This window comes from Clupea harengus, chromosome 21 (assembly GCF_900700415.2).
Source record: "Clupea harengus chromosome 21, Ch_v2.0.2, whole genome shotgun sequence".
In the NCBI taxonomy this organism is placed as follows: Eukaryota; Metazoa; Chordata; class Actinopteri; order Clupeiformes; family Clupeidae; genus Clupea; species Clupea harengus.
The window spans coordinates 19,087,750-19,159,052 of record NC_045172.1 but is presented as its reverse complement, the minus strand read 5'-3'; the positions used below and the strand labels follow the sequence as shown (position 1 = coordinate 19,159,052).

The following is a 71,303-nucleotide window of genomic DNA, read 5'->3' as shown; positions in this document are numbered from 1 at the left end:
ACATTATGTGCTTATGCATGTGTGTGTGTTTGTATGTCTGGTTTCCTTTGCAGGTAATTAACGTGAGAAACTGCGTGATGCATTCTCCTAATCTCACAGTGAACCAGAAGGACTTTGAACAACACTTGCAAAAGATGAAAGATTTAGCCCGCCTCTTGGACCAACATGCCCATGACTTGAAGTCAGTGCCAGATGAGATTGACGAGGTAAGCAACCAATCTGCAAAATATGCAGACATCTGCCGTGTGTGGAAGTGCCTTATATGGATGCATATGGTGGTCAAGACTTGCTGCTGAGGTTTGATCTTTGGCTTAGGCTTTTTGAAACTACTGGATTTCTGTACTGTCAAGAAACGTTTGTGTACTTGAGACTATTGGATGCCATCGGAGACTTCCCAGCTAAAATAAATAACTAGATATTTTTTGTAAGAAAGCAATCATCCCCTGCACCCGATTTCACCACCGACTCCAGTTAGCCCACATCCCAAAACGTGGGGTGGCCGCCTCGGCCACTCACAGTGTACTAGAGACTATCTATTTACCACTTCACTTCTTACTGTACTAGTACCATGAACAGAAACTATGAAAAAGCTTGACCTCCAGCTCGTTTATTGAAAATGTTTTAACATCCCAATGTTTTCTGTTACAGTTATGTAGGACAATAGATGATGGATTTCTTCCACGGCTCGAAAGTAAGGGACAGAAGCAGGAAGAGCGAAAAGAGAATTCTTATCTGAAATGCATGGAGTTGGAGCTGAAAGCCCTGGAAGAGAAGATTCAGTATTTGAGCCAGCGATGTGAGGAGGACCAGGAAGGCGTCAAAGTAACGTATTCTTTCATTTGCAGGGGGAACACAATCTCACTGAATTCACTTCCACTAGCTTTTTGTTTTTGTTGATAATTGTCACTTTACCGATTATTTTTATATTCTTTACTGTGATATTATTGCAAGTGTTAAACATAAGCTTCAAGTACACATTAAGACGTTACAATGATTGGTGAGGAAGATACTGAAATTATGGAGAGTTAAGGAGTGAGCCTTTAAACTGATGAAGCTCATAAACTCTGACCGCTAGGCCATGATCAGGGCTTGAGGTGAGGGGGGATGCAGCGTGGTGCCATCCCCACCCCCCTTGTAAACCTACTGTTCCTTTTGAATGAATGATAATGTATTTTAGTTTTGTCTAATCGTGAACAGACTAGGCAGACCATCCCCCCTTGAATATTGCTGAACAAATCCACCACTGGCTATGCTGTCTGTTGATGCAGGAGGAGGTTCAGGGCATCTGGAACTTTCTTAACGAGAACACCGACCTCAAGGAGAAGCTGGCCCCGCAGATGGAGCAGCTGCAGAGGAGGGTGGACCAGCACGAGCAGCAGATCAACGTGCTGAATGAGCGCGTCGACCAGCTGGAGGTGAAGGTCACCCAAGGTGCGAGAGGTCCAGATTCTGATCCACGCAACTCAAAGGAGCACTCCTGCACCTGCACCTGTCACAAGAGACACACATAATGATCGCAAAACTTAGGAAATAATCATTGATGTAATCGTTGACACCACTCAGACTGTAGAGTTATACATACAGTACATACAAGTATGCTTATTGGCAAAAGAGCACAGGCATGTTAAACTTGTTTTAGATAAGTGGTAGTTCACTGTGAGCAGAAGTTCAACGCACTGAAACATGGCATTACTGTAAAACAGTTACTGTAAGAGGGGTAATAAGGATTTCATCAGGTTACATTCTGTCAATAGCCAGTGTGATCTGATAACGGTTGTCTTTATTATTTTATTGTTTTCATAGGACCTGAAAAAGACTGGATATTGAAAAGAAATGTACTTAAGATACAAATTATTATTTTGTCAAAATATATTGAAATAAAATGTCTGCACGTGAACATTTCAGCTACAGCATTCATGGAATATATTTACATTTCCTTATGATATATTGTATGATCTGTAAGTAGGTACAGAGGCATGCTTCTTAACACTCTTCTGGCTTGTTTACTCTTCATCACAGGCTATAGGGGCCGCCTGGAGGTGAATGGACTCACGTTTACTGGAGAGCGAGTGTGCCTGAATAAGAAGCTAGCACATCAAGAGGTTGCTAAAAAGGCCATGGACCACCTGCAGACATCAGCTGCCAGTGCAGGAGAAGGAGTGCAAATGAGGCCAGCAGCTGCGCCTTCAGAAAGCAGTACCTCTGAGGGTGATTATTATGACTGGCTGGCTGTACAAATGCAGATCATAGAAATCAGTGGCACATCAACAAATATAGCAGACATTCAGGTGGATGTACAGACATGAAACTTAATATTACTACTTACATTCAAGTAAGAGAAGCCCCTGGCATCCTCATGTGTTCAGTGTTCTCATCTTGAAGTGATGAGATAGAAGTCACCAATCAGGGAGGCAGTGTAATATGTGACGGTGAACGTTTTCACACTATTATATGCCTGCTTTCTCTTTCTCTCTCTCTCTGTTTATTTCTTAAAGGATGCATGTCAGGGCAAGACCTTGTGAAAACTGTCTCCCAGTACTATTATGGAAGCGTGACAGTTGTTCTGGACACTAAAGTTGCTTCTGAGGAGGGATGCTGTCACGAAAAGGAGGCCATTGAAGCTGCCTATGGGAAACTAGCCCTTCTTTTTGGACTGGATGATGCTGAAACAGGTGGGTCACAGTTTATCAGTAATCCAGATGTTAGCGGTGGCTAATCATCCAATGGAAGTTTGTAAAATGATTGTCTTTTATAATAGGGTCCTCAAAAAAGAGCTTGGTTCTTGAGTATTTCCAGGCGCGTGGATTCCCTCCACCATTGGAGGACTGCAACAAAGGTCCTGACGAGAAGTTTTACTGCAAGCTGAAAGTGTCTGGGCCTAATGATGTGTTGTCAATTTTATACAGTCATTTAATTGAGCTCTAATCGGCTGAAGCTCAGCTCAAGAGAAAAGTACTATGATAATGAATGAATGAATGAAAGTGCCGCTAACCGGTGCAGCTACGCTAGCTCTCATCAGATGATACATTTTCAAGTTCCTTTGCTAAGGGTCTCTTACCACAGAGGGGTCCCGCGAAAAGAGGCAGGCAGAGCAGCAGGCAGCTAAAACTGCCCTCCAGCAGCCCTCAAGGGTTCTAAAATGGACGCCCAACTACATAGTGTTAGGGAATTATTTCACCCTTTGTACCAGGACTGTATTAAACCTCAGTATTAAGACACACACAACCAAGAATAAAATCAAGTAACAGACATTTACTCTGGCCCAGAGGAGAGTAGTGGTTTCAGAACGCTGTCCCCACATACACTACCCCTTGAGTAACTTGCCTGACCATTTATTAAGAGAAAATCTCACAGAACAAAGACCTGACACACCCATGGCTGTGTCTTCCCGTGCCTGGTTCCAAGAGATAGGAATGTTTACCTAAGACCCCCAAACCCAGACTTTAACACAACAATAAATCAGTCTTATCCTAAACATTTCATGACAGTCTGAATTCCTCTCTGCTATTCTCACAGTTTCAAACTTCCCTTCACACAGACTAAGAACAAAGAAACTAAGAAATAAACTAATATCAACCTACAACACATATCATGATAATAATTAAAAAGAAACATTTCTTTCACACATAGGAGACCTAGAGGAGAGTCTGGAAGCCATGGGTCTGGGGCAGCCATCTTATAACGTTAAAAAGACAGTGGGTGTGTCTGTCGAAGAGTCTGGCCATTCAGGTAAACATGGCTTGCCTTAAGTTATGATTCCCTGATTGCTTCACTTGGTGAATGATTTTTCATACTATGCACGTGAACTTTTTTATACTCCCCGCCATTACAAGCTTGGCTCTGCATTCTTTAGAGTTTTCACAATGTCTTGAAGTCACTAATCACCTGTGCACTCTCAGCAGTGACCTCGTTTGGCTCCGAGCCTGCTGGGAATAGTAACACTGACCCACCACCAGAGGATGCCAGTCCTCCAGACTTCAAAGAGCAACTCAAATCACAGCCCATGAGGCCAGCTGCTGATGCTGCTGCAGCTCCGGAGATCCATACCACTGAATCGAGCCCAACTCCTGTACACCGTAAACAGGCTAAAGTCGAGTTTCCAGGTACATTTAATTGCTCTTATCTGACATTTTACGAGATTTGGTAGGTTTGGACAGTTTTTAATTTCACAAATTTTCTTCATATCAATGTTGATGCAGTTCATTTGCAATTCATCTCTCTAGCATCTTTCATTTTTTTTATGTTTTTCTCAACAAATAATGTGTTAATTCACGCATGCTTGTTTTGCACTGGCGTCAAGCCAGAGTCTGTCATGGAAGAGTCAACAAGTGCCTCTGTAGAAGGTGACTCATGCCTGCCAAACCAGAATACTTGTTGCTGTGTTTTTTGCGTTAATCAAGATGAATTAATTAATTACCAAATTCATTAGATTGAAATTTGAAAGGGACCAATGCAAGTGTGTTTGGAGCAGTTTTGGACCACACAGCAAAATCATTTGACCTTTTTTACCTTAAGAGCCAAATGTTTTTTTTTGTACTCTGTGCATTTCAGAAGAAAATGTGCTGCTCATTATTATACATTTTAAATGTAACAAAACTATTGAATTTGCCAAATGAAATACTTAGATTTAGTCTATATTCAGAAAAGCATACTCATAAGGCCGTATTCTAAATAAAGTAGTGTTTTCTCAGAGGAAATCCTATACTGACATTTGTCTATATTATTTGATTGTTTTCATAGGACCTGAAAAAGCCCTTCTCTTCCCTACATCTCCTCTGAAATATAAGAACTACATTTTTAAGTTGGCACGGAAGTACGGCTGGCCTCATCCTGTGTTCACTGAGAGTCCTGAGCAAGATGGTATGGCCTTTCTTCCTCTCTTATTTCACTGAACATCTTACACATGACGATCTTGCACAGTGGTGATTTTAGCCTGAAATTTCTGGTGGGGCAATTTTGTATGACTTCATGTCACCGTCAAAAAACTAGAAGTAGCTGATTATTATAAGCAGCAGACCAGTAAGATATGTTATGGGCTGCATTTTGAGTGCCATCAGGGAGCAGAAATCCTATTTCAAATACATTTAACATGCTTCAGCGCTCAGCGCAACACAAAGATGTTGCCTATAATACAGCATTACAGTAAAATGATTGCAACAAAGTAAAAAGATTAGACAGACACATAGCTCAAATAACCTGACTAATTTATTAAGCTTGTGGCACACGTGTGGCATACAATATGAAGCGAAAGGCACAACTTAAACAAATAACAGCAACAAAACATGCTGCTAAATGAACAAAACTTTGTAAAAAGACGATGTCCTTGCAGATTGCATTGAAAAAAAAGGTTTGACTCACCAATGCAGATCACTTAAATAGGAAGTTGGCGCGGTGGTTCTTTGCTTGAGCAAACCTCTGATGACTTTGCTGTTAAAATCCACCAGTCCATGAACTAACGGGTTTTCAATGGAAAGCATGGAGAGGGCGTTCAGTCTCTGCTGTTTACTCTACGTTTCATTTCTAATTTCTCTTCCAACGACAATGTACTAAATTGCACCCTCAACAAATAGTCTACATTATTCATTGTAGGCTGAATTAAAACACTTCCAAAATACTCGAAAACTAGCGATAGCTAACTAGCAGTAACGTTACTGGCATTGATCTGTCTGATTTTGATCTGACTGTATGTTTTTTTTTTCTTAGTCACGGGGTACAGGTCTCGCCGTTTTCGCATTATTCCAGTCTAGTTGCCAGGCAGATTTCGTGGGGCACATCTGAAAGTGCCCCACCGCTCAATGTTAACTTTGGCCTGTGTGGTTCACGCTCATTGGTGTTTCCATGGTAACGGTGGAGCAGCGTGGGCCGTTGCCCCACCGGAAAGGGAGGGACAGCGGAGAGCAGCATTTCACAGAACAAGCAAACAGACAGAAAAACACACAAATCAAATTACTCCAAAACAATAATGCTTGTGAGTCAAGTTTATTCACACACATATATTCACGCTACTTTGCATAAAAAAAAAATTATATATATATTTTGCCGCGAAGTACGAGCTTTCTGCACAACACCTGCCCCTAATGTAGAAACGCCACTGATCTTGCATAACCCCATGGTCACAGACACCAGCTTCACTGCATACCCATGATTTTAGACTGAAGTAAACAATATGGGGTGCCCTTCTGGGGCCTCTTGGTACTACAGTAGACTGATGATCTAACCTTAGTCAGGTGTTGTGTTGCTTATCCTGTCAGATTAGTTTTTTCACTGGATATTGAAAAGAAATGTACTTAAGATACAAATTATTATTTTGTCAAAATATATTGAAATAAAATGTCTGCACGTGAACATTTCAGCTACAGCATTCATGGAATATATTTACATTTCCTTATGATATATTGTATGATCTGTAAGTAGGTACAGAGGCATGCTTCTTAACACTCTTCTGGCTTGTTTACTCTTCATCACAGGCTATAGGGGCCGCCTGGAGGTGAATGGACTCACGTTTACTGGAGAGCGAGTGTGCCTGAATAAGAAGCTAGCACATCAAGAGGTTGCTAAAAAGGCCATGGACCACCTGCAGACATCAGCTGCCAGTGCAGGAGAAGGAGTGCAAATGAGGCCAGCAGCTGCGCCTTCAGAAAGCAGTACCTCTGAGGGTGATTATTATGACTGGCTGGCTGTACAAATGCAGATCATAGAAATCAGTGGCACATCAACAAATATAGCAGACATTCAGGTGGATGTACAGACATGAAACTTAATATTACTACTTACATTCAAGTAAGAGAAGCCCCTGGCATCCTCATGTGTTCAGTGTTCTCATCTTGAAGTGATGAGATAGAAGTCACCAATCAGGGAGGCAGTGTAATATGTGACGGTGAACGTTTTCACACTATTATATGCCTGCTTTCTCTTTCTCTCTCTCTCTGTTTATTTCTTAAAGGATGCATGTCAGGGCAAGACCTTGTGAAAACTGTCTCCCAGTACTATTATGGAAGTGTGACAGTTGTTCTGGACACTAAAGTTGCTTCTGAGGAGGGATGCTGTCACGAAAAGGAGGCCATTGAAGCTGCCTATGGGAAACTAGCCCTTCTTTTTGGACTGGATGATGCTGAAACAGGTGTGTCACAGTTTATCAGTAATCCAGATGTTAGCGGTGGCCAATCATCCAATGGAAGTTTGTAAAATGATTGTCTTTTATAATAGGGTCCTCAAAAAAGAGCTTGGTTCTTGAGTATTTCCAGGCGCGTGGATTCCCTCCACCATTGGAGGACTGCAACAAAGGTCCTGACGAGAAGTTTTACTGCAAGCTGAAAGTGTCTGGGCCTAATGATGTGTTGTCATAATTTTATGCAGTCATTTAATTGAGCTCTAATCGGCTGAAGCTCAGCTCAAGAGAAAAGTACTATGATAATGAATGAATGAATGAAAGTGCCGCTAACCGGTGCAGCTACGCTAGCTCTCATCAGATGATACATTTTCAAGTTCCTTTGGGAGGGAGTGGAGAAGAGGAAGATCTCCTGGCAGGAGCTGTGGGAGATGGAGGCATTTAAGGCTAGCTTCACCATCAGGGCCGCTTATGATGTACTGCCGTCTCCCAAGAATCTTAGCCAGTGGTACGGAGAAGACCCGACATGCTCCCTCTGCCCGACTCCAGCTACACTAAAGCACATCCTGGTGGGCTGCAAGACCGGCCTCACTCAAGGCCGGTACACCTGGCGGCACAACCAGGTGCTACAGTGTCTTGCGGCAGTGATGGAGAGTCGACGGATGAGCGTCAATGCCCTTCCTCCACCATCTCGTAGGCCGGCAACAACATTTGTCCGGGAGGGCGGGGGCCAAGTCACTCTCACCACCACAAGACCAGAAACTGGACAGCTAGGTGGGGCACGGGACTGGAAGATGCTGGCAGACCTAGGCCAGAAGCTCCGATTTCCAGCAGAAATAGCAACATCAAATCTGCGACCAGACCTTGTGCTTTGGTCGGCCTCACTCAAGCAGGTGTATATCGTCGAGCTCACGGTGCCCTGGGAGAGTGCGGTGGAAGAGGCTTACGAGCGCAAGAAGCTAAGGTATGCGGACCTTGCAGCAGACGCACAACAACGAGGCTGGAAAGCTAAGGTCTGCCCAGTTGAAGTAGGCTGCAGAGGATTTGTAGCCACCTCAACATCCAGGCTTCTTCGAGAGATGGGAGTGCGGGGGAAGGCCCACAGGCAGGCAGTCAAAGACCTTTCCAGGGCTGCTGAAAATGGAAGTCAGTGGCTGTGGATAAAGAGGAAGGACTCCGCCTGGGCTGTCGGATGAGTGATGGCATCTAGGGAGTGAGCCCGGGACGCCGGATCTCACTGCTGAACCCTCTGGAGGTGTCGTGGGTCAATCAGCGAAACATCGAAGAAGGAGGGCGCCCACTTGACAACCCATAGGATGCCATCAATCATTCGACCAACCCACAGAGTCTCGAGTATGCAGAAAGGGATATTAACACCTTGTCCTACATAACAGATCTTACCACAGAGGGGTCCCCCGAAAAGAGGCAGGCAGAGCAGCAGGCAGCTAAAACTGCCCTCCAGCAGCCCTCAAGGGTTCTAAAATGGACGCCCAACTACATAGTGTTAGGGAATTATTTCACCCTTTGTACCAGGACTGTATTAAACCTCAGTATTAAGACACACACAACCAAGAATAAAATCAAGTAACAGACATTTACTCTGGCCCAGAGGAGAGTAGTGGTTTCAGAACGCTGTCCCCACATACACTACCCCTTGAGTAACTTGCCTGACCATTTATTAAGAGAAAATCTCACAGAACAAAGACCTGACACACCCATGGCTGTGTCTTCCCGTGCCTGGTTCCAAGAGATAGGAATGTTTACCTAAGACCCCCAAACCCAGACTTTAACACAACAATAAATCAGTCTTATCCTAAACATTTCATGACAGTCTGAATTCCTCTCTGCTATTCTCACAGTTTCAAACTTCCCTTCACACAGACTAAGAACAAAGAAACTAAGAAATAAACTAATATCAACCTACAACACATATCATGATAATAATTAAAAAGAAACATTTCTTTCACACATAGGAGCCCTAAAGGAGAGACTGGAAGCCATGGGTCTGGGGCAGCCATCTTATAACGTTAAAAAGACAGTGGGTGTGTCTGTCGAAGAGTCTGGCCATTCAGGTAAACATGGCTTGCCTTAAGTTATGATTCCCTGATTGCTTCACTTGGTGAATGATTTTTCATACTATGCACCTGAACTTTTTTTATACTCCCCGCCATTACAAGCTTGGCTCTGCATTCTTTAAAGTTTTCAAAGTCACTAATCACCTGTGCACTCTCAGCAGTGACCTCGTTTGGCTCCGAGCCTGCTGGGAATAGTAACACTGACCCACCACCAGAGGATGCCAGTCCTCCAGACTTCAAAGAGCAACTCAAATCACAGCCCATGAGGCCAGCTGCTGATGCTGCTGCCCCAGAGATCCATACCACTGAATCGAGCCCAACTCCTGTACACCGTAAACAGGCTAAAGTCGAGTTTCCAGGTACATTTAATTGCTCTTATCTGACATTTTACGAGATTTGGTAGGTTTGGACAGTTTTTAATTTCACAAATTGTCTTCATATCAATGTTGATGCAGTTCATTTGCAATTCATCTCTCTAGCATCTTTCATTTTTTTTATGTTTTTCTCAACAAATAATGTGTTAATTCACGCATGCTTGTTTTGCACTGGCGTCAAGCCAGAGTCTGTCATGGAAGAGTCAACAAGTGCCTCTGTAGAAGGTGACTCACGCCTGCCAAACCAGAATACTTGTTGCTGTGTTTTTTGTGTTAATCAAGATGAATTCATTAATTACCAAATTCATTAGATTGAAATTTGAAAGGGACCAATGCAAGTGTGTTTGGAGCAGTTTTGGACCACACAGCTAAATAATTTGACCTTTTTTACCTTAAGAGCCAAATGTTTTTTTTTGTACTCTGTGCATTTCAGAAGAAAATGTGCTGCTCATTATTATACATTTTAAATGTAACAAAACTATTGAATTTGCCAAATGAAATACTTAGATTTAGTCTATATTCAGAAAAGCATACTCATAAGGCCGTATTCTAAATAAAGTAGTGTTTTCTCAGAGGAAATCCTATACTGACATTTGTCTATATTATTTGATTGTTTTCATAGGACCTGAAAAAGACCTTCTCTTCCCTACATCTCCTCTGAAATATAAGAACTACATTTTTAAGTTGGCACGGAAGTACGGCTGGCCTGATCCTGTGTTCACTGAGAGTCTTGAGCAAGATGGTATGGCCTTTCTTCCTCTCTTATTTCACTGAACATCTTACACATGACGATCTTGCACAGTGGCGATTTTAGCTTGAAATTTCTGGTGGGGCAATTTTGTATGACTTCATGTCACCGTCAAAAAACTAGAAGTAGCTGATTATTATAAGCAGCAGACCAGTAAGATATGTTATGGGCTGCATTTTGAGTGCCATCAGGGAGCAGAAATCCTATTTCAAATACATTTAACATGCTTCAGCGCTCAGCGCAACACAAAGATGTTGCCTATAATACAGCATTAAAGTAAAATGATTGCAACAAAGTAAAAAGATTAGACAGACACATAGCTCAAATAACCTGACTAATTTATTAAGCTTGTGGCACACGTGTGGCATACAATATGAAGCGAAAGGCACAACTTAAACAAATAACAGCAACAAAACATGCTGCTAAATGAACAAAACTTTGTAAAAAGACGATGTCCTTGCAGATTGCATTGAAAAAAAAGGTTTGACTCACCAATGCAGATCACTTAAATAGGAAGTTGGCGCGGTGGTTCTTTGCTTGAGCAAACCTCTGATGACTTTGCTGTTAAAATCCACCAGTCCATGAACTAACGGGTTTTCAATGGAAAGCATGGAGAGGGCGTTCAGTCTCTGCTGTTTACTCTACGTTTCATTTCTAATTTCTCTTCCAGCGACAATGTACTAAATTGCACCCTCAACAAATAGTCTACATTATTCATTGTAGGCTGAATTAAAACACTTCCAAAATACTCGAAAACTAGCGATAGCTAACTAGCAGTAACGTTACTGGCATTGATCTGTCTGATTTTGATCTGACTGTATGTTTTTTTTTTCTTAGTCACGGGGTACAGGTCTCGCCGTTTTCGCATTATTCCAGTCTAGTTGCCAGGCAGATTTCGTGGGGCACATCTGAAAGTGCCCCACCACTCAATGTTAACTTTGGCCTGTGTGGTTCACGCTCATTGGTGTTTCCATGGTAACGGTGGGGCAGCGTGGGCCGTTGCCCCACCGGAAAGGGAGGGACAGCGGAGAGCAGCATTTCACAGAACAAGCAAACAGACAGAAAAACACACAAATCAAATTACTCCAAAACAATAATGCTTGTGAGTCAAGTTTATTCACACACATATATTCACGCTACTTTGCATAAAAAAAAAAAAAAATATATATATTTTGCCGCGAAGTACGAGCTTTCTGCACAACACCTGCCCCTAATGTAGAAACGCCACTGATCTTGCATAACCCCATGGCCACAGACACCAGCTTCACTGCATACCCATGATTTTAGACTGAAGTAAACAATATGGGGTGCCCTTCTGGGGCCTCTTGGTACTACAGTAGACTGATGATCTAACCTTAGTCAGGTGTTGTGTTGCTTATCCTGTCAGATTAGTTTTTTCTCTGGATATTGAAAAGAAATGTACTTTAGATACAAATTATTATTTTGTCAAAATATATTGAAATAAAATGTCTGCACGTGAACATTTCAGCTACAGCATTCATGGAATATATTTACATTTCCTTATGATATATTGTATGATCTGTAAGTAGGTACAGAGGCATGCTTCTTAACACTCTTCTGGCTTGTTTACTATTCATCACAGGCTATAGGGGCCGCCTGGAGGTGAATGGACTCACGTTTACTGGAGAGCAAGTGTGCCTGAATAAGAAGCTAGCACATCAAGAGGTTGCTAAAAAGGCCATGGACCACCTGCAGACATCAGCTGCCAGTGCAGGAGAAGGAGTGCAAATGAGGCCAGCAGCTGCGCCTTCAGAAAGCAGTACCTCTGAGGGTGATTATTATGACTGGCTGGCTGTACAAATGCAGATCATAGAAATCAGTGGCACATCAACAAATATAGCAGACATTCAGGTGGATGTACAGACATGAAACTTAATATTACTACTGACATTCAAGTAAGAGAAGCCCCTGGCATCCTCATGTGTTCAGTGTTCTCATCTTGAAGTGATGAGATAGAAGTCACCAATCAGGGAGGCAGTGTAATATGTGACGGTGAACGTTTATCAGTACCCCAGATGTTAGCGGTGGCTAATCATCCAATGGAAGTTTGTAAAATGATTGTCTTTTATAATAGGGTCCTCAAAAAAGAGCTTGGTTCTTGAGTATTTCCAGGCGCGTGGATTCCCTCCACCATTGGAGGACTGCAACAAAGGTCCTGACGAGAAGTTTTACTGCAAGCTGAAAGTGTCTGGGCCTTTGACCTTTCATGACCAAGGTGACTGTCAGTGCTCTAATGATGTGTTGTCATAATTTTATACAGTCATTTAATTGAGCTCTAATCGGCTGAAGCTCAGCTCAAGAGAAAAGTACTATGATAATGAATGAATGAATGAAAGTGCCGCTAACCGATGCAGCTACGCTAGCTCTCATCAGATGATACATTTTCAAGTTCCTTTGCTATGGATCTCTTACCACAGAGGGGTCCCCCGAAAAGAGGCAGGCAAAGCAGCAGGCAGCTAAAACTGCCCTCCAGCAGCTCTCAAGGGTTCTAAAATGGACGCCCAGTGGAGACAACTACATAGGAGCCCTAAAGGAGAGACTGGAAGCCATGGGTCTGGGGCAGCCATCTTATAACGTTAAAAAGACAGTGGGTGTGTCTGTCGAAGAGTCTGGCCATTCAGGTAAACATGGCTTGCCTTAAGTTATGATTCCCTGATTGCTTCACTTGGTGAATGATTTTTCATACTATGCACGTGAACTTTTTTTATACTCCCCGCCATTACAAGCTTGGCTCTGCATTCTTTAGAGTTTTCACAATGTCTTGAAGTCACTAATCACCTGTGCACTCTCAGCAGTGACCTCGTTTGGCTCCGAGCCTGCTGGGAATAGTAACACTGACCCACCACCAGAGGATGCCAGTCCTCCAGACTTCAAAGAGCAACTCAAATCACAGCCCATGAGGCCAGCTGCTGATGCTGCTGCCCCAGAGATCCATACCACTGAATCGAGCCCAACTCCTGTACACCGTAAACAGGCTAAAGTCGAGTTTCCAGGTACATTTAATTGCTCTTATCTGACATTTTACGAGATTTGGTAGGTTTGGACAGTTTTTAATTTCACAAATTGTCTTCATATCAATGTTGATGCAGTTCATTTGCAATTCATCTCTCTAGCATCTTTCATTTTTTTTATGTTTTTCTCAACAAATAATGTGTTAATTCACGCATGCTTGTTTTGCACTGGCGTCAAGCCAGAGTCTGTCATGGAAGAGTCAACAAGTGCCTCTGTAGAAGGTGACTCATGCCTGCCAAACCAGAATACTTGTTGCTGTGTTTTTTGCGTTAATCAAGATGAATTAATTAATTACCAAATTCATTAGATTGAAATTTGAAAGGGACCAATGCAAGTGTGTTTGGAGCAGTTTTGGACCACACAGCAAAATAATTTGACCTTTTTTACCTTAAGAGCCAAATGTTTTTTTTTGTACTCTGTGCATTTCAGAAGAAAATGTGCTGCTCATTATTATACATTTTAAATGTAACAAAACTATTGAATTTGCCAAATGAAATACTTAGATTTAGTCTATATTCAGAAAAGCATACTCATAAGGCCGTATTCTAAATAAAGTAGTGTTTTCTCAGAGGAAATCCTATACTGACATTTGTCTATATTATTTGATTGTTTTCATAGGACCTGAAAAAGCCCTTCTCTTCCCTACATCTCCTCTGAAATATAAGAACTACATTTTTAAGTTGGCACGGAAGTACGGCTGGCCTGATCCTGTGTTCACTGAGAGTCTTGAGCAAGATGGTATGGCCTTTCTTCCTCTCTTATTTCACTGAACATCTTACACATGACGATCTTGCACAGTGGCGATTTTAGCCTGAAATTTGTGGTGGGGCAATTTTGTATGACTTCATGTCACCGTCAAAAAACTAGAAGTAGCTGATTATTATAAGCAGCAGACCAGTAAGATATGTTATGGGCTGCATTCTGAGTGCCATCAGGGAGCAGAAATCCTATTTCAAATACATTTAACATGCTTCAGCGCTCACCGCAACACAAAGATGTTGCCTATAATACAGCATTAAAGTAAAATGATTGCAACAAAGTAAAAAGATTAGACAGACACATAGCTCAAATAACCTGACTAATTTATTAAGCTTGTGGCACACGTGTGGCATACAATATGAAGCGAAAGGCACAACTTAAACAAATAACAGCAACAAAACATGCTGCTAAATGAACAAAACTTTGTAAAAAGATGATGTCCTTGCAGATTGCATTGAAAAAAAAGGTTTGACTCACCAATGCAGATCACTTAAATAGGAAGTTGGCGCGGTGGTTCTTTGCTTGAGCAAACCTCTGATGACTTTGCTGTTAAAATCCACCAGTCCATGAACTAACGGGTTTTCAATGGAAAGCATGGAGAGGGAGTTCAGTCTCTGCTGTTTACTCTACGTTTCATTTCTAATTTCTCTTCCAACGACAATGTACTAAATTGCACCCTCAACAAATAGTCTACATTATTCATTGTAGGCTGAATTAAAACACTTCCAAAATACTCGAAAACTAGCGATAGCTAACTAGCAGTAACGTTACTGGCATTGATCTGTCTGATTTTGATCTGACTGTATGTTTTTTTTTTCTTAGTCACGGGGTACAGGTCTCGCCGTTTTCGCATTATTCCAGTCTAGTTGCCAGGCAGATTTCGTGGGGCACATCTGAAAGTGCCCCACCGCTCAATGTTAACTTTGGCCTGTGTGGTTCACGCTCATTGGTGTTTCCATGGTAACGGTGGAGCAGCGTGGGCCGTTGCCCCACCGGAAAGGGAGGGACAGCGGAGAGCAGCATTTCACAGAACAAGCAAACAGACAGAAAAACACACAAATCAAATTACTCCAAAACAATAATGCTTGTGAGTCAAGTTTATTCACACACATATATTCACGCTACTTTGCATAAAAAAAAATTATATATATATTTTGCCGCGAAGTACGAGCTTTCTGCACAACACCTGCCCCTAATGTAGAAACGCCACTGATCTTGCATAACCCCATGGCCACAGACACCAGCTTCACTGCATACCCATGATTTTAGACTGAAGTAAACAATATGGGGTGCCCTTCTGGGGCCTCTTGGTACTACAGTAGACTGATGATCTAACCTTAGTCAGGTGTTGTGTTGCTTATCCTGTCAGATTAGTTTTTTCACTGGATATTGAAAAGAAATGTACTTAAGATACAAATTATTGTTTTGTCAAAATATATTGAAATAAAATGTCTGCACGTGAACATTTCAGCTACAGCATTCATGGAATATATTTACATTTCCTTATGATATATTGTATGATCTGTAAGTAGGTACAGAGGCATGCTTCTTAACACTCTTCTGGCTTGTTTACTATTCATCACAGGCTATAGGGGCCGCCTGGAGGTGAATGGACTCACGTTTACTGGAGAGCAAGTGTGCCTGAATAAGAAGCTAGCACATCAAGAGGTTGCTAAAAAGGCCATGGACCACCTGCAGACATCAGCTGCCAGTGCAGGAGAAGGAGGGCAAATGAGGCCAGCAGCTGCGCCTTCAGAAAGCAGTACCTCTGAGGGTGATTATTATGACTGGCTGGCTGTACAAATGCAGATCATAGAAATCAGTGGCACATCAACAAATATAGCAGACATTCAGGTGGATGTACAGACATGAAACTTAATATTACTACTTACATTCAAGTAAGAGAAGCCCCTGGCATCCTCATGTGTTTAGTGTTCTCATCTTGAAGTGATGAGATAGAAGTCACCAATCAGGGAGGCAGTGTAATATGTGACGGTGAACGTTTATCAGTAATCCAGATGTTAGCGGTGGCTAATCATCCAATGGAAGTTTGTAAAATGATTGTCTTTTATAATAGGGTCCTCAAAAAAGAGCTTGGTTCTTGAGTATTTCCAGGCGCGTGGATTCCCTCCACCATTGGAGGACTGCAACAAAGGTCCTGACGAGAAGTTTTACTGCAAGCTGAAAGTGTCTGGGCCTTTGACCTTTCATGACCAAGGTGACTGCCAGTGCTCTAATGATGTGTTGTCATAATTTTATACAGTCATTTAATTGAGCTCTGATCGGCTGAAGCTCAGCTCAAGAGAAAAGTACTATGATAATGAATGAATGAATGAAAGTGCCGCTAACCGATGCAGCTACGCTAGCTCTCATCAGATGATACATTTTCAAGTTGCTTTGCTATGGATCTCTTACCACAGAGGGGTCCCCCGAAAAGAGTCAGGCAAAGCAGCAGGCAGCTAAAACTGCCCTCCAGCAGCTCTCAGGGGTTCTAAAATGGACGCCCAGTGGAGACAACTGCATAGGAGCCCTAAAGGAGAGACTGGAAGCCATGGGTCTGGGGCAGCCATCTTATAACGTTAAAAAGACAGTGGGTTTGTCTGTCGAAGAGTCTGGCCATTCAGGTAAACATGGCTTGCCTTAAGTTATGATTCCCTGATTGCTTCACTTGGTGAATGATTTTTCATACTATGCACGTGAACTTTTTTTATACTCCCCGCCATTACAAGCTTGGCTCTGCATTCTTTAGAGTTTTCACAATGTCTTGAAGTCACTAATCACCTGTGCACTCTCAGCGGTGACCTCGTTTGGCTCCGAGCCTGCTGGGAATAGTAACACTAACCCACCACCAGAGGATGCCAGTCCTCTAGACTTCAAAGAGCAACTCAAATCACAGCCCATGAGGCCAGCTGCTGATGCTGCTGCCCCAGAGATCCATACCACTGAATCGAGCCCAACTCCTGTACACCGTAAACAGGCTAAAGTCGAGTTTCCAGGTACATTTAATTGCTCTTATCTGACATTTTACGAGATTTGGTCTGTTTGGACAGTTTTTATCAGTTTATATCAATGTTGATGCAGTTCATTTGCAATTCATCTCTCTAGCATCTTTCATTTTTTTTATGTTTTTCTCAACAAATAATGTGTTAATTCACGCATGCTTGTTTTGCACTGGTGTGTCTGCACGTCTATCAGAGGTGGAGAATTTGCTGGTGGAGTGGGGTCTGCTGCCCCCTGTGGTCACGTGTGAGAAGTGCAGCGTGGAGCAAAGGTTCATGTGCAGTGTGAGGGTTCAGCTGGATGGATACACCTTCCAGAGTCCAGGCTCTTTCAGATCCAAAAAGGAGGCCACTCGCAAAGCCTTCCATTCATTTGCTCTGGCAGCAGAGATTTGCCAACCAGGAGCAGGTGTGTGTTTTTTTTTTTTACTCTTCTCATCTTCCTTCCATCATTTTTTTGTCACTACTGAGGAGCGATATCAAACCTCTTTTTTTCATCTTACTTTTTTTTCCCAGATGAGATTGGTTCAACCCAAGCAGTCAAACAGTACTTTGCCCAGAGATCCCAGCCCTGTCCTAAGGAGAAGTGTGGAAAGGAAGGAAAGGAAAATGCATTCTCCTGCTCACTGACAGATGTGACATGTAGTTTGGACTACAAGGGACAAGGTCAATAATCAGCATTGTTCATTTACATACTTCTGTGCACAGTGCATTCTTGACATTGTATGTTATCATATGAAGATATGAAGTATCTTGATATTGACCTTAAATTAAAAAGATTTCTAGATAGATAGATAATTCTGTCTAAATCAGGTTCTGCTCCGAGGGGGCTTTGATCCAGTGAGTGTCTTGAGTAGCTTTATGACGGGTGAACAGCCAACATGCATCCATCACTGGAGTGTACTAGTGATCTAATGCAGGGGTTCCCAACCTTTTCATCTCCGAGGCCCACCTTTTCGTATTTGTAACAGGTCGGGGCCCAAAAGACACCCCGCTTATTTTAGCTAATCTATATTCCATTCTTATTAATAAGCAATTGTTATGTGTCACAAAGAGCAACATCAGCACCTGCTACAGGTGGGAGCCTAGAAATTAATACAAGAAAATCTTCCTCTAGATATCGCAATCAAAATTGTATTGTGCACCAGAAAACAACATAAAACCGCACAGAGCATTTTCAGTCAAAAGGGATTTATTATCCAAAAGAGTTTTGAAACAAAGGAACTTAATTGCAGTAGGCCTAGGCCTATTTGTGCACAGCAAACAAGCAAGGAAAAAAACCAGAATAGACCCAAAAGATAGCATGCACTAAAAACAAGTGATGAAACATGCAAACAAGACCACTCAGCTAGGCCTAATTAAAGTAGGCGATGCTTCAGACATGCAAACAAATAGGTTCAAATAATGTTCAAATAAATAGGTTCAAATAGGTCAAAATAATGATTCAAATAATTGAAATAATGATTTAAATCTGTGGCTGCAATCTATTATCAACATAAATAGAACCGAGCATTCCTGGGCAGTAGTTTGAGTTGGTAGCTCTCCACAGAAAAGCATGTCCTCTTGTAGAATACCACTCCAATGATAACGCTCAAAAAACGGCAGTAATGCAGCTTTACTGACGTCCGTCGACTCGTCTAACTTTGTTTTAAAAGGAACAGGCTACCTTTCATCCTTTCCAGGACCTAGTTCTGTATGTGAGTGCTGGATGTTACGTCTCCAAATGTCGATTCAGATTTGAAGGTTTGGGCGCCTCATTAGACAGCTTTAAAACGCACTTGACGCACTGCGCCCTGGGCTCAGCGTTGTCACCTCCATTCACAAAATCAAATCTAATGTAATCAGGGTTCGTATTTACGCTGAATTTGAGTAGTTTTCGGTTGTATGGCATTACCAGTGTTGTCATTCTTTCGCTTAAGGAACTTCTCAGTTTTCCCGCTAATATCGCCACAGACTTAACCTTAACCGAGCGCCTCAACTTGATGACACTGTGCACAACACTACAGTTAACAAAGCATAGGCTAATACAAAATGAAATCAGCACAGATTTAGAACATCCACAGTATTTTTAATGAATCAAGTGTCCTCTTTCTGAACTGTCAAAGAGAAGAAATTCTTAAAGTAAATACGGACAGTAGGCCTACGGGTTCCAAGTTAAAATATAAGGCGGACCTACAGAGTAGTATAGTTTAAATATGCTGTTTGAATGTTTTTTAAGTGATATTTGCGGTAATGGTGGGCATTTAACATACACGTAGCCAAACTTGCTTTGTTAATAAGCAGATGTTACTCAGTCACACATCATGCTGAAACTTCAATTAAACTGCCACGAACATATTTCGGTCAGGGGCTTGTGTTCCAGTTATCACAGTCCCCCCTTTTCATTACGTTAGTAGGGAAGCAATATTAACAGGTTCAGTGTTTCCCCTAGGTTTACAGCTTTGGGGGGGGGGGGGGCACGGTGCGCGGCACGGTGCGCGGCGCGACCACCGACACAAACGCTTAAAGGAATCATGGTGTTCATGTGTTTCTTTTAATGACAGCAGTCACTATAACAACTGAACAATTATTTTAACTGCACATTGAACTAAACATCGGAACATGTCTTTTTATGACAATTATCCCCAAAGTGTGCAGCTTTTGTCACTGCAGTTTACCTTTTTGGCCTTCTGGAAGAAAATGTTTTGAGATATTTGCGGCCTAAAATTCCTGATTTCGCAGGAGCTTTTCCAAAAAGTTTCGATGAAAGTTTTTATTTGTAGGTGTTTTTTGCAATGAAATTGCCGAAAACAAGTGAAAGTTGGGATATAAAGTTGCGAATTGTTCTCTTTGTAATTATAATTGAATTATTTGTTGAAAAATAACTGATTAATAAACAAACATTAATTCATCAAGAACAAAACGATTGAGAAATGGTCCTTTTAATAACCTCACCAATATGCCAAACAAAAGATTACCAGGACTACAAAAATGTAGCAGAATAGGCTTTACTTATCCACAACGAAGTGCACATGTTGGCATTACAAAAGGACCATCAGTAAGACTGAATAAAATGTTATGAATGTCTCAGCCTTCATATGACGAAAAAAAACTATGATCTGTCCTGTCATCTAACGTCCGGCCTGTGTTTGTGCCGTTCTCATTCTATGCTTATCAATCTGTTTTGCTATCCTTGTTTATTTATTTTATCCGTATAGGTGTTAATGTTCAATTTCATATATTAATTTAAAGTCGTCCAATTTAAAGTCATCCATTCTTCAACACTAGCTGCTACCTTATCTTCAAACAGAAAGTAACGTTAAATCTCCATGGCAACAGCTCTTGAGGGTTTGGGAAATAATCAGATGTATTGCTTCCTTCATTATTCACAGCAAAATAAATAATGTTCATTACATGTCATAGATTTATTACCAGACTCTATGTAAAAAGGGCCACACACAACTCGCGGAAAATGATAAAAAAATGGAAGCCAGATCTATTTCTGAATTTTCGGTGGGGACATGGGCGTACGTTCTGTTTCCACGTCTGTTGTAGCCATTCTCATTAGGCCTCTTTCTCGACCCTACCTAGGAAACGATCGCTGGATTCATGAACGCCTGGAAATGTGTTTTTTAAAGCTTAAGTGTCCGTAGCTGTGCACTGATTCTTAAGCCCAATTCTGTCCGCTGGTGGGAGCGTGCTCACCTGTGTGTGCGCGCACGTGTCTGTGTGTGTGTTTGTGCGCATAGTGGCGGAACTCCGCCATGCGTGATACAGAGAGCAGAGAATTGTAATCGCGCGACCATGTAGAGACAGAAATTACATGCCGTCGTGTAAAATAAGATAAATAACATAAGGCTATTTATTTTGTTTAATAAAATAACAAGCTATAGACCTGTTCTATAGGAAAGCTAATCTTAAATGACTTCCGTTGTGATCTGGCGCTTTATAGAAAATAAAATTGAACAAAATTAACTTGACCTTCCAGGAGGGGCGGGGGGTGCCGTTGGGGGGGCGGGGCGCCCCCCTAATATAACGGTAGGGGAAACACTGCAGGTTAGCTATCCTAGCTAACCAACTTTAACCTTAGCTAACTGGATGTCTTTGTAGAAGTAAGCAGTGTTGGTCTTGCCTGTGTAAATGCTTCATGAAATTTGACGTGGAGTTGTCGGCAGAGATAACGTGTTGACCAGAGAATCCGTATTGAAACCGGAAGTGGGTGATTTACTCCGTTTGATTGGCTAATAACAGGACCTTTACTATTTCGTTGAGAAATTATGTTGATCGCCTGACATTCAAACGATCGGTTTTCTTTAAATTATTATTATTTTTGTGAAGTTATACGGCTCAATACTCAATTAACTTGTTAACCGAACTTTTACGAAGTCATACATCTAAACACACAAGTGACTTGTTAACCGAACTTTTACGAAGCTATATGACCAAACACAAAGCTAGCACTGTTACTTCCGGTATAGCTAGCTAGGTCAATTAGCTCGCCTAAGATACTGTAATTTAAGCTACCTATTACCTAATTATCACACAAAACCCATCGATTGTGTGTTTGTGATGTGTAACATATATCCTTTATCCGTCATTCAAGTTATTTACGTTTATTTACCGCTAGCGATTGCACCGACACAAGTGTAATTTAATTGCTAGCTAGCTAGCTAGGTAAATTAGCTTGCATAAGATACTGTGAGTGCTAGCTTGAGCTAACCAGCCCAAACACTGAATAGCTAGCTAGGTCAATTAGCTCGCCTAAGATACTGTAATTTAAGCTAAGCAATTACCTCATTCCCCCCAAAACCCATCGATTGTGTGTGTTTGTGATGTGTAACATATATCCTTTATCAGTCATTCAAGTTATTTACGTTTATTTACCGCTAGCGATTACACCGACACAAGTGTAATTCAATTGCTAGCTAGCTAGCTAGGTAAATTAGCTTGCGTAAGATACTGTAATTTTTAGCTTACCTATTACCTAATTATCACACAAAAAACATCGATTACGTGTGTTTGTGATGTGTAACATATATCCTTAATCAGTCATTCAAGTTATTAACGTTTATTTACCGCTAGCAATTACACCGACACAAGTGTAATTCAATCGCTATTAATGTTAACGTGACACAACATTAAAAGTCAGGCATCGACATGGTTCCTAAAGAATAAATCAAAGGTCCTTGTCCATTTCTGTTCAGGACATGTGACAAGTTTTATCCAACCAGAGACCGGAGTAAAGTCACGACTTCCGGTTTCAATACAGATCCTTTAGGAAATACGTTATCTCTGCCGACAGGAGTCCTTGAATAACGACAGTATTTTCACCGCGGGGAGCCATAAGGTTGCACTGTTATGTTCTTCCCACTTTCAGCTTTGAGGACAAAATAGTGTCGATATTTCCGGCCAGGGAAAGCATTTTTTTAACTCGAGGTCTCTGTTGTCTTCTCGTGACGTATTGTAAAGTGCGCATGTGGATGATGGTATAATGTTCTGCATTTTAAAATGTACTTGTAATCCTGTTAATAATCCCAATTTTTGCTAAAAGTATCTGTAATCTAATTATGTCTTTTTGTAACTGTACCGGAATACAGTTACCTTTTTTTGTATCCTAATTACGTTACACCGTTCTATGTATTCCGTTACTCCCCAAGCCTGTTTTCAACTAAAAATCCGTTCTTCGTGGAAAATTCTTAAAAAAAAGAAAAACTGAAACATTTTCGCGGCCCACTGGATGGTGCTCCGCGGCCCATGGGTTGGGAAACCCTGATCTAATGCTTAAACACTAAAACTATACATATGGTAAGCCAATGCTGACAGACCTTCTGGATTGTAATTCTGGTTCCAGCCCTCCCGTGTAATTCTCTGTTGGGTGTCAGGTGCTAGCAAACAACAGATCAGAGACTTCCTTATTCCCTCTTTGGAGACTGTAAGAGTGAGAGTTGGATGAACTATGTATACAGAAACAAAACAGTGTGAAACTTACATCTTTTGCCACTAAATTGATGTTCTACTTATTGATGTTTGCCGTTTGCTGCCATAACATGCTTGAAGTGCTAGTTGTTCATGGTTATTTGACATGGTTACACATCTTCAGGTTCCTCGGAGGGAGAGGCCCGCCAGGCGGCCTTCCTGAACGCTTTCACCAAACTAAGCCGCCTCTTCAGCGCCTCTGGGACCCCTGGGGCTCTGGGTGTAGGCGACGACCAGCTGACCACCCTGCTGAAGCTGACCGGCCAGGCGGAGCCAGTGTATTCTCTCAAAGCCCAGCAGTACAAGGCCTCCATTCAGCTCAAGTTCTCGGGCTACACACTGGAGAACAAGAGCACCACCAATAAAAAACTGGCGCGAAACTACCTGAGTGCACGCATTCTCAAGATGCTCGGCGTTGATACAGGTGAGCCCACTGCCCAACTAGCACGGAGTCAAAGTGAGGGTTTCCTTGAATGATGGATAAACAATGTTTGTAACTGAGGTAATTAACTAATTTATCAGAGGAACAATGCATTTAACTAATTTAGATTAAGAAATAGCTGTAGCTGTTGTGTGCATGGTTGTGCACTAGCAGTAGAGGGAGTTAAAGACTGCTTAGCCCGCTCTAACAGACCCCGACAAACAAGGTTTATATCTATTGAAGAGATTTATTATTATGGGTTATTGCTGGTATTATGAGTTATTTTTTCATGGGTGTTCTACACACTGAAAAAATTGGATGTAAAATGTTCTAAACCACCTTACATTTGAATTACCCAAACGATTCTTGTTTCTCTTTAAAACATGATATTATTGTGTTGAAACCAACTCATTTGTTCACCAGAAAAGTGGAAAGAAATGAAGGAAGTTCACAATGATGATTACATGGGTTCTATGGAGAACTTTGCTGCCACCATTTCCTTGTTAGATGGATTCCTATCGGCCTTTCTAAGAACATTGAATTAATCAAGTTTAGATATTCGTGCTGCCAAATTTTTTTTATGTGTGTTTGTTAACGTTGTTCTCAGATACCAATACAATATAGAACATAGGTGCCTTTATATTTTGCCTTAAAATGTGCCAACCTTAAACAATCTCATTGGAATTAGTTGGCCAAGTTATGACTGCTTTATAATTGAAAATTGAAAGAGAAATGCTTTGAGAAATGAATTGTTTATTATTTATTTAAGAGAATAAGTCTTTCTTGTGTCAGCTTTACATACACTTAAAAAGTAATTCATTGAATTGTAATGTGGACATCGGTTGCACATGACTGAAATGTGTTAAGCAGCTTGCACACTGCCCCGACAAACTCCAACATTCTCCAACAAACGCCAACATTCTAAAGTTGGCAGTTGTTGGCAGTTGTTGGTACCTGTCTTTAGAATGTCCAGTAAACCAACTGCCAGCTCCACACTGCTCAGACAGTAACACACTTTTTCCAACTAGCTACTTATTTTTTCAATGGTGTGTTACATTACTTTAAGATGGATGAGGTTGATACCTAGATTAACGTTTGCTTGTCAAAACATATTTGGAAAACAAGTAATTTGTATAGAACAATAGACCAGACCAAAAAGAACAGCGAAACAGCGAAAATGGCGTTAAACAGTGGACAACTTCGAGCAGTGCCGCCCATAGACATATACCTTTATATGTCTATGGTGCCGCCTACTCAACTACGATCGCCATCAACCACAGACCATACCACTATAGCCAGACAGAGATATTTAGAAAAAAATATTATTTTAGGAGCTTGTGATCCATTTACTGCACCCGCTGACATTTTTATTTCTTTAACCTCGACGAAGTTCCTGCCTGAGCTCCAGTGTTGAGATATTTACATCTATCTAATAGAAAATCTCAAAAACTGAAAGCCTACAAAAGCACAGATAGTTATTTAATTTTCAGAAGTGGATGGGTTCACAACGCTGTCGTCCGGAAGGTGAAAACAAAAAACATCTTCATAATCTGAGCAAAGATGAGTGCCATTTATTAGCTAGCTACCAGCTAGCGAGCTACCTGCGGTTAGCTAGCAGCCTTTAGCCTACCCAACGCTGTTCTTTATCATTTGACACAATTTCCTGGTTTAAACAAGGACGAACACCTGGTCTGGCGAATGACAACTTAAATTATCTTCCCATATATTTTCTACTGGCATTGTAGTATTACCAGTTGGATGACAAAATACACTACCCTAGCCTACTTGCTTAGGTAGGATACTTGTCGCAATCTCAGAAACCGGGTAATCCAATTTGAATTGTGTTGATGCACAAAATAACAGCCTCTCTAGACGATTCCTATGGCCTCTGATGAGTGTCTGGTTTCTGGATGAAGGTATTTTGGACCATTCCTTCTTACAAAACATCTCCAGTTCAGTTAGGTTTGATGGCTGCCTAGCGTGGACAGCCCGCTTCAAGTCATCCCATAGATTTTCAATAATATTCAAGTCTGGGGACTGGGATGGCCATTCCAGGAGATTATACTTGTTCCATGCATAAATGCCTTGGTAGGTCGTTTTCTTGCTGGAACACCCAACTCCCGCGTAACTTCAACTTTGTGACAGATTTTTGAACATTATTTTCAAGAGTTTGCTGATATTGGGTTGAATCTACGCAACCCTCACCTTTAACAAGATTCCCAGTACCTGCACTAGCCTCACAGGCCCACAGCATGATGGACCCCACCAAATTTGACTGTGGGCAGCAAGTGTTTTTCTTGGAATGCTGTGTTGTTTTGCCGCCATACATAACGCCTCTTGTTGTGACCAAATAGCTTAATCTTTGTCTCATCAGTCCACAGCACTTTGTTCTAAAATGAATCTAGCTTGTTCAAATGTGCTCTTGTATAGCTCAAGGGAGCTTGTTTGTGGCGTGTCCAGAAAAGACTTCTTCCGCATCACTCTCATACAGCTGTTCTTTGTGCAAGGTGCTGAATTGTTGAGCGATGCACAGTGACACCAGGTCTTTGGAGGTGGTCTGATGGTAGTCTTTGACCATTCTGACCATCCTTTGCCTCCGATATTTTTCTTGGCCTGCCACTTCTGGCCTTAACAAGAACTGTGCCTGTGGCCTTCCATTTCTTGATTACATTCCTCACAGTGGAAACTGACAACTGAAACCTCTGGGATAACTTTTTCTAGCCTTCCCCTAAAACACAAAGCTAAACAATCTTTGTTTTCAGATCATTTGACAGTTGTTTTGAGGCCCCCATGATGCCACTCTCCAGAGGAGATTCAAAGAGAAGCACAACTTGCAATTGGCTACCTTAAATACTTTTTCTAATGATTGGATGCACCTTTCTATGGAATTGAAGGCTTAACAAGCTAATCAGACTAATTATGTGTTTCAATTATTCAGTATTGAGTAGTTACAGGTATTCAAATCAGCAAAATGATTAGGGTGCCTAAATAGTTGCACAGCCTATTTTTCACATTTGATTTCATTTCACACAACTAAACACTGCTACACTAAATATCTTTGTCTGGAAAACACTCCAGTACTCGGTGTTAACTAGAAAATGAATAATATACCACTGTGATCTTTGTTTTGGTGAAGACAGAGTAAATTATCATGCAGCCTCAGAGGGGTGCCAAAACGTTTTCATATGACAGTATGTAAAAGCAGGCGACGTGCATATTAATATTTAAAAAACCAACGCGGTAAGTGGAACGAAGGGAGAGTGGCCGATAGCTAAGTGCAAACGTAGCTACTCCTGTAAAGTGTCACCGTAAACATTAATATTAATATTTAGAAACACATTTTCTTGCAGTGTTAAACGAGTCGTAGAAGTTCAAAAATAGACAAATATATGTCTCGAAAACCGTTCGTTTGGGGAAGCTAATACATAACGTTAATCTATAAATAGACTTAGGATGTCGTTTTTTTTACAAACTGGCTGATAACCATCATAACTTCGACATCCAAGAGAGCTAGAGGATGTTATGCACGCAAGTTGAGCCTAGTTGTCAAGGTAATGAGCTGTCAGAATGTTGGAATTCGTTGGAAATGGCTCTACATTGGTCAGACATTCTCCAACTTTACCCAATCCGACCCGATCCGACTGAACATGTTGAACTCTTCCGACAGTACCCGACAAACGCCAACATTCTCCAAATAACACCAACTGCCGGCGCACACTGACCCGACTGTTGGTGTTTGTTGGCGTTTGTTGGAGAATGTTGGAGGCCTTGTTTCAAAATTGATTCATAGCCCTATGTAAAACAGACAAAACTTGACCAGTGTCCAATAATATTGTTTAAATGAATTTGACATTAAATGTAGATGTATGGTCTTATGTATCTTGATAAGCAGACCATAGAGAGCATAGGCATACAGTTGTGCGAATAGATGAATATGTAAAGTCACAGCTTCTTGAAATGACACATTCTCATTGAGTAGTGTTGACATATTGAGAAGCATTCATTTCATTACAAAACTGAACAAAGGATTCACTTGCATCTTGAGAATTGTAAATACCTGACATACTCATGGTGGGAAAAAAGCATGGCACATGTTAAAGCATAATTTAAAACACAACCCATCTCCCAAATTGTATTGGTTTCTGACAACAACTAACATTGGCAAAACTAAATGAAAACTTTTGGCATCACTAATAGCTAAGGTTGATTATTTCAACGTTCTTGCAAAGGTTTATGGGTACTCCTTTATTAAGGAAGTGGTGGCAGCAAGGTTTTCCAAAGACCCCATGTGATCAATTGCCTGAGAAACACTAGTCTGTAATTCCAGTGTAATGTGGTTTAGTACATTGGACAATCCCACTTTCCCCTTTTTTCAGTGTATGGTTTCTGCAAAGAGACAAATTTAATGTATTACTTACTAACTAAGCCCATGGTTTCCAGATGCGAGCACCAGCGGGTCTCCGAGGAATTCCCTAGACGAGTGGTTTAAAGGGCAGAAACTTCCTGGGCCCGACTTTGAGGAACTGAAAGAGCCACTCGGAGTCCAAGTCACATTCTCTGCCCCTTTCTCCTGTTCAAGTCCAGGTAATGAACTTTTCTTTCTTTTTTTCTCTCTCTCAGATCCACACAGCAGAGTCAGAGTTTGTTTATGTGGCGAGCTCTATGAACAGCTATTAACATCTATAATTAGCCTATGTCTAGCTCTATGAACAGCTATTAACATCTATAAAGAGCATATGTCTAGCTCTATGAACAGCTATTAACATCTATAATACATACAGCCTATGTCTAGTGTTAGCGCTACGGTGCGGCAGTACAATCTTCTGATTTCCATCTGTTTGGTGTAATACTTACACGCGCACACACACACACGCATACACATTCTAGTGAAGAGAATGTACTAGAAAACTATCCGGCCTTGTTTGCCAGTAAATCATAGACTGCAGTGTAAAGTGTTCTCAAGTTGAAACCCCATTTGACACCCCCCATTTGACACCCCCCACCCCCAACGTTTAACACACCACACATTAGATGCATTAACACATTAGAGAAGTGTGTGTTTGTGCAGATCCTTGAGGTAGTGATCTGAACGTGTGTTTGTGATTGTGCAGACTGGAAGGACACCTGGGCCCATGCCGAGAGAAGCCTGGTTCAGGAGCTGAGCGCACGCTTCACCTGGAACAAAGAGGAAGGAACAGCAGGAAGTGGCAGCTCAAGTCTGTAAACAGTGTGGGATATTTTTATGTTAAGATGAACATGGATTAGCTTATCAGTACAGAAGTCTCATTTTAGGAGAAGCAGGCAAAGGTGCATAAATAGACCACGACACATGCGCCAAATAACACCAGATAAGGAATGGTGAGAGAGCCTCAAGGAGCCTCAAAATATCCACACCAGGTGGAGAAGGAGACAGAGTTCTTAGGACTCCCACATAGACACATTAGAGGTCATAGGTGGCCTCAGAAAATAGTCTAATGAAGCGCGCACATATACGCCCATATAGGGATAATTAGAGGAGTTAAGGAAGAGGAATAGATGAGTCTAATTGGTGTTGGCAAACAGCCAGACAGGGCACCGCCCCACAAGTTGAACGCTTTAAAAACAGCATACAGGACAGTTGTACGTTGAGATCGAGCTAATCCATGGACCATCTCCTTATTGTAGCTTATTGATTACAATAAAACTCCAGATTTCTACAACCAGTCTCCAGTCTTCTGATAGAAAAGGAACAGAACAATCAGCCACAACAACAGCACAGTACTAGCTGTGCTAAGATCTTAGCTAAGTGCTAAGATCCTAGCTGTGCTAGTATTAGCTGTGCTAAGATCTAAGCTAAGTGCTAAGATCCTAGCTGTGCATGGCTCTGGGGCCTAACATGAAATGTTCGTTTTTTACGGTATGATTTTGCAGGAAACCAGTTTTTTATAAGATCCTCAAATTAATTTGGGTTGATAGACACATCTGACACTTCCCCAAGCTGTCCAGGCTAATCACTGTCTAGTGCTGTGCTGTTGGTGTTCACGTGGAAAGTCTGTTGCCTTTTAGCTAGTTTTAGAGAGCTAGTTTAGAGCTAGGTCTCTATTGCTCGTAGCTTGATTGTTCTCGCCTTTGTACGTTGCTTTGGATAAAAGCGTCTGCTAAATTACTAAATGTAGTTAACTTAAAGGTCCTTACTCCTCGTTTAACATGAATAATACAGAGCTGCTGGTCTGGGGTGCATTTCCCAAAGGCATTGTTGAGCAAAGACCATGGTTACTGGGAGAGGGAGAGGGAGAGAGAGAGAGAGAGAGAGAGAGAGAATTTGAATTTTATAAAAAACTTTTTATTAGGTAAACAGCATTGCAAACAGTGTTTTACACATTATTCAAAGGAAACAAAACATCAAAAACAAAATCATCCACCTTAGCACAGAGCAACATTTATTTTCTTCAGTTTAAAACAGTCGTACAAAATAAATCGCTAACACCATTTAAATGTAGAGAGCCAAACTTGATGGTGTTACACATACTGAAAAAACTAAGTAGACTTTATTTTTCCACGCAACTTTTTTCTCAACTTGCTCATTATTTTCCGGAGACGAAACACCGCCGTATCCTCAAACACACCCTCCCTTATCCACCAGGCAGCGTCGCTAATAAACTGCGAGCAGTCTGGAAAATGCAGTTCAACCTCCACGTTCTGCATCCCCTTTGTGACATGTAGGAAAGTATTAATGCTATCTGCAGTATATGTCCTATCTTCGCTGGAGAGCTTTACATCTCCCTGCGAACAATCGGACCAGTTTGAATCCATGGATTCGCAATCGCTATCATTTGTGTGTTCATCTTTCTTTATTTTAGTCACGTTAATCTCCGGGCCCATTTTTCTCTTCACCGGGGCTTTGAAAACTGGGTCTATGTCGATAGCCTCCACCACATCCCCTGACGTTTGAGGGACTGTCAGTGTCTGTATTGAAGGCCCCTTCTTATTTCCAGGTTCACATGATCCAGCCGCAGCTAGCTCTTCTGCGACAAAAATAGCGACAGCAGGCTCCATCACCACCGCCTCACCCGTCACGGCTTCGGGGCCAAGCACAATCAGAAAATCCCCTTCAAGTCCGCTTCCCTCAGTCCCATCCACCGAGGGTTCTACCTCAGTGACTGGGGGAACGACTGTGGAGGACTCATTGGTTTTAGCTGGAGTTTTCTCCTTTTCAGTGTTGGCATTTTTGCCAGGACAATAGCGACCAATGTGTCCTGCTCCACCGCAACTGAAACATTTCAACGCAGTGTCTGACGTTGCATACACCACATAATCGAACCCTTCCACCCTTAGCTTCAGTGTTAGCTCAATCTCCTCCATGCCACTATTTAGGACCATGTACACTTGTCTTCTAAACGACACTAGATGTCGAAGAAGGGGCGATTTACATCCCAGAGGGATTTTTCGAAAATGTGAAACCAGCTGGCCATGCCGTTGCAACTCTTTAGCAATAAGCTCATCTTTGATGAACGGGGGTACATTTGAAATTATTACTTTCTTGGCGGGGGTACTGAGTGGGAGGACTGGCGTGAGGGAATCATTGAGTACTATACCCTGCACAATTACCTCATTAGCCTTATCAATTGTGCTGAGAAACAGCACAACCGCATTGTTCATTCGTGAAGCCGACTTCACGTTATCGTGACCAATAATTTCACCAACCGCCAAGCTACAATCTTCTACACTCGCGCTGCACTCCATCTTCACTCCGTGCCATGCTCCCAGCAAAAGCCGGTTGCAGACTCCACGGGCAAACAATCCGTGATATTTACAACACCAAACTAAACCAAAACCCAGTAATTGTAAAACTAAGTGCATGCACACATAAACAACAAGTACATATAAACAACACACAAAGTTAGAAAAGTTAGAATTAGACTCACACACGCGTTCAGCCGCTCAGTCACTCACTCACGCATGCGCTCAGAGAGAGAGAGAGAGAGAGAGAGAGAGAGAGAGAGAGAGAGAGAGAGAGAGAGAGAGAGAGAGAGAGAGAGAGAGAGAGAGAGAGAGAGAGAGAGAGAGAGAGAGAGAGAGAGAGAGAGAGAGAGAGAGAGAGAATGATAGTCTCTTTGTCATTTTACTATGGTTGCTGCACAAGAGATCAGGACCAAACCCAGCACAGAGGTAGGTTCTCTCCAGTGTCAGCAAGATCTTAGTTAGATAGTTGCTGTCTGTGAAAAGTGCAGTAATTGAAACCAAAATGATGTTTACATCACTGTGCATTCAAGTGGGTGTGTGTGAGAGAGATAGAGTGAGTGAGTGGGTGAGGGGTGGGTTGGTGTGTGTCAATGCGTTTGTGGTAACCCGTCTCCCATCTTTGAGTGCTGTTTAGCCACATCCTGATTAAAACAGTCGCTTCTAGCAGGTGCAAAGTCAAGTGTCAAAACTAGGCATTGTCATGTGCGTGAGAAAAGGTGTGAAATGAAATAAAGCATAACAACTAATGCATATGAGTCATATGTGAGCCTTGTGTAAATTATTATTATGAATGCAGATGGTGAAATACTGAAAAATGAGCTCATCTTCAGCAGGGATACAAATGCACTGTGGTTTGGACTTGTACTTTATATGTTTAAAAAAAAGAAAAAAGAAAAAACAGTAGATTAAAATGTCTTTAAAGTACTTAATGAATGGAGGTATACCAAAATGCTTCACAGATATAGATTACATTTAGACAAAAATGAATAGAAATAATCAACTGAAACAGATAGAAGAGTTAGAATGAGATGCAATGAAAAATAAATAAATGAGCACAACCATAAAAACAGATAAGTTAGGGAAATAACCAATAGAGTAAAACAAATAAAGACCAAGAAAAGACTTGACCAAAACCATAGAACCTCAGACAGAACTAAAAGCACAAATAAAAACACAACCTCAAATGGGACTAAAATGCACAAGAAAGAACCAGATCTAGTGAATGCAATTTTTTTTAAGTATTCTTTTATTCTAGCTTTCAAAGTCTCTATGCAGACAGCAGATGAAATGTATCATAACTTTGGACCAACAACAGTAAAAGCGCGATCACGCTTAGATTTTAAATTAGACGAATGTAAGTTCATTAGAGGATCTTGGGCCCCTTGGCGGAGCATAAGGGGTCGATAGATTTGAAATAAAAGCTGGAGGTAGACGATAAAAAGCCTTAAAAACAAACAATAAAATCTTTAAATAAAAGAAACTTTACTAGGAGCCAGTGTAGTGTAGCTAAAACAGGTGTGATGTCATCAAAATTATTGGTCCTTGTTAAAAGTCACAAAAGTAAAAAGTAAAAAGTATTTTGGACGGCTTGCAGTTTATGAAGTGATACCTGGCCAACCCCTGAATACAATGCATTACAGTGGTCCAGTCGGGAAGATATAAAGGAAGGTCTAGGAGTAGCCCTGTGAATCAGCTGTGAGCAGCAGATTGTTTGTTACTTTCAAGAGTGCAGACCCAATGCAGGGAAACCCAGATTGGCACATATCAAGGATGCTATTCTCGGTTAGACAACCTTGTATTTGAATAAAAACAGACTTCTCAAGTATTTTTGATAAAATTGGAAGCTTAGAGATGGGTCTAAAATTAGAGAGGGAATCAGGATCCAGGTTATGCTTTTTTAAAGACAAGGTTGCACTACTGCACCTTTCCTCTCTTTGCGACTGAGTGGTTGAACTTTGACCAGTCTCTTTGCGACTGAGTGGTTGAACTTTGGTCAGCGTTAGTGTGGGCGCTGTTGAATGAGCACCATAACTTTCCCAGCCAGCTCAAACAGCCAACAGGTGAAGATGGCCTTTGTACTGCAACGGATGGAGGTCAGTCAGTGGAAAGGGTGGTTGGTGGATGATAGTCTGAGGTTTGGTTGAACTATAGAATGTCTAGAGTCTTGAATGTATCATAACACTTGCCAAAAGTCTCTCAATTCAGTTAAATTAAATTCAGTTTTATTGATGTATATATGAATGGAGGTCAGTCAGTGGAAAGGTTTAAATAAATTAAATACGTTACATTTAAAATAAGTTAAATAAAATTCAGTTTTATTGATGGATATAGCACCATTAACAGAAGACAGTCTCAAAGCTCTTTACAGAGCCCAAAGCTTCTCATCTCAGGGCAAATTTTCAATGAATTCTCAAAAAGGTTAGAAAGGTCTGGCTGTGAACAATGGCAAGGGGAATATGTTTGTGTTTAAATGAAGAACTCCGAGGGAGCCATGGAACTCACAGACTTCACACAACTGCCGGAGTTCAGGTATGAGGTCATATATACAACATACAATGGTGGTGTGTTGCCAAGGCGATGTGTTGCCCAGGGTGTCTGTGCTTGGTGGCTGCATAGTGAAGGGGGAAAATGACTTTGACATGCGCCCACCACAGTCCTGAAATCGTATCACCTCGGACACACTCGCAACGCCCACCGACTGCATATAAAATATACACAGTTACTAATAAAGTCACATGTATATACAACATTTAGCTACAGTATATATGCTTATATAGGCTATAAAGTCAGATTCAATGTTCTGTGATGTTAGACGTGTGTGTCAGGAAGTGGTGAGCACATATGAAAGGATAGAGGTCACTTGTGAGATACTTTCTGTAGTCGAGCAGGTTGGATACATGACATTGTATGGAGTTTGAGTGATACTAGACACGAGTATCAACTCTGTGGTCGTGTTAGTATGTTGAACATTTTCATATGTAGACAATTCATATGTGAAATTCAAACCAAAGCCATTTCTGTGTTAATGCAGTCGTGTTAGTGCATGAGTGTGGATAAGAGGGAAATCTGTAACAGTGCAACCAACACAGGCCTGTGCGCTGGCATACAGAGTTCAATCAAACCAGGGGCGTTCACGTGGCTCTGGCGACACACAGACACGCTACTTTGCGGAACTCATTGAAATTGACGCCTCTGTTGCGCCAGTGACAGGATGTGTCTCTGTTCTCAATGGGAAATCATCAGTGCGGTGTGATGAAATCTCGGCATCGCCAGAATTGAGAGTTTTAGAGTGACACACTTACAGGAACCACTGTCATGCTGTTCATGAACCACCCTCTCCAACCCTATTTTAATAAATAAAATAAAAAAAACTCTTACACACACCAGGGTACTATTCGTACTTTACTACTTTTCCTACTACACACAGTATAAATAGTAGGGTTAATCCAGGGAACTGCTGTTTACTGGGTACAGGCACTTCTAAAGCTGCGCACCAGACACCAAAACCAAACCGGACCATTTTGGTGAGAAGTCTTCGTCAGCTGTTTCAGTCCCAGGACCACCTCGCTTGTAAAGGCGATAAAGGCCTTCTGGCCAAAACATTCTTGCTTTTGGAGAACCCTCATTAGTGTGTCTATTTTCTCTCTCTCTCTCTCTCTCTCTCTCTCTCTCTTCACATGTATACTTATACTGTATTTATATATATACATATGTATAAATATCACACTCTAAAGCATGTTCGCCTCCTCTCAACTGCCCACAGGCAATACAGGAAGACCTATATAAGACCACATGAGAGCTAGGCCTCACTTAAGTAGAGGTATTTCAATGTGCAGGTGACCATTCTATGGAAGGACGGCATTCTCGCACATTTTGTTTCTAATAATAAGCACTAGTCACATGAAAAAAGCCTAACGGGAACTGAATCTAAAATGCAAAGCACATACTCATGTAAGAACACAAATGTGACACGTTGCACGCACATGCAGTGTTAAATATGCAAACTTGGTTTGCAAGTGAGACACATGCATGTCACATGCAAGATTTTCCTACCTTGCTGAGCTAAAGTAATTGTGTATAGTATACATTACATCATATTATGTTTCAGGCGTGTAAAAGTCCAATAAGTGCAGAGAATAAAAGACCTTGCGAGTTCAAACTCTTCTGAGCAGTGTGTAGGCAGAGCAGGAAAATGGTGAGAACAAATGAGTATTATCTTCATACGTGCGACACCTTGGAAGCGTGAAGTTGTGAGGTGTGAAAAGCCAGTTCCTGCCCTTGGTTGCGCCCTATTGCCTCCGTGACAGCACACACACACACACGCACCACACACCCCCCACAGACACACACACACACACACACTGAGGAGTTTCTCAGATGCTGCCGCTAACTCCTTAACAGAAACCTGCTCAAAGGCGTGTTGATGGAGTCTATTTATTACGGTAAAATCAGTAAGGAGGTGACGGAGAGGCTACTCCAGAGGTTTGGGAAGGATGGCAGCTACCTCCTGAGGGACAGCGAGAGTTTGACAGGAGTCCTGTGCCTGTGTGTCAGGTGGGTGTGACACGTGAAGTGTGAAGCGATATGTTTGTCATTGTAAAGTGTATACTCATGGTCTTTCTTTTCTTTTTTTAAGAGTTTGAATGTGTTTAAGTGAACTTAAAAGATACTGACTGTAAGATGTGTTGTATGTTGCCGTATTTGAGGTAATTTTGTTAGTTTCATTTAACTTTCCATTCACATTCACTTTTAAATGGGTACTTTAAAATCTCAAAGCTCTGGAGTTCAAGTCTCCAAGAAACAAAAAGAAAAGAAAAAAGACTAAAAGAAATATTATCAATCCAAAGTGACACTATTTTGCTTGTTCGCTAGCATATCATTTTTTAATCTACACTCAAAATGTCAAAAAGACATGTATAATGAACCAGATTTTGTCACACAGGTCAAATGCAAAATGTATCAAAGTAAAATTCACAGCAGTCAAAATCTTCTCTCCTGTAATAACGAGGAGAACACTTTAGTTGAAGTGTACCTACATAAGTATTTTATTACACACTCGCGAGCACCGGTTAACCTTTTTTTTTCTCTCCAAAAAAGCAATACATTTGTTTTCTTGAAGACTCGCAACAGATATTAAAAAGAAGAGACGTATTGATATATGCCACCTACCATACCCATGTCACCTCTGTATAAAGTAAGCATGTATACATCAGGCTGATGTGATGACACAGCTATTGCGCAAGTGGCTTTTTGCTTTTGATATTATATCCCTTATGTCAATATAGTGTAAGGTATTCAATTATGCATCTCATGCCATTTTGTGAATACTGATATGAAGTTCTTCATACACGTTCCAATGTTGCTTTTTTAAACAAGTTGTTTAGTGCTTAGGAATGTGTTGTATAATCCCTGTGTAGGTACCTTCCAAAAGGGCAGTGTAAGTGTTACTAGAATTCAATTCAGTTCAATTCAATTCAACTTTAATAAAATTGTCTCAAGGTGCTTTAGGTATGTTAGAATGTTGAGAATGTTTTACCAATGCAAACATGGAACACATTTTAAAAAGCACAATGTAACGTTTGCATGAAGGCATACAAGAAAATGGTTCCTATTTATTGGATCTAGCACTTTGTATTTTATACATTTGCATCTGGCAGAGATGGAAACTGATAACAGGGTTTACTTTAGACAATAGGCCACTTGAGCTGTGATTCTGCCCATGTGCAGCCCTGCTGATACATGTATGAGGTGACAGAGCGATGTCTGTGATAGCTGAGTTGTTTACGAGGATGATGTCTTGTGTCCAGGAAAGCGCCCTTCGTCCACACCTATCGCATTGAGCAATCTCCACATGGCTGGGCGGTTGAGGTGAGCTGTGTTACCCCACACATGTCACACACGTCACACGCTAGTCTCACCACATGTCACACACGTCCCACACATGCCACACGGTAGTCTCCACACATGTCACGCCACACGCCACACGCCACACGCTAGTCTCCACACATGTCACATACGTCACAAACATGCCACACGGTAGTCTCCACACATGTCACACACACCCCACACGCTAGTCTCCACACGTCACACACGTCACATGCTAGTCTCCACACATGTCACATACATCACAAACACGCCACACGCTAGTCTCCACACATGTCACATGGCTTTTCCAGGTGTGTCAGTCATCTCAGCACCTATTTCACATAATTCATGATTATTGTTAAGATACATGGGTTTGTTAGATGGACAGTAGCAAATGTAGAATGCCCTTGAATTTGATTTGTTCTTTTTATTTTTTACTCAGGCTGTGCTTTTTGTCCTTCTTAATTCTTGTTCTTTTGTACTTCTTCTCTGCTGGACTTATTTTATGCTTATGTTAAGGCTTTACTTGTGACAGTATATGAGTATATGAGATCCTAGTAGATGCAAGTAGATCCCATCATATCCTATTCACGTGAATATTGTTTGAAGGTTTCAGCAATGAGACGACTGGTATAAGCATACGTACGACACGGTCTGACTGCCTTTCTCCTGACAGTGTTGCACTGCAAACAGACCTTGAGACACAGAGCACCCTGGCCCAGTAGAAACTCACATTCACATTTACACAGGGTGGGAGTTGTTAGAAGTAAATCTCAATACGTTGTATACATGCATTTCAGCAGTTTCCTCCCCTTTTTTTTTTTAGATAACTAGTGACCTATATCTAAGATTACTTGACTTAACTTTAGCACGGCTTGGCTTGACATGACTTGATCTAACTGCGCCATGACTTGACTTGGCTCTGATTATATTTGCTTGCACAGCCTGTCTGCTGTCTCCCAGTGCCACATTCAAACAGATCACCCCCAGCAGTTTACTGAGTTTGAAAACATGTGGTCCACTCAGTTTGAACCTCTTCTTGTGTAAGCGAAAGCGACTACTGATCTTCATCCCTATCTGTTATGGGGAGACAAACACACTCACTACACCTTTGCCTCGTGAAGCACAATTTCCTGCCGTAGATGGTGAACTAAACCAAACCCAGCAGTGGAACAACAACAAGGCTTAACTTCTTCCCTAGTTTCGCTGCTGCGGTGGTTTGTTGAGAGAGGCCTGTGGTTTGTGCACCCAAAACCATGTGCTCTGCATACACAGGCTTCTTCTCCACAGAAAGAAAAGCCATGCAGACTAGTATAGACACTACAAAGCTTTTGTTTTGTTTCTGTTTCTCTCTTGCAACCTGCTTATCTGCAACCTGCTTATCTCCTTGTCTGTGTGTCGTATCGCTCTCTGGTTAACTCTTATCTTTCAGAACGATGGAAACAAAAAGAAATAGATAAATGATCCATCACCACAATTTGAATTTGAGTCATTACGGTTCATTTGGCTGGGTTTGCGGTCATTTGTATTTGATTATTTGATTTCACACTCCCTTGACTTCATGCTTTTCCTTTTCCACTATGCTTCGTCAAATCTGCTCTTAATGATCCAAACTTGAGCGTGGTGGTGAGAGTGAATCATTGACAGACAACACGTCATTTCAGTTGCTTTGGAAAAAAGTTCAAATGACAACCGTAAATGTCCTTCTAATAAATAGAGATTCAAACGTCATCCCACAAAATGTAAATGTAATATAAGATATATCTAAATGATAATAAATGTAATCTAAAGAATTTAAAATATATATATAATAATAATATATATACAATTTAAATGTAAATCATTAAAATGTATATATGTATATATATATATATATATATATAATTTACATTTAAATTGTATATATATTATTATATATATATATATATATGTATGTGTGTGTGTGTGTGTGTGTGTGTGTGTGTGTGTGTGTGTGTGTGTGTGTGTGTGTATATATATACACACCTAATATAGTAAATGCAAGCCAGCGGTCTTCTTTCTGTTTGCAGACAGTGAGTGGGGAGCCTCAGTATTTCGAGAGCGTGGGTAGACTGGTGGAGAGCTACAGGGCCAAGACCCCACGCAACCTGGAGCCGCTTCTCTATCCTCTCGAAAAAGACAAACTCAGCATGGAGACTGTGCAATGCACAGGTATCTGAGAGTAATACTTTGTGTGTGGCTGTGTGTGTGTGTGTGTGTGTGTGTGAGAGAAAGAGAGGGAGTGAGAGAGAGGGGGGAGAGTGAGTGAGAGAGAGAGAGAGGGGGGAGAGTGAGTGAGAGAGGGAGAGAGAGAGGGAGAGAGGGGGGGAGTGAGTGAGAGAGGGGGGGAGGAAGAGTGAGTGAGAGAGGGAGAGAGGGGGGGAGTGAGTGAGAGAGGGGGGGAGGAAGAGTGAGTGAGAGAGGGAGAGAGGGGGGGAGTGAGTGAGTGAGAGAGGGAGAGAGAGAGGGGGGAGGAAGAGTGAGTGAGAGAGGGAGAGAGGGGGGAGTGAGTGAGAGAGGGAGAGAGAGAGGGGGAGAGTGAGTGAGAGAGAGAGAGGGGGGAGAGTGAGTGAGAGAGGGAGAGAGAGAGGGGAGGAAGAGTGAGTGAGAGGAGAGGGAGAGAGAGAGGGGGGATGTGAGTGAGAGAGGGAGAGAGAGAGAGAGGGGGGATGTGAGTGAGAGAGAGAGAGGGGGGGAGGAAGAGTGAGTAAGTGAGAGAGGGAGTGAGTGGGGACAGTAAGAGTAAGAGTGTGTTCTCATGGAAGCATGAATGTGTGTCTGAGTTTAATAATCTGTTTTTTTCTTTTCTGTTTAACAGGTACAGACTATTGGCAAATGTGACAACAGCATGACTACATGATGCCTGTGTGTGTGTGTCTCTCCCTCTCTGTGTGTGTGTGTGTGTTTGTGTGTGTGCGAGAGAGAGAGGAACAGTTTGATTTCATTGATTTAATTCATTAAACTGTTTTGTAGTAAACTGTAGAATAATAATCCTCTATTAAAAGATAGATATGTAACTGAATCACTATACTGGCACTGATGTGTGATATGTGAAACATTATTATTTCTCTGTGTTTTGAAACATCTTTTGTTTGTGAAAGAAATTAAAAAGCTTAACTCATAATGATAATTATTCGCCTTCTTCTAAATTATTGTACAAGACTGACATATCCAATATGCTTTACTGTAACAGGTTGCTACCACTAGGTGGCAGTAGAAACAGTTCCAGCAGGGGGGTGTAAGCATGTTTCACATTTAGATCCACAACCTATCTTTAGTTCAATATATGAATTAACATACTATAAACATACACAATTACTTCATGATGTTTTTTTTTCTCTCTCTTTTTTTTGTATTTTACAGTTTTATGTGTGAGGGAAACACTTACCAAAACACTTATCAAGAGTCAGTGTTGTAGTCTCCTGTAGTCCAAAGTAATTGTGTACTATTTCCTGAAAATTTGCCGTCGCAGGCGTCGTCAGTCATCCCGTTACCAAAGAGCATTTTGATGGAAAGTCCCTTCCCCCAAGCTCACTCAGGCAATTTGTCAGCGCAGGAAACAGTTAGTCAGTTCTGTAAATGTGTGGTGACCGGACATAACACGATCTATATAGAATATCAGTCTATATAATTCTGATAAGAGGTCATAGAAAGGTGTGTGATGTGTGTGGCACGCTTACATAATTTGGTGATTTTTTTGCACATAACTTTAGTAGAGGTGTCATTTTTACAGAGTGCTCTAGAGGTGTTATTTTTTTATGTAACTAAACAAGATCAGTGGTAATTAAGTCACTCAAACTGCCATGATATCAGAAGTTCGCCTGATGAGTGCCCCGTCCTGTGACCTCTTTTGACAGAGCTTCAGATTAAACAGATAGATACCGTATCTCATTGTTCATTTAAAAACAACTTGATTTAGTTTGTTGACACAAGGTGCCGACATTTCGATGCTCCTGTCACTCTGATGATCCGCAAGCAGCTAACTGTGTCCCAAAGCGCAAATGTGGATTTCCACCATCGGTCTGTATTTATAAATTAAATATTGTGGATTTCCACATCGGTCTGTAATTATAATTAAATATGATTGGTCTTCTGAGAAAATTCCGGATCACAGTTAGCTGGATGTCAAGGGCAGACCCTCTCCTCTTGGCCTACAGTACTCCGGGCAGCCCTACCATTTCAACAGGCTTCTGAGCCACCAGCTCAGCACAAACAGGCCGGTAGGGAGCGCTAAGCAAAGATCTAACAGATCCTCCGCTCCTCTACAGTCTCGGCCCATAGCCTCCCATGACATGGCTGCCCTGGATAACCAGTTGCTTCAAGTCATACAAAGCCTCACAGGAACTGTCAAAAGCCTTGAATCCAGGACAGAGGCTTTTGAGAGCACTCCAGCCAACATCGCTCCCGGAAGTGCGATGGCTTCAACGTCTTTTCCCACAGCGCTTTCAAACACCTCTTTGCGCAGTTTTCCCTTACTGCTTGATCCACTTCTACATGTGCTAGGTTTCACCTTCATCCTCGCCCCTTTTCAGGTTGTCATTCAACTAGGTTAACACCCGACGGGTACATGGAGCAGTTGTTGTAAGCGTTGTTATGTCCTCTGTGTAAGCTCGCATGGGAGGTAAACTGGTGCCGTCAGCCTCTTTCCATCAATAACACATTTAAATGCCCTTATAATGAACTCCATTGCCATGGTGAAAGCCACCGGTGAAATGGTGCATCCAGTCATGATGATCCAGCCAAATGCTGACAGGATATGGTGTAATCACTTGTGTTGCAGTTTAACAGAATATCCTCAAAATATGCTTTGACTAAAATCTTCTCAGGGACCTGGAAGTAACTGAAAACCAACAGACTGTGTGGCGCCATTCCAAAGGCATTAGAAAAGTCCAAAAATACCACATGGAGGTCTCTGCCTTCTGTCCTTGCTGCCTGCATTTTATGCCAAATCATGCTATTGTGCCAAACTATGTTCCAAACATCAAAACAATCCTGGGATTCCTGCCTTCTGGACGGATATCAAACTATTTGCCTTCAAGTTGGAGACACACCTCCATCCTACTACACTAAAGATCTTTCCTTCCAAATTCAGAAGACTGAAATGTTGAAATTAGCCTATGGTCATGGAGTTCTTCTTTTTCGGAATGAAAATAGCACCTGCCTATCGCCTCATCCTTTGGAATCGTTTATTTTCTCTATATAACCACAATAAGCTTCCATAGATACTTCAAAATATCCGGCACTCCTTTGTAGACATGATAAGGTACCCCATGAGGGCCAGGAGACGATGCAACCCTTACACATACTGAGCAGAATAGCATAGCACAATGCTTGTAAGGTTCCTGTCCCAATGAAACACTGTCACCTACTGACTGCTTGTGTTAGAACAGCCGCAGCTTAGAGTTTCTAGAAAGCAAGTTAGATGTTGCAAATCGTTGCGACTCCTCTTTTTTTTGGCAGACAGGCATGCGAAAGAAAGCTCCTGAGCAGTGGCGGCTCCTGAAAAAATTCTCAGGGGGGGCAATTTTTTTTTATAATGATTAAGGCGACCCATTCAGTAGGTACATTAAGTTAGCTGATTAACTCATACAGCACTACCTTTTTGTCCACTATTGGCATGCACACAACAGTAATATGTCCCCTCTTGCTACATAGCTAGAGTAGCAAGTTACAGGTGGAAAGCTATGGAAGAAAGTTGCATCCAGGAGCCTTCATAAGCAAACATGATGTGGCTCCACATTAAATGATCCCACTTTTTCATTATCCACGTGTCTCAAATGTTGTATGATGTAACATAGCCTAACAGGACACATGATATGTCCAGTAACATCATAAAGAAGGGGTAACATAAGTCAAAACCAACAATATTTATTGACTGATCTTGAAAGTATTGGCTTACAAAAGCAAAATAAGTCATCACGTAAAAAAATATTCAGCGTTAGTGCAAGAAGCGAACTGTGAAACACACTGTAAAACCTATGAAAAGTGACAGTGGTATATGAAATACAGACCACATTAGCCACTTCACGACCGCGATTTTCTTTCGTTCCAATTCTTGGATGTAGGATTTCCCTCCCTTTGTAGAAACCTGTTGAATGGATACATTTGGTCTAGGAAGTCCTAATTGTTTTGTTGTCAATGTATCTTCATTAGTACGCCGACTAAAAAGGAGTTTCTGTCAAAGAGCGAATCGAGTTCTTGCACTGGACAGGGCAGCCATCTTGACAGAATATGCCTCCGTCGAAGCTGTATGACGTTTGTATAGGCTTTTACGTCCACTACTTATGACAAGACCAGGAGGGGCGAGCCCTCCCGGAAGCCATAGAGAATGCATTGAGAGCTCTGTTTTGTGAAAAAAATGGATTTAACATGGGAGTCAAGGGGAGAGTGTCGGTAGGAAAACTGTATGATCAGGGAAAGTGTATTAAAACCGGATGTCGTCACTTTAAGCCGGTCTCTGGTTGGATAAAGCTTTTCAGCAGAAATGGACAAGGACCTTTGATTTATTCTGTAGGAACCATGCCGATGCCTGACTTTTAATATTGTGTGACGTTGTTGAAGTTCAAGTTCAACATTAATAGCGATTGAATTACCCTTGTGTCGTGTAATCGCTAGCGGTAAATAAACGTTAATAACTTGAATGACTGATTAAGGATATATGTTACACATCACAAACACATGTAATCGATGGGTTTTGGGGGAAATGAGGTAATTGGTTTAGCTTAAATTGCAGTATCTTAGGCGAGCTAATTGACCTGGCTAGCTATAGCGGAATTAACAGTGCTAGCTTTGTGTTTGGTCATATAGCTTCGTAAAAGTTCGGTTAACAAGTCACTTGTGTGTTTAGTTGTATGACTTCGTAAAAGTCCGGTTAACAAGTCAATTGAGCATTAAGCCACCTGACTATAATGGGTCTATTCATATTAGCATGCTAACGTTAGACTTATTAGCAGCGAGGCTAGCTAGCTACTATGTGTTCCAATGGATTGTTGGTCTAAGCGTTAGCTTCAGTTAAGACCTACGTGTACCACATGAACAACTAAACGAGTCAATGTAGACATATAAAAAGTTGTGTAGATAGCTTTATTCACATAAGCCGTATAACTTCACAAAAATAATAATAATTTAAAGAAAACCGATCGTTTGCATGCCAGGCGATCAACACAACTTCTCAACTAAAAAGTAAAGGTCCTTGTCCATTTCTGCTGAAAAGCTTTATCCAACCAGAGACCGGCTTAAAGTGACGACATCCGGTTTTAATACACTTTCCCTGATCATACAGTTTTCCTACCGACAGAGAGGTCTGGGGCGATTTTCATTTCGCCCCAAATCGCCCCAGAAGGGGTGGGGCCATTTGAAGCACGACTTTAGGCTGACTGAACGACTGTTACCTGATTCGACAATGACATACAGAGGCAGATCAGACGGTCTAGTGGTAGAATCCGACAGAAAAAAAATTATTACATTTAAATTTACATGTCATTTACGCGACTTACAAGAATATTGCGTTTATACATAAGGAGTTATTTTTTTCTTTTTCTTTTTTTTTCTTTTTTTTTTTCTTTCCCTAGGCAGTGCGTCGCCCCAATCGCCCTTATGGACGAGCCGCCCCTGCTCCTGAGTGCTCAGAAGCTACAAAGGCAAATTTTGTGGTACAGTACAGTGAACTCCAAAATGTGTTTTTTCAGGTTGTGAATTACAATGTCTGTTTGTCAGTATGTGCCCGTTGAAGACACTCTTCCTGGTCCTCTCTCTCTCTCAACAACTCTCAAACTTTCTATTTTCTCTTGACAGAAATAATTACAAAAAAAAAAATTGATTTGATATTTTACTGTCTCATAATTGAAGTGTAGCACTGTAAACTCAACAACAACACTTCAATACAATGAACAGTAGTCTATTATTGCAAGAACGTAGACAAGAATCCGGTCTGGCTTTTAACCTCCCTGAAAAAAGGCAGAAATGTGTGGTGACAAGGGAAGTTAAACCGCCGAAGTGAATTAGTTCCTTGTTTGCTGAATAGTCAGTTCTCTACACTACAGTACACTGTGTTATTGCAAAATACACTATTTGTTCTGACCCCAGGTTTGAAGCAGACTTGAAGCAGTCATTGTCCTCTGAACTCCCTGTTCCCTTCATAAACCAGTTGAATGTGTATTTGCTTTATATATATATAAATTGTTCTCTTTACACAGACAAATGTGTCTCAGCTTTACCAAATCACCACACGTTGTCTTGAGTCTGCCTGTTCACTCCCACAGCTTGGTTGTTGTTATGAGTGTGTGCGTGAGAGGAGTCTAAATTTGGTCAGACAGCACGGGGGTGTTGCATGCTCAAGACCTGTGGCGTGCATGGGATGCATCACGACACAACGTGTGCGACAGGAAGCTTGAAGTTAACATTTGTGTGAACGTGTAACACAAAAGAGTGCCGTTGATGAAATCATCTTATAAATGCTGTTGTGATGTGTATTTCTGGTCAGTGGTCAAACAACACAGTGTTTGTTCATCAGACCTGCTTTAAACAGTCTCTTATGCTGAGTTACATGTTAGGTTACATTACCAAGGTAACCAGCAGTGAAGTCCAAGCAGAAATTCCAGCTAGTGAGCAAAGAGTGATGACTTCTGTAATCTAGTCGCTTCGGCGGCTCTCAGACGTTGCTACTAGCAGGCCTTTCTGTGTGGAGGATGCAGCTGGTCAAAGGAACCTAGCGTGCAGGCAAGACTGAAAAATGTATCCTCCGTCTCAGTTTGCCCTCCCACTTGTGGTTGACATATCACATCCCCGAAACACACTGCGGCGTGCCTCTTGCTGCTGCACAGCCGTGTGTTAGTGTCAAATGAATACATGAGAATAAAAATGTCAGCATCAGCTCTTGCGGCAGTATGGCCTCCATGGTGTGACTTGTCCAAACCTGGACTGGTCTTTTACCTGAGTTAGTGTCATACCTATGGAACTCATTACCACACCACATAAAAAATCCCCCCACACTGTCATCATTCAAAAAAGCCCTCAAAACACCTCTTCAGCCTTGCTTTCCCCAACAATTTTTTTTAATTTTTACCTTTTTTCTGTCTTTATTACAGAGTTTGTTGTTTGTTTTCTTTTATCCCACAGTATGTAAAGCACATTTGAGAACTTTTAAAAGCGCTATATAAGTCTGATGTATTAGTATGACTATTATTATACCTGAGGATTTAATCTTTTACCTGAGAAGTTAGTCTTTTACCTGAGGAGTTAGTCTGTTACCTGAGGAGTTAGTCTTTTACCTGAGGAGTTAGTCTTAAACCTGATGAGTAAGTCTCTTAACCGAGGAGTTAGTCAGTTACCTGAGGAGTTCGTGTCATACCTGAGGAGTTAGTCTTTTACCTGAGGAGTTAGTCTGTTACCTGAGGAGTTAGTGTCATACCTGAGGAGTTAGTCTTTTACCTGAGGAGTTAGTCTGTTACCTGAGGAGTTAGTGTCATACCTGAGGAGTTAGTGTCATACCTGAGGAGTTAGTGTCATACCTGAGGAGTTAGTGTCATACCTGAGGAGTTAGTCTTTTACCTGAGGAGTTAGTGTCATACCTGAGGAGTTAGTCTGTTACCTGAGGAGTTAGTGTCATACCTGAGGAGTTAGTGTCATACCTGAGGAGTTAGTCTTTTACCTGAGGAGGTAGTCTTTTACCTGAGGAGTTAGTGTCATACCTGAGGAGTTAGTGTCATACCTGAGGAGTTAGTCTTTTACCTGAGGAGTTAGTGTCATACCTGAGGAGTTAGTGTCATACCTGAGGAGTTAGTGTCATACCTGAGGAGTTAGTGTCATACTTGAGGAGTTAGTGTCATACCTGAGGAGTTAGTCTGTTACCTGAGGAGTTAGTGTCATACCTGAGGAGTTAGTCTTTTACCTGAGGAGTTAGTCTTTTACCTGAGGAGTTAGTCTTAAACCTGATGAGTAAGTCTCTTAACCGAGGAGTTAGTCTGTTACCTGAGGAGTTAGTGTCATACCTGAGGAGTTAGTGTCATACCTGAGGAGCTAGTGTCATACCTGAGGAGTTAGTGTCATACCTGAGGAGTTAGTCTTTTACCTGAGGAGTTAGTGTCATACCTGAGGAGTTAGTCTGTTACCTGAGGAGTTAGTGTCATATCTGAGGAGTTAGTCTGTTACCTGAGGAGCTAGTGTCATACCTGAGGAGTTAGTGTCATACCTGAGGAGTTAGTGTCATACCTGAGGAGTTCGTGTCATACCTGAGGAGTTAGTCTTTTACCTGAGGAGTTAGTCTGTTACCTGAGGAGTTAGTGTCATACCTGAGGAGCTAGTCTGTTACCTGAGTTACCACATGACTTGGGAGGTTCTGAATACATTCAGCTTTGACCCTAACACCTTAAGGTATTGACACCCCATGGCAACAAGTAACATGGCTTCACTACGGTGGACTGTAAAGCGCCTTGAGAAAATTATATTGTTCAAGATCAAGTGTTTTTATTTGTCACATACAGCGAATGTAGTAAAATGTGTTTTGGTGGTATATAAATAAAATTGAATTGAGTTGACTGTGATCACACCTACTGTGCAGGTGCGAGACATGTGGACAATGCCTGTCACTATCGCTTCTCATGAACTGGGTTGGGTGGGTTCACGGCAAACCACAGAGGAAGAAGTATTCAGCATAGCTGCAGCATTGTCTATGCTAGTAACAGCAACAGAAACAGTATGCTAGTATTCGGCATAGCTGCAGCATTGTCTATGCTAGTAACAGCAACAGTAACAGTATGCTAGTGTTCAGTATAGCTGCAGCATTGTCTATGCCAGTAACAGCAACAGTAACAGTATGCTAGTGTTCACACAAGGAAGGAGTGAAATCATTTTAGGGATACTGGTAAAGGAATTCATTCCTTCACATACTGTATACAAAAGATGTTTCAATTACATGGCAATACATGCATCATGGCAGCACCATGGCAGCGATGGGCAGGTGGGCTGGCAAGTGCTAGGGTGCGCAGATTGTTTAACCCTCCTATTATGTTTGGGGTCAATTTGACCCCATTCAATGTTTAACGTCTCTAAATAAATGTTTGACATAATTTGTTTTGCTTCACATTTAATGACTTTTCCTAATTTAATGGGGACAACTGGGTAAACACAAAATTAACATGATGATATGTTTTCAATGTCCTGTACACATACTTTACGCATAGGTGTTGTTTGGGGTCAATTTGACCCCAGGCTGTTTTAATTGTATAAAATATATAAGAAATATAAACTTTTTTCATCACATTGTTACTTTTCTTGATAAAAGAAATAGTTTTTTATTCCAAATGTTATAGATAATAACAATATGTACTTAGAAATAATATGAAGCCATAAAAACACCAGAAGGATATCTCTTTCCAATTTTAGGTCAATCAGTGAGATTTTATGGGGATCTGCATTTTTCTCCATAGTCGCGTAACATGTATTCTGGATGTATAAAGGTAGTGGGTGGGGGTTTTGTTGGGCTATTTAGGTAGTCAACAAACAAACCTAAAGTACCTGACACATAAACTTGGGTAAAAAAAAAGAATTATAATAATTCTTTGGAGGTTTAAATTGCTGGGGTCAAATTGACCCCAAGCATAATAGATGTGGGTAAAATTTGAACATAATAGGAGGGTTAAAGAAAAGTTGTGACTTTTCAGGGGCCTGTAACATCAAGGTTTGCCCCAGCCTGTGATAGCCATAAAGAGAGATGGGGTACCCATGATAGGTGGGGGAAAAAAACATAATTTCTAGCTTCACCCCAGCTTAGGATATCTCCGTAGAGAGGGGATGGCTTTGATGAGGAAAAATACACAATTTCTTGGAACCCCTAGGGCACATTTACAAATGTACAAACTTGGACTGTTTTGCTGCTCCGATAAAACAGCTTGAGTCAACGAGAGAAAAGAGGCTCACTGTTGCAAGTTTAGTTGGAAAAAGGAAGTTGCAAACAAGCCTCTAAAAATGTTTTTTTCTGTGGGCAGATAAGGAGTGACAAAGCATTTCTGAGGAAACAAGAGTTTGTTCAGTTTGCACAAAATCCCAGGTGATGTTGTCAAGGACAAGTTCTTTCCAAATAATGCCCGTCTAAATTTACCTTAGAAAACTACCTCAACATTATTAACAACAACGTAGTTCATCATACCATTAGTTTTAACTAAACCTCACTGTACTGGTGAACCGTGAATGGTTGCCATGCAGTCATTCCAAGTACATTACATTACATTTAAAAAATACTTCACTAGAAAGGGGGGGGGGGGGGCATATTTAATTGAAGGTTGCTTCTACATCTCACTCAGAGAAAACTATTTGGGTAGAAATGACCAATGAACTTAGATGCAAGTGAAGCAAGTGGTGCATGAATAGAGAAGTGAAAGGATATGGAAGAAAGAAGGGCAGTAGGGTAGTAGAGCATGGAGATGTGAATCATAAAGGCTTGACTGAGGTAGTCCCAAGGTACAGCTGTCGAAGAACTTTGGTTCAAAAGACCCTATATTTGCTACAGACTATTTTTAGATATTTCCACGTTAACATCAGTACACTGTAGCAACACAAAGCCAACTCTAACATCCCTTTATGAGCAATACATGTGGTATTACCCGAGTGTTTTCGGATAGAAAAGGAAACTAGCCATTAAAAAATTCAGAGATTAACAGTGAGCAATTTAATTGATATCCGGAACCACAGGCACTCTTGTTTACACATCATGCCTGCTACTTGCTCAGGTCAACGCCCCTGTTTGCGGTGCTTGACTGGAACAATGCAAAGTGCTAAGTGAGCAGAGGACAAGTGCCTCAGAGATTGCGCTGGTCCTTTGCCAGGCTTACCCACAGAGTGGACAACAACCTGACCCCCGCCACTGCCCCGTCTCCACCCTACCCCCATGGCCAGTTCTGCCCCCCTGCTGGGAGTTCCTAAGCTAATCAGGACTAATTACGCCCAGACGATACCTGAAGAAGGGCTAATTACGCCCAGACGATAAACAGCAGAAGTGATACCAGCAGGAGCCCACTGAAGCCCGGTGGGACAGATAAAAGCTGACAATTCGAAGATCAGGTGTTTGGTTCTCTAAGAAATCTGAAAAATGTAATGACTAGAAGACTGTAATAAGTGTAATTCTTAGAGGACTGTAATACGTGTAATTCTTAGAGGACTGTAATAAGTGTAATTCTTAGAGGACTGTAATAAGTGACACAAATGCCCACACTAGGACTCCAGTCACAGAAATGCTAACAGTGCTATTCTTGGTGTGAACAACTCCTAAAGGGCAAGTTGTTTTTCACACTTATGCCATGTGGCCGACTGATCAGCTTACCAAACAACAAGAAACAAGCCAGTTAATGATAACCTCTGCGGATACAGTCAAAAACATGTGATGTGAAGAGGCTGTGCTTTCTGTGACTTGAAGAGGACATGTTCTGAAATTGAAACTTAAGCTATACATTTTGTACTGTTAGAACATAGCAACACCATGCAGCAATTTGACACTTTTTGATTTGGTATGTTTTTTACAGGCAAGTATTTTTGGTGCCTTCTTCAAATTCATTTTGATGGTATATGGCCATGTGAAGGACAGATAAACACACCGGCTGTTCCCACTAGCCGCCCAGGCTGTGTACTAGGTAGTTCTGTTGTCATGGGGACAGAACGCCCCATGAAAACGGAAGATAAGCAGTCATAGCACTATATAGCCAAAAGACATCAGCTTTTATCAGTGCCAACTGAGCTGTTTTCAAGGTTTATGGCCTTTTGGCATATTTCGGTATGCCATGGTAGTTAACTGGCCAGTTTTAGACCAAAACTCCATGATACTGGTCATGTGTTAATGTGTGTGTGTGTGTGTGTGTGTGTGTGTGTGTGTGTGTGTGTGTGTGTGTGTGTGTGTGTGTGTGTATGTATGAAGACATGCTGTTAGTGTGTGTGTGTGTGTGTGTGTGTGTGTGTGTGTGTGTGTGTGTGTGTGTGTGTGTGTGTGTGTGTGTGTGTGTGTTTGTATGAAGACATGCTGTTTAGTGTGTGTGTGTGTGTGTGTGTGTGTGTGTGTGTGTGTGTGTGTGTGTGTGTGTGTGTGTGTGTGTGTGTGTGTGTGTGTGTGTGTGTATGTATGAAGACATGCTGTCAGTGTGTGTGTGTGTGTGTGTGTGTGTGTGTGTGTATGTATGAAGACATGCTGTTAGTGTGTGTGTGTGTGTGTGTGTGTGTGTGTGTGTGTTTGTATGAAGACAGGCTGTTGTAGGTTGTATTCTAAGTTAGGGTTTCACGTTGAGGTTAAGATTAACAGCTCAGCAACAGTATTTAGGAGTACTATCTTAACAACAGTATATTCTTACATATGTAGTTTGTTGAATTACTATTTCAATTTAGTTTTTATATTGATATTGTCTCAACTCACTTCACTTCACTTCTCAGGGGTCAGGGGTCAGGGGTCACTGAGAGCAAACAAAGGGGAAATAGCAACAGGCAGGACAAACTTCCCTTCTCACTAAAGGAAGAAACAGGGAGTCATCGTGTAGAAATGTAGAAAGAGAAGGGGAGGAAGAGGGAAAGTACACAAAGGGCAGTTCTCCAGAAATGACTAGTTCTGCCATCAGCCGCTAACCTCATGTCATCGGCCACTCATACAAATGTTCTTTGGTCAGTGAAGCGCAGTATGAGTTATTTCCTGCTTTGCTCTTTCTATCGTGTTCAAATGTTTACGTTCAACAATTATTCTTTGAGATAGAAACACTTTGTGTGTAGTAAAAGGTAGTTTAAGAAGAGATGAAACTGAAACTATTCGGAGCTCGGACAACATGCATCTTAACACCACATTTCGTAACCGGAAGTCCGAAGCGCAGTATGAGTTAATCAGAAAATTGGACACCATTTACTTCCAAACACTGAAGGGTGATTTTCTCAGTGGACGTGGTCCCCAGTAGTGAAACAACTTGACATTGAAAAATATCAGTGCAGTTTATTTTTAAGTAGTTTTCAAGGTGCTAAAGACACTTTAAATAAAGGTAGCAATACAAAAAAATTATACATTTGGAGATGCTTTTCATTGTACAAAACAGATTATGATAAACATAGATCAAATTGCATTCTACTTTAAACAGTGCAGGAACTTTTCAATAACTTAGCTTTTATAATTTGGACAGTCTTTATGAAGTATGCCATTCTGCGTACTTCACACAATAAATTGTTGAGTGCTGTGAATACTAACACTCTGATGCCCATTGCAATACATTATACAAAGCCTAGTTTAAAACACTTCACACAGGTCTTGTGGTCAAAGGTCACCATGCCCTCAACTACGCCATCACCTCTTTAGCATGCATACTGAACACAGGAAAACGCTGCATCACAAAGACTAATAATTATAAAATGCTATAATACCAGTTATATAATTAAGGCAGAGTTTGAACACAGTGTAATCCATATGTTATGCTCATAGAGTACTAAGGGAGCTACGTGAAAGTTATACAAAGATGTATCCATTTCAAGACACATATCTATGGTATGCGGCAGGACGTTGCATCACCCTGCCATGCAAAGACAAATTAAAAAGTGACATAAAGACATCTCCCTCTACTCAACAGGATACTTCAACGCCGTAATGCAATAAAGAGGTTTCTTATAGAAAGCATTCACCATCCTAGGCCTACTATGTAATCCTTGATAATGCAACCTAAAATATTAAGTATGTGAAATGTATGTGTGACTTTGAAATTCAACCGAGGTCATATTTATTTCGGTAGCATTCATAATTAAGGACAAACTCAACCCATGGCTCAGATCCACTGCTACATCCTGTCCACTAAATATGGTGAGCGAACAGGATTTTGCTTAAGGACTTGGCAACATGAAACTGAGGGGTAGTCATATCAAGAACCATTTAGATCCAAAAGGACACATCTACCAATTAAACTGAGTTCCAATTAATCATAATGGTCATTGTCATTGTAGATTGCCACCAGATGTTGTTTCATAATCACCATCTGTAAATCTTCAGTTTTAGTTTGAACATATCTCATGTTATCTATACCAACAGTGCACAAAGAATTGCATGTTGAAATGTCATCGGTACTGCAGAGCATTTCCATTTCAACTCCACGACAAATACACGTGATTGCAGAAAGTTGTCAAGGGCAGCACAAAAACTGCCTGTTTTGCGGTCCTCAGTAAGGTCCTCAAAATGGAAGAGAAAGAATAAAATAACACACATGTAAATGTTTCGAAAAAAAGACTTGGCTCGTTGTCCCCGGCGGTTCGTCCCTCTTCAATCTGTGTTCTTGTCCTTCACTGGAGGAAACCCCTCCATCCTCTCACAAGTGCCTTTTCACAAGCGCTCCTCCTCATTTTCATATTCATCTTCATCCTCTTCTTCTTCCTCATCCTCTTTTACTTCCACCTCAGTGACCTCTTCTACACATTTGTGTGAGATGATCTGATGGATAATGAACATGACAACATAAGCATATTTAACCAACCAAGTTTAGCCAACATTACATCATTGTTTTACAAACTTAAAAGTAGAAAGAAATCTGTGAAATCTATGTCTAAATCTATGTCTCTATAATCTATAAAAGACAAATGAATGGCACCAGCGCTGGCATTGACTAAGGTAGCAAAGATAGAGATGAAGCTAACATTAACCAGCTAACTTAAACAGGCTACGCTATTGTTACGCCAGTTTCACATCTTAAACCAGGTTACATTTAGAATGTTGAGAATTAATAATGTTAAGAATGCTCCATTCTTAAGATATGCAAACTGACTAAAATGTGCCTGCGTGAATTTGCTAACATAGGATAAGGTTAAATATCATAAATTGGGAAATTGAAATAATTAACCGATCTGTGCCAGTAAACGGAGCAGTGAACGTCTTCCTCCGAGCCCAAGGTTGCTCCCCTAATCATCTTTGTTTCAAATGTTTCTGTTATTGTTCCCAACCAGTAGTTTCCAGAAATGAATGTAACATTATTTTTAAGTATATAAAAAAGGCAGAAAAATATAAATAATTATAGTTTAACTCTATATGCAAGTAAACCTGCCATATGTAGCGTATTTTGAACAACTATTAGCAACACCGATGTGAGGAGGCCAATACCGATATGAACCGATAAGTGTCAAAAGGGGCAGACAGTCGCCAATATATCAGCAAAAGGAATATATTGGTCTATTTCTATGTTGAGGGGAAAGTGTGACTGATTATGTATTCCATTGTATGCATGAAAACTGCGGGGGAGAGCACATGTCTGTTTTTCCTTTTTAAAGCAGGTGTGATCAAGATGGCGCGTTGGGTCCATGAATAGGAACAGAAGCACTGTACGCAGTATTCAGAGCACTAGTGTTGCTCATTGGTACCTTGTTAAAAACAATATTTACTTTTGTTTGCCTTTTTGTGTCTTGCCATCTCTTTTTCGCTTCGTCCACTTCTCTACTTATCTACATGTAGATGCCTGCTACACCGTTGGGTCTGTTGGTTATAGCTGCAGTCTGAATATTTAAGATCTTTTTCTGAATGGTGTAGAATTAATGATCTAATTTGCGTCTATTTCCTGATCGCTGAACTTTTTATTCCTTTTAATGACAGTCGGCAGTTCCATGATTCCATTGAATTGCGCCCATGATTGAATGATTCTGTTCAGTTGCGGGGGCTGGTCAGAGGGCGGGGGCATGTTTAAAATGAAAAGGCACACCGTGAGCTTTCGGTGGACGGACACATGCTTAAAATGAAAAAAAGGCACACTGTGAGCTTTCTGTGGACTGGCCAAGTTGCTGCATGTCTTGTCTTCACCTATGAGTGTTTCTGAAGGTTGACCTTGACAGCCCTGGAAGCTAAGAGTTACTGCTCCAATATATCAAGTAATTCACACAGAGGGCATCATTATGCACCAGCTTTTCAATTCATGTGAGTCAGTAAAAACCACCATTGCCAAAAATGGACTGAGCAGAGCCTTTGATCCTTTGAGTCTGAATGAGATCATATTTGTTGGACACTGTGTCACTTCACTCACAAATGGAAGAAAGGAATTACTGAAGGAAGGTGAGAAACCAAAAAGATTTGTTTAAGATGTTTGTGTTGCATCTGTACTTTCCCATTGGTTAAGTAGCAAGCAAGCAAGCAAGCAGAATCACAAATGTGTACGAGCTGAAGAAGTACTCAGCGATGCATGGTTCTGCGGACAGTATGTGCAGCTTCCTGAAATTCACGGCAGACTTATTCTTTTATGCATTTCAGAAGTCAAGTATTCATTTGGTTTGTCTCATCTCTTGACTCCTCAGTACAGCCCTGCACATTTGTTGACCCCATTTTAGACCACAGACCACGACAAACCAGTCTATCTATACTCTAGCTATTCGTCTTCCTCACCTCCCCCACTGTCACAGTTTGAGCACAGCTATTTTTTTGTTCCTCTTCAGTCTCGTTTCAGGAACTGTACTTACTTGTGCCCCATTTTAAGAGGTATGGTTTTTTTTTTGGTTCTTTTTTTGCTTGCTATAACATTTCAAGACAAACAGTCACTTTTGTCTGAGTCTTCTGGCTAACATAAACTGGTTTGTTGTTGTTGTTAGTGATCCCAGTGGTCAGATTCAGGTCGATACTACTATAAAGGCAATGACCCCCTGTTGAGGCAGTTGAAGAGTGACATTAGAGGCAGTTGTAGAGTGACATTAGAAGTACCTGGTAGTTATGAGATGTTATGTCTTTCTCTAGTAGACCTTTAATCTTGATGGATGGGCCTGGGATAGGTGGGAACAGTTTATAAAAAATCCTGCCAAAACAAAACTTCATTAGTCCGCAGCATTTGATTACACTGCATGTAGTCAAGGGCCATAGCTGACACCTAAACCCGTAAAGCTGCAAAAACTGTCATTTTCTAAATTGGAGGCAAATCAGCCTAACACTGTAGAGATAGGAACGAATGTGTGAGCGAACAACTTAAGGTTCCATCTTCTTCTGTGCCTGCAAGTTCCTGTTTTTGACTGTTTGACTTTTGACTACTCTATATATGAAATGCAAGCAGTGCTATTTTAGAGACTGACAAACCCACAACAGACACACACTCACATATTGTGTGGAAATGTGTGAAATGTCACATACAGTACACAAAACTTCTAACCAGTATCATAACAGAAGACATCTAGTTCTAAATAATGGCAGGGGCCTGACATACTTAATACTTAAAGTAATACTTAAAACTTAAGGTAATACTTAATAGTTAAGGTAATTAGTATAGTATACTTCTTCTATATACCCATATTAATACAAACTGTACTAATATTATTATTTAAGTGTAAGGTAAGGATGTTTAACCTAAAACTATATCTTAGTTTTATAGCAATTATATCTAAATTGCTTAATTACTCATTCTTAATTACCCTTTGTTGCTTTCGAGTTGCCCACATGTCTCACAATTGTGCTAACTGTATTTGAAAATGAAATGTAATGCTGGCAGGAGATCACACTGGAAACTCTCTCAGTGGCTGTCTGATGATAAGAGCACATCTGTGTCTAAGACTGAGACTCACACACACACACACACACACACACACACACACACACACAAACACACACACACACACACACACACACACACACACACACACACACACACATTTGCACTGCATCACTCTCTCAAACTGAGACTCGTTTTGGTTTCAGGATGCCTAATATGGGGGTAATACAGAGCGCCTGGTCTTTCAAAGAAGTACTTTCTTTGAATATTCAGTCACAACATCTAAATCTTTTCCTCTCAAGATGTTCTCTTTTTATGAAACCAACCAATTACGTTCCAATTGTCACTTATGAAACATGAAAAAAGTTACATTTAACTACATTTTCATAAGCTTCAGTAGACATTATCATTTTAGCCTGTATCGAGAGATCAAACCGCATAGATAGGTAGTGTGTTTCATTGTGCTAGTTACCTGAATTTGCAGAGTAGTAATATAGCCAAGAGGCTCATGGGAAGTCCAAGAGCAATTGTGACCATCACCCCGATATGGAAGTCTGGTTGGAGTATCAATGGGCCCAGGTCTAAAGGACAGACATGACACCAGCATTCAACGCACTGACAGTGTACTTCAAACAAAACACAGTACTACAGTTTCACAGGTTCACAGGTTCATGTGTTTGACAGTTACACATAGTGACAGAAGTTCCTGATGAGCTGGCGAAATGTACTGGGGGTAAATGCCATCTTACTTAGAACAGAAGTCCAGTCACTCCAATAAATAGAGCCACGGCAGGGGAAGGAAAGCATCTTTACTCTCATCTGGATTTTGTATGTCCGGGTCTGATCAATGTTCGGCTCGGAATGGCTCAGTTTTTTGCTCAAATATCTGACCTGTGGATAAGATAATACATCCAGGGCGCACACACACACACACACACACTTATTTGAATTGCATCAGAGTGCATACTTGAGTGCATACACTCAAAAACCCATATAAACAAAAGGACAGTTTTTACAAGCTACCTACCTCATCATTGATCCTCAGTTCATATCTGAAGCACGAAGGATTTTTCGTGTGTTTACTTTTGGGCAGATCCCATTTCAGGTACAACTGATCCGACTGAATCGTTGTATTAATGAATTGAGGGGGATCCAGTTTTTCTGTGACACAAAGAGTTCATGAAGAGTGAGATCCACCACCATTGATGATATCATGATATCCACTATTGGCCACCACAGGCTCAGGGTAGCAGAAGGAGGCAGAAGGCTCATGCTGAGCGACTTCTTACCGACTGTGAGGATTTCCCACTTCTGAGTCTGAATGTACCAGACGCCTGGGTAGGAGACGTTCAGTTGCAGAATGATATGATCTTGATGTGTCTGGTTGCCAAGCACAGTGGAGAAAACTGGGGAAGGAAGACGTTCCTTGGGGCTTTCAAGTACCTTTTCACCGTCCCTGCAAAGTCTATGGCACAGAGCAAAGCTTTCAGAGTGGCAGCGTATCGAGGCACCATTCTCTGCTGTTTCCTGTACATTCAGCTGAACCATTTTTACAGAAAAGAAGCCTTAACTTGCTCAGAATTAGTGGGTTTGTAGACGGTTTTGGTAATGTACAAAATGTACAAAAATGTAGATTAAAACACTGTTGAAAATGCACCTGAAAACTTCTGTTTCTATAACAATTTACAGTATTCTATGGACAGTCCCTCCTGGAATCAATTGATCCTTGACTTTTTTAATTCCTTTAACTTGTCTGAAGAGAACTATTCACTAATCACAAACAACAGCCTTCAATATTCCCCGGATTCCAAATAACCACTTGGCATCACACTGAAGTTGAGTCTTACAGATAGGAAACGGAATACTGAGCATGTTCCGGAACACCGCTTGTATCCCAGCTGAAGTTAAGATGGTTCTGCATGTCCACTATGCAGCTGATATTTAAAGGAGGCAGACGGCCTGAGAAAACTGGAGAAACGGAGAGAAAAAATTAATTGTTGGAGAACTGACCCATTCTAAAGGCTCTAATAACAGCTGAAAAAGAAAATCCACCATGGCAGAAGAAAACAATCTGCCAGGAAGATCAGCACACCGTCTAACAGAGCTGGTATGTCCTCATCAATGCTATAATCTACGATGTATGTTGAGTTTTTGTGTTCCATTACTCCGCTGTCATTCGTCAGAAATAAACTGATTCCCTGCAATGGTAAAAGAGCCTGTCATCTTGATGAGTCAAAATATTCTATACTTTATCAAAATATCATCAGGGAGTATAATTTGTTATTATTTACCTTGTCCAACTGTCCGTTGCTACATTGTTGAGAGAAGTTTTGCAGACTTTTATAGTCACCTATGGAATATAAACCAAGAAATGACACACTCAACAACACTCAAACAACACAAAACTCGTGTGTGTGTGTATGTGTGTGTTGTGTTTGTTTGTTTGTGTGAGAGTGTGCATGTTTAGATCAAAGTCACACACCCTCCTCTGAAACAACATGGACGGAGAAGATTACCCAGAGGCTCAGTGCTTGCCATAGTGGACACACACACATGATGCTGTAGGAAGACAAAAAAAGCAAAAAAGAAGTTAACTGTCAAATTAATGTTTGGGAAACGCTATACAATTTAAACAAAATACCAATTATATACAGGATATACACTCAAACACACAAATACACAAATGAACAAACACACAGGCACACACACATATATATATATATATATATATATATATATATATAGATAGATAGATAGATAGATAGATAGATGGATGGATAGATAGCTAGAAAGATAGATAGATAGATGGATAGATAGCTAGAAAGATAGATAGATAGATAGATAGATAGATAGACAGACAGACATATAGATAGATAAATACATAGGAAGATAGATAGACAGACAGACAGACAGACAGACAGACAGACAGACAGATAGATAGATAGATAGATAGATAGATAGATAGATAGATAGATAGATAGACAGACAGATTGATAGATAGATAGATCCATATAGGTAGATAGATAGATAGTTGCTGAATTGCGGTTTAAACATAGTCAGTCAAATCTTCAAGTCAAGTCTTATCTGCTACAATTAGATTTTAGATTAGGCACCTGAGTCAGCTGAGTACTATCATACTAAGTAATATCAAGCTATATAACAGTATTTAAAAGTAATTATGAAAGCCATATGAATATCAGAAAAAAAGATAGCAACTGAAAATGTCTAACCTTCACACTGGGTGTCCACTCTGGTCATAGAGCTCAAGTTAGGTCCCATTGATGCCGGCCCCTCACACTCAAACTCTCACAAGAGCTTTGTGCTCCACACGCGCACACACACGCGCACACACTAGACACACACACACACACACACACACACACACACACAGGCGCTCAGCACTGAAGGGGAAGTCCGCTTCTTTGCCACTTACTGGAAAGCAGCACAACAGGAAATTGCATCACTGCTACTAATGAGCTGACTGCTACAGAACACACCAATCAGAGACAGGGATGCAGCTGTGACACCTATGCTGTGCATTGTGAATATTCATATTTGTGATTTGTTTTTGATTTGTGATGTTGTATTTGTTACTCTGCTACAGTAGAGATATATCATTTATAGACAGATGGAGTGGAATCATCATGAACTTACACAAACAAACAAACAAACAAACAAACAAAAAAACAAACACACAAAACTAAGATAAAATGAACAACTTCCATGAACTACTGTAAAACATTTATGAGCGCTGACTGAGAAATAAATCTCTGGTGGACAGATTCAATGTAGGTTTACAGTACGTTTCCATTAGCATGTTGGGCTACAATTGTAACCTTTAGTTTAGTGTATTGTAGGCTATTAGATAATGTAATAACCTGGTACTGAAATATTACTATTCAGTATGTAGTCTTTGAAGTTTGAAAATACACTATGTAGTTTTGTGAAAATGCAAGAAATAGTTTTACAGCATAATGTCACTAAATATATTGCCAAAATACATTCGGTAAAAACTTGCTTGCTTTTAGCAGTGGTTAGTGTTTGTTGGTGTTTGTGAAGCAAGAGTTTAGGTTAGCTAGTTAGCTCAAAGTCTTGAGTACTGTATAATACCTCTTGAGATATTGTAGAAAAATACAATGGTTGTACAGTAGTGTGGTGAACATGGAGCAGTTTTGCAAAAACAAGTGTCATGTAAGGTCAGGCAGAGAGGCCTTTGTGCAGAGACGAGTGTCAGGTCAAGCAGAAAGGCCTGTTTTCTAAAAACATGAAAGTGCAGTTTCTACAAGTGCGGGCTGTCAGGGACAGCCAAGTATTAATTAAAGGGTTTCTGCATAGGGGATGCAGATTAGTCAAGGACAGGCGAAACCTCCGGAAAACAAGTCGTAAACAGAGCTTTGAAAACATAGACCAGGACACACACCTGCTCTTACAAGTCACCATTGTCTTCTTAGTGAGCAGAATATTCTGATTGGCTCAACTTTGATAAGTGTTTAGTTTTCTATTGGGAAAGCATAGTGACGGAAAATGTAGTATAAAAAGTAAGCGCACTGATTTTTGACATAGATGCTCCATGGACCACCGCTCAAATTGGATGGAAGTCTGCAAGATTGGATAAACTTCAGTTCATTGCATTCGGTCGTCTGCCTCTCATTGAAGTACCAACTTTAGGATTTGAAGACTTAGTTCGCTACAACAATATCTCACTGAGAAACACAGCACACGAGTCCCCTGTAGTAGAAGGGATACTACTGCCCTCTAGTGTTCTAATTTCACAGTAAAACTAATTTACTCAGTTCAGTGTTGACCAAAATGCTACAAGTACATGTGTGATGTGAGAGAATTGTCTCAGTCAGGTCAGCATTTCCATGCGTTCTCGGAGGTGATATGTATTTACGTAAACATGGGTTTGTGACAATAGTTTCGAAAGAATACAATCCCCATAGGCTAATTGTTTGCCATCTATGTGTAATGACATGGAAACTGAATTTTAAAAATGAAAATATAAAGTTATTTTCGTTTTATCATTGTCTTGTCGTTTTGTTTTGCTTTTCTGTCACTTGTCCCAGGCTTATTCCAATCAGTCATTACAATCTCAACATTCCTGCTTTCGTAAAAAAAAGTTTAAAATAAGGCAGATACAATCTTTATCAATAATTGAGAAAAGGGAACTCGACCAGTTTTTGTGTAAACTCTCACTAAAGTAAGACTATCACTATAGCAGTGGTTCTCAACCTTTTTTGCTCCATGACCCAAAGATACCAGTGCAGTCGCGACCCAACAATTAATAATCAGCATGAATCATCAGGCCAATAATTTAACAATTGTATTATTATTATCATTACTACCACTACTACTACACTAATACTATACCACTGTTTTACCATTGAAAACACATGCAACTGTTTAACAGGCAGGATCAGTTATGCAATCATGGACTTAGGCCTCTATGTTCAACTTCTTTGAGAAATCATGGACTAAAGCCATACATTTTCAACTTTTTGAAGTTGAATTATGAACTTCTTAAGAAGAATCCATGGACTTACATGTTCACCTTTTTAGTCAGAGATGGACTTACATGTTCCACTTATCATAGGACTTATGCTCATTTTCTAAATTAGAAATCCTTACTTACATGCTCAACTTCTTAATGAGAAATGGACTTGCATGTTTAAATAGTAAATTAGATCCCTGAATGTTTTCCTGTCATCGAGGCTGCCCCATCCGTTGTCACACCAACACACTTTGACCAGAAGAGCTGACTGAGTTAAAGTATGTGTCCATTGCAGAAAAAATCTCTGCTGCATTGGTAGATGTTGGCAAATCTGCATTAAATAAAAACTCCTCTTCAAAGTCACCATTCTGCACATACCGCACATACACCGAGAATGGCACGGCTAGCCACGTCGGTGACTTCATTGAGTTGTAAGGCGAAAAAGTCACAAGCGCAGAGACGTTCAGTGATCTGCTGCTCAACATCAATGGACATGTCACATATCCTCATATGAACAGTGTCGTTTGACAGGGGAATTGTCTTTAATGTCGCTGCTTCTTTTTCACCTATGAGTGCAGTGCACATATCGATGGCAACTGTCGGTAGGAAAAACGTATGGCCAGAGAATGTGTATTAAAACCTGATGTCGTCACTTTAATCCGGTCTCTGGTTGGATAAAACTTTTCAACAGAAAATCGTTAAAATCGTTAAAATACGGTTAGTTTTAGAGTCGCTGTCAGTGTAATATTTGTAATCCCAAATTATCCCGCTTTGCGGTCTTCTCAAAATGCATATACCGTATGCACTAGAGAACATGATGCAGACAGTCTTAAACTAGTACATGATGTGGTTGCCACTACTGTGCTCTTTGCAGTGAGGCGTGTCTTTGCCGTGTGCAGAAGGCGTTTCTACATTAGGGGCAGGGCCCCACCAGATCCAGATGACGCTGTTGTGAAGAAAGCTCAATACATTCGTACTTCGCGGCAAAATATATATATTTTATGCAAAGTATAATAATTATATATATATATTTATGCAAAGTAGCGTGAATATGTGTGTGAATAAACTTGACTCACACGCATTATAGTCTTGTTTTGGAGTAATTTGATTTGTGTGTTTTTCTGTCTGTTTTCTTGCTCTGTGAAATGCTGCTCCCCGCTGTCCCTCCCTTTCCGGTGGGGCAACAGCCCACGCTCCCCCACCGTTACCATGGAAACACCAATGAGCGTGAACCACACAGGCCAAAGTTAACATTGAGCGGTGGGGCACTTTCAGATGTGCCCCACGAAATCTGCCTGGCAACTAGACTGCAATAATGCGAAAACCGCGAGACCTGTACCCCGTGACTAAGAAAAAAAAAACATACAGTCAGATCAAAATCAGACAGATCAATGCAAGTAACGTTACCGCTAGTAAGCTATCGCTAGTTTTCGAGTATTTCGGAAGTGTTTTAATTCAGCCTACAATGAATAATGTAGACTAGTTGTTGAGGGTGCAATTTAGTACATTGTCGTTGGAAGATAAATTATAAATGAAACGTTTGGCGCCACACAAAAGGATTAAGACATTCACAAGAAACACGATGGGACAGCAGAGACTGAAAGTCATCGAGATGTTTGCTCAAGCAAAGAACCCCCGCGCCAACTTCCTATTTAACTTAGTGATCTGCATTGGTGAGTTAAACCTTTTTTTTATTGGAGCTGATGGATGTATCAATGCAATCTGCAAGGACATCGTCTTTTTACAAAGTTTTGTTCATTTAGCAGCATGTTTTGTTGCTGTTATTTGTTTAAGTTCTGCCTTTCGCTTCATATTGTATGCCACACGTGTGCCACAAGCTTAATACATTAGTCAAGTTATTTGAGCTATGTGTCTGTGTAATCTTTTTACTTTGTTGCAATCATTTTACTGTATCATTTTGCTGTATTAGGCAACATCTTTGTGTTGCGTTGAGCGCTGAAGCATGTGAAATGTATTTGAAATAGGATTTCTGCTCCCTGCTGACACTCAAAATGCAGCCCATAACATTTCTTACTGGTCTGCTGCTTATAATAATCAGCTACCTCTAGTTTTTTGACGGTGACATGAAGTCATACAAAATTGCCCCACCAGAAATGTCAGGCTAAAATCGCCACTGAGAAGGCAGGCTCAAATATTCAACTACGAATCCAGAGGAGCTGTTGGCTCATTACACATCTTACAGGCTTAGAGTAGCCAGATGCTAAAACACCAGGGAAATCACACAAGGGGATTTATACAACACTCACTCTTCATTACTAACTAAAAATACACGTAGACATATAAAGAATGGGTAAACACCAACCATTCCAATTTAGAACATTAAAATACAATTCTGCAGAGATCAGCATTTGCGAATGGAATCTTGGGAAACACCGCATAATCGTAATAAGGAAGTCCACAGTTTCACCACATCACTAGCCACACCGTACCACTGACTGCAGTTTACACAAGTCATTGGCAAAAGGCAGTCTGCATATTCATATGTATTCCCTCTATTATGTCCTCAGTTTAGAGCTGTGGGCAAACTCACCTTCAGCATATACATAGGGGATACTGTAAAAGGATCTAGTCCCTGGGCTATGCCATGTCAATCAGAAACACAGCAGGAACAAGTGTTCACTTTCTGTGAGGGAAACAAAAATAAGCCAAAAATGTGTACCAGCACATGAGTAGTGCTCTGGTCAAATCTTGTTTCTCTGTTAGGATAACCATGAAATGAATCTCTGTGATCAATCAGATTTATTCCAGACATACAGACAAACACATATACAAGCCATATACAGTATAGTACATTTGAAGACAAACCTTCAAGACTAACCTGACAGAGAATCATCCCAAACACATTTAGATTCTGGCAGTTGAGTTAGGGGTATGGGGGTACCAAGTTTAGACGGACCCTGAGGAAATCCACTGATACGTGTTCAGGCAAGGTTCTTGAGACAATTTTATTGTTTGCACTTAAAAATGTTTATGGGCACTACTAAACTTGAATAGTTAATTAGGTTTTGTGACTGTAATAAACCTTGTGTACCGTATTGTTTCTACAGAGTCAGATATGCCTGTCCACATATAGTGCATGTATAAAGGAAGGTGTGCTATAAAAAAACAAATAAGCTTAATATTCTGTAAAAATAAAATCCAGAAAGAGTTGTAGCTCAAACTGCTAGGTCTTAAGACTGCTGACACCATGTACTAACCACTAGCCAGTGCCACCAGGGGGAGCTCCAGGGAATGGTTACTTAATGGTTAGACCGGCCATGTATACAGGCAGGTTTGCTATGAGATTGTTAAATGTAGCCCATCACTGTTTCTATTCTTAATCCTTTTTCTAATTTCCTGTACTGTAGTTATTCTGTAACCATTATATGATAAAACTCAAATGTACCAGAACTGGCCACTTCTAATATCAGTGCCATTGTTATGTAGCTCTTCAACAGATGAGTCTAGATATTTTCCTGTTCCTGTCCAAATTCCTTCGCAAAGGACATCGTCTTTTGTTGTTTCAAATATATTTATAGAGAAACATATCCTATAACAGTGAAATTGACAATGGACAATAATATGTTTCCTTTTCATTTTACAAAAAAAAAAACTAACGGAGAAGACAAATGTAAACAAACATCACACACCATACAAACAAAAGTGAGCACACCCTCCCACCACAACCCCCCTCCCTTCCCTCACCATAACCCACCCATCCCCCCCAGGAGTGCACTTTACTTGGGTCTCTTTCAAGATGAGAGACCAAAGGTTGCCACATTTTCTGAAAGTTCCTCAGCTTGTCTTTCAGAATACATTTAATTTATCTGTCAAGTCAGTCAGCCAGTGTTTGAAGGAAGGCACCTCTTTATTTTTTCCAGAGAAGTAAGATTCCTTAGCTCTTCAGATATTCCCAAAATTATTAAAATAGGGTCTGGCTCTATCTGAACCTCTAAGATCTCCAAGATGAAATATTTTGATCTTTCAAGATGAAGTTTGGGGACAAATAGCATAACTATGTGATAAGGTAGCCTCCATGGACTCACATTTATCACACAGAGGTGAGACTTCTGGAAATATTTTGTATAATTTTGAAAATTGTAGCCTGTACAGGATTTTAAATAGTTTTAAACCGTGAGGACATCGTCTTCTAACAGAGACCCGTGTTCTGGACCTGGGTGTGGCGAGAGTCTGGAATCACAGCTTGCTGCTGTTGCATGTTGGGGCCTGGGCGAAGCTGACCACCTCGGAAGGAGTGTACAGCGTGTCCCTCTTGCATTGGCTGCAGCAGTAGAATGGGCGCAGAGCCTTCTGGAAGGTGTTGCGGAACTCCTGTGAGGCCAGGTAGTAGACGAAGGGGTCCACGCAGCAGTTGAGGCTGTTGATGCCGAGAGTGAGCTTGTAGTAGGGGTAGAGGCTGAGATCTCTCGTGCGGTAGGCCAGGTGCAGGAACTGGAGCACCACGTTGGGCAGGTAGCACAGGATGAAACACACCGCCGCCGTGGCACACATGACCATCGCGTAGCGTCGCGATTGGCTCTCGTCGCATGTCGGCGGCGAGCGGCGGAGCCCTCGCGTCACAGCCACGTAGCACGCCCCCAGGATGACCAGTGGCGTGACGTAGAAGAGCAGGGCAATGGCACTGAAGTAGAAGTAGGTGAGCAGGCGGCTTCCGAAGGTCCCGTGTGGGATCACGTCGAAGCAGGTGGTCAGGTTGAGCTCCTCCACACGTAGTATCAGGTCACGCCGCATCATGGGCGTCTGCACGGCCAACGCCAGGCCCCAGATCAGCAGGCACACCAGGCCGGCTCGCCATGGCGTGCACCAGTGCCTAGCCTTCATAGGGTGCACCACGCCGAGGTAGCGCTCCACGGCGATGGCGCAGGTGATGAGGATGGAGCATTGCATACTGCAGCGGAAGGTCACCGTGGTGATGCCACACGCCACTGCGCCAAAGTACCAGTCATTGCCCGAGAAATGGTAGGACACCTGTGAAAGACATTTTTTTAAGATGAAAGATGACACACAAATTAAAAAAAAATTCTGGGCATGTTGATCCAAGAGGTTTCTATGTTTTTGAGGACTTTTTAAGCATCTAGTTTCCCAAATAACAGTGGTCTCAGGGAAGAATCAGGTCCAGATTTTTTGTGGATCTCCTGCACCTGTGCAAGATCAGGTCCAAACCCATTTCTGAAATAGCTTCTTTTTGAAATGGTACTTGGACTTGGTTATACTATCATGTCAGAGCTCAAAGTGACACATCAGTACCTGGAGCGGCAAAGACACGCTGTACAGGAGGTCGGCCAGCGAGAGGTTGATGGCGAAGATGATGGTGGAGGTTTTCCGCTTGATGCAAGTGCAGAGCAGGATGAAGCAGAGGAGATTACACGGGGTGCTGACCACGAACACCAGCAGGTATATCACAGGAAGAACCACAGTGGTCAGTGGATTGACCAGATCCTTCAGAGTGGCGTCATCCACATTGGCCACAGAGATGTTCATCCTGATATGTTTCACCGTGACCAGATGGCGAGTGATGGTAAGAAGCGCAGATCAATTCTGGTTAAGAAAAATGGCAAAACATGAAAAGATCACATTACATGGGCAGATCAATGGAACCTCTATGACTGAGCATTACATCAACATAAAAATGGCCTCTTCATCTCTCACCCTAACCGCTGTGGCTGAGCACAACACGACTGAGGCTAACCTTCTCTGACCATGTTACCTCTTCTTCCTGGTTGTGCTGCTTTGCGCGTTACAACATGAGAAAAATGTGGCCCTTCATGACTCACCCAACTCTTGGTACAGATTATAGTTATCTCCTGCCTTCACTAACGACTACTCTCAGCATGTTTTTAACATACAGTAGCTTGATTATTGTTTCTCGATTGTAAGTTGCTTTGGATAAAAGTCCTTTAGTCTTTCTGTGTAAAGCATACAAACATGATAGATTCGTACAACATTCTACTGATTGGTTCTGTGTTCAGAACAGACTGCAGTCAAGAATTGATGACTGCCTGAGAAATGGTTTCCATTTCTGTTGTACGAATGATCTCATTAATGTCAAACCAGTGAAAGTCCTGACACAATGTGTTCCATTTGCTAGATGGCTTTAACCACTTTGTGGTTATTTTGGGGAAATTCATTTACATGTGATTGTCTCTACAGATACACACACATTCTGAGACTATCTCTACCAGGGTACAGTTTTGTTCTCTTGAGAGAAATTCACGTGTCATTTCTCAAATGAGGAAGTGAGGACAAGAGTGTGAAACAAACACGCGCTGTTACATATGTGAGAACAACATGGCAAGACACAATATGAAGCAACTACATTTTCTTTTACTGCTTTTAAAAATAGATTTTCTCACTATTTTTGCTTGTGAGAAAAGTATCAAAGACAAAATTTCCAAAAATAAATTTGCACCAAAGATTTTGCAACACCCTGTCACAGTCATAATAAGGCAGCATAGACACACACTGTGAATTTTGAGGTGGCTTTTCCCAGCGTAACTGAATTATTAAGTAATGTCTCACATATTGAGAACAACATCTGATTGACAGTACACTGATACTTTTGGATTAAGGTGAGACATAGGGTTATGGTGATGGATGCTCCAGGTACCAAAGTAACAAGGCACTGTGTTATAAACAGTTGCCTTCTCCTCTGTCATGTATATAACATGCAAAAACAGTCAACTGTCAGAGCTGTTAACACAAAATGCTGTTTATGAATCAGTTCATGACTTTCAACTTTAAAAAAGCCAGAAAAGAAAAAAAATGCATTCTTACCATTTCATGATCACAGTGAAAAAACTTAGAAACACACCATCCATTGAAAGTCTGTTGACTACAATTTAGTCTGTAGGTAAACTATCCACATAAAGTGTTACCGAAAAAGATAGTTTCCACTTTTTTATCAATTAACCCGTCTTTCACCAAATTTACAATAACACGTCCTTCCAATCAGACATTTTCAAAAGAATGAAAGCAAAGTTTCAATGCAACGTCACCACTAAACCACAGCAGACGATAGCACGGGAGAGAGTAGAGTTCTGCTTACGACAACTACACCCACTGGCAGTTTCTATGGTGACGTGGGAAATGGAGTCATCACTTAGACACTGTTGGTACAAGGAATATACTACAAGTCATTTTTAGTGGCCACACAGGTGCAGTACAACGCCCAGGATATATCAAACCTTATATGTGCTTAGCTTAGTGGGAACCATGCCAGTAGGGTCTCAGGAAATGACTGTTGGATTGGACAATACCCAAGAACACCAAGCTGCAGAGACCAAAACTGCAGAGACTCGAGAGGGAGGGGACCTGTCACCCCTTCGTTTCCTCAGAATGGAACTCCAACTGCCTGTGGTTTGAAAGCTGTCACAGGAAGGGGTTACTCAAACAACAGAACTACTCAAATCCATTACACCACCAACATTTTCGGGTATCTGTATTTGAATAGAAGACAGGAAGTGGATGTTAAATCATTAATTATGAAATATATTTTCACATCCTCATACTGTACTTTTCATTTCTCTCTTTCTTTATTTTTATTTTTAACTAAACTAAGTTTTATGAACTGTCTGAACCTGTCTGAATATATTTGGCTGCTGCATTTCCTAATAATTATAAGGGAAAGCTTGGACAAGTCAAAGATATTATGGACATTTTCTTGCAAGAGAAATCGAATGCATGTGACTGAAGATCCTTGCACGGAGCATCAGTGAAGTTGATTGAGCTGAAACAGTTAACACATAAAGGGACACACGTTGTTGTTTGAAGAAAGCAGAAGGCTGCAGCACAACGCCCATGGTTTCAGATATCAGTCCATGGTTTCAGATTTCAGATATCACTTTTCTGTTTTCTGCTGCTAATTAAACCACACTTTTTTTCAAAAATATTTTGTGTTATTCTTCTAAATCACAACTACATAACAAAAATCACAAAGTAATGTATAATTATTAACAATGCTGTATGTTGCATCCTGTTGCATCCCATATGTAGAAAACTAACAGTAGTGGAAAACTACTGAATGTGATGGCACTATTGTTCTATCAAACATGCAACACCTTCTGCAGCCACTTCTGGTTTCGTAAGTGCTAGGTGAGATAAGTGCATGGCAGTGAGAAGGTGAGAAAAGGTCAGATGCACGGCCTCAATGGCCAGCATGAATGTTCCACTGAGACTGAGGAGCAGTGTTGCCAGGTCCGCGGTTTTCCTGCGGAATTGGGCTACTTTTTAAGTGTCGCCCGCGGGTTGAATTTTTTTGTCCGCTGGTTCGGGTAGACCTATTTTGCATGCAAATTAGCCAAAAGACAAAGCAACAGGCTAGTTTGTCCGTCAGTGAATTGGTCTACACGTTCACAGAGCTATATTTTTCTTTATGATAATATACTGTATCTAATTACACAAGGCCATTTTATGACCTAGGTGAAATAACTGTTTAGGGGAAACTGCTTTTAATGCTGGCATACTAAACATTTGGTGTTACTTTGTAAATATTACAATACATTTGGCAATGATAGCAATGCTGTTGGACTTTAAAAGCAGTGTATATGGTTTGGCAGGGGCATATTTTGAGTTCTGATATTGGGCTTATTTGGGCTGGTTTTATTGGCCATTGGGCTGGTTTTGGGCTGGCTTTGATTGGCCATTGGGCTGGTTTTGTCACACAGACCTGGCAACCCTGCTGAAGAGCACAGACAGAAGCAGTAGGGTTTCACAAGGAAACTACGAGATGCCTTCTATATGCTCATCTCTCTCACTCTCTCTCTCTCTCTCTCTCAACAAGAAGAGACAACAGTTCTTACATCTTATTTTCGCAAAAACCCATTCATTTTTCTATAGGGATTTTTTCTTTGGAACCAGGAAGAGTTAAAATGCTAATACTAACAACTATAAACTTCCATACTCTATTCGGATGCAGACGAGGACATGAGAGCACAACGGGTGTTTCTCAAAGTCGAGAAGGCTTCCTTGATAGGAATCAAAGTCGGGTCCTTCCGAGGCTAGGCAAGACTCCTTCCTAGCATTCAGAGAACAAACTATGGAACAGTCTAGCAAGTGTGGAGGTGTGTGTAATTGAAAATATCCCACCATCAAATTCTGCACTTCTTAAAAAAAAAAAAAAGGCTCTGGTAAGTGTGCATAGGATTGTGGGTGCTTTAAGAATGCAGAGGATACTCCAACTGCATCTTTGAAAACTCTCTAAACGAAAGACTCTGTTTGGTAGAATTCAAAGGATCCTAGACATCGGAACAGTCTTCCGGCGGGATTCGATGAAG

At 41.1% G+C, this 71,303-nt stretch overlaps 5 protein-coding genes across 7 annotated transcripts; 3 read left to right on the top strand and 2 right to left on the bottom strand.

The window, feature by feature from the left end:
* Positions 1-4: 4 nt before the first annotated feature.
* LOC105911951 lies at positions 5-8,304 on the top strand. Its single transcript, XM_031558544.1, has 8 exons — positions 5-206; positions 649-822; positions 1,269-1,431; positions 4,741-4,860; positions 6,468-6,656; positions 6,944-7,120; positions 7,207-7,334; positions 7,498-8,304. Exons 1-8 carry the CDS (start codon positions 6-8, stop codon positions 8,302-8,304), a joined length of 1,959 nt encoding a protein of 652 aa, XP_031414404.1. The 5' UTR covers position 5.
* Positions 8,305-16,648: 8,344 nt separating this feature from the next.
* LOC122128588 lies at positions 16,649-29,329 on the top strand. Its single transcript, XM_042702856.1, has 8 exons — positions 16,649-16,721; positions 16,893-17,093; positions 17,293-17,505; positions 17,613-17,762; positions 23,176-23,475; positions 27,913-28,056; positions 28,584-28,695; positions 29,221-29,329. Coding segments are annotated over exons 1-8 (1,194 nt in total). The 3' UTR covers positions 29,222-29,329.
* Positions 29,330-35,408: 6,079 nt separating this feature from the next.
* Positions 35,409-40,207, top strand: LOC105911961 (SH2 domain-containing protein 1A-like). The gene is made up of 4 exons (XM_031559041.2): positions 35,409-35,748; positions 37,002-37,062; positions 39,108-39,249; positions 39,896-40,207. The coding sequence occupies exons 1-4, from the start codon at positions 35,618-35,620 to the stop codon at positions 39,916-39,918; spliced, it is 357 nt and encodes a 118-aa protein (XP_031414901.1). The 5' UTR covers positions 35,409-35,617; the 3' UTR covers positions 39,919-40,207.
* Positions 40,208-52,015: 11,808 nt separating this feature from the next.
* On the bottom strand, positions 52,016-59,882 carry LOC116218220. 3 transcript variants are annotated; one of them, XM_031558910.2, is made up of 11 exons: positions 59,750-59,881; positions 59,002-59,078; positions 58,811-58,869; positions 58,612-58,735; positions 58,367-58,487; positions 57,809-57,984; positions 57,547-57,680; positions 57,269-57,410; positions 56,992-57,100; positions 55,745-55,835; positions 52,016-53,503 (listed from the first exon to the last, which is right to left on the bottom strand). In XM_031558910.2, exons 2-11 carry the CDS (start codon positions 59,072-59,074, stop codon positions 53,396-53,398), a joined length of 1,137 nt encoding a protein of 378 aa, XP_031414770.1. In that variant the 5' UTR covers positions 59,075-59,078; positions 59,750-59,881; the 3' UTR covers positions 52,016-53,395. The 3 variants fall into 3 exon arrangements, with proteins under 3 accessions (XP_031414770.1, XP_031414771.1, XP_031414772.1); XM_031558911.2 differs by having other exon boundaries at positions 58,612-58,717; XM_031558912.2 differs by having other exon boundaries at positions 53,486-53,503; positions 55,745-55,803; positions 59,750-59,882.
* A 4,873-nt stretch (positions 59,883-64,755) lies between these two features.
* LOC105911937 (P2Y purinoceptor 8-like) lies at positions 64,756-69,304 on the bottom strand. The gene is made up of 3 exons (XM_031559045.2): positions 68,806-69,304; positions 67,279-67,569; positions 64,756-66,999 (listed from the first exon to the last, which is right to left on the bottom strand). The coding sequence occupies exons 2-3, from the start codon at positions 67,510-67,512 to the stop codon at positions 66,208-66,210; spliced, it is 1,026 nt and encodes a 341-aa protein (XP_031414905.1). The 5' UTR covers positions 67,513-67,569; positions 68,806-69,304; the 3' UTR covers positions 64,756-66,207.
* Between the last annotated feature and the right edge of the window lie 1,999 nt (positions 69,305-71,303).

Bases quoted from the DNA above. Each gene is read 5' to 3' on its own strand.
- LOC105911951 (XM_031558544.1), top strand. From the start codon at position 6: ATGTGCTTATGCATGTGTGTGTGTTTGTATGTCTGGTTTCCTTTGCAG. The intron at 1,432-4,740 runs GTGCGAGAGGTC...TTGTTTTCATAG, and splicing joins GGAGGTGAAGGTCACCCAAG to GACCTGAAAAAGCCCTTCTC. The intron at 7,335-7,497 runs GTGTTGTCATAA...TTCCTTTGGGAG, and splicing joins AAGTGTCTGGGCCTAATGAT to GGAGTGGAGAAGAGGAAGAT.
- LOC122128588 (XM_042702856.1), top strand. From the start codon at position 16,649: ATGGGTCTGGGGCAGCCATCTTATAACGTTAAAAAGACAGTGGGTTTG. The intron at 17,506-17,612 runs GTGTGTGTTTTT...TTTTTTTCCCAG, and splicing joins GATTTGCCAACCAGGAGCAG to ATGAGATTGGTTCAACCCAA. The intron at 28,057-28,583 runs GTAATGAACTTT...GTGATTGTGCAG, and splicing joins TTTCTCCTGTTCAAGTCCAG to ACTGGAAGGACACCTGGGCC.
- LOC105911961 (XM_031559041.2), top strand. From the start codon at position 35,618: ATGGAGTCTATTTATTACGGTAAAATCAGTAAGGAGGTGACGGAGAGG. The intron at 35,749-37,001 runs GTGGGTGTGACA...TCTTGTGTCCAG, and splicing joins GTCCTGTGCCTGTGTGTCAG to GAAAGCGCCCTTCGTCCACA. The intron at 39,250-39,895 runs GTATCTGAGAGT...TCTGTTTAACAG, and splicing joins GGAGACTGTGCAATGCACAG to GTACAGACTATTGGCAAATG.
- LOC116218220 (XM_031558910.2), bottom strand. From the start codon at position 59,074: ATGTGTGTGTGTCCACTATGGCAAGCACTGAGCCTCTGGGTAATCTTC. The intron at 57,411-57,546 runs GTAGGTAGCTTG...TCTTATCCACAG, and splicing joins AACTGAGGATCAATGATGAG to GTCAGATATTTGAGCAAAAA. The intron at 53,504-55,744 runs GTACTTCTAATG...ATTATCCATCAG, and splicing joins TAACATCTCATAACTACCAG to ATCATCTCACACAAATGTGT.
- LOC105911937 (XM_031559045.2), bottom strand. From the start codon at position 67,512: ATGAACATCTCTGTGGCCAATGTGGATGACGCCACTCTGAAGGATCTG. The intron at 67,000-67,278 runs GTACTGATGTGT...TGTCTTTCACAG, and splicing joins GCGTGTCTTTGCCGCTCCAG to GTGTCCTACCATTTCTCGGG.